Consider the following 72,089-nt stretch of genomic DNA (forward strand, 5'->3'; position numbering starts at 1 on the left):
GAGAGACCAGCCCTGCTCTCACACTGACACCCAGTGACTGACAGAGAGAGACCAGCCCTGCTCTCACACTGACACCTAGTGACTGACAGAGAGAGAGACCAGCTTGCTCTCACACTGACACCCGGTGACTGACAGAGAGATAGCAGCCCTGCTCTCACACTGACACCCAGTGACTGACAGAGAGACACCAGCCCTGCTCTCACACTGACACCCAGTGACTGACAGAGAGACACCAGCCCTGCTCTCACACTGACACCCAGTGACTGACAGAGAGAGACCAGCCCTGCTCTCACAGTGACACCCAGTGACTGACAGAGAGACACCAGCCCTGCTCTCACAGTGACACCCAGTGACTGACACAGAGAGACCAGCCCTGCTCTCACACTGACACCCAGTGACTGACACAGAGAGAGACCAGCCCTGCTCTCACACTGACACCCAGTGACTGACAGAGAGAGACCAGCCCTGCTCTCACACTGACACCCGGTGACTGACAGAGAGAGACCAGCCCTGCTCTCACACTGACACCCGGTGACTGACACAGAGAGACCAGCCCTGCTCTCACACTGACACCCGGTGACTGACAGAGAGAGACCAGCCCTGCTCTCACACTGACACCCGGTGACTGACAGAGAGAGACCAGCCCTGCTCTCACACTGACACCCGGTGACTGACAGAGAGAGACCAGCCCTGCTCTCACACTGACACCCGGTGACTGACAGAGAGAGAGACCAGCCCTGCTCTCACACTGACACCCGGTGACTGACAGAGAGAGACCAGCCCTGCTCTCACACTGACACCCGGTGACTGACAGAGAGAGACCAGCCCTGCTCTCACACTGACACCCAGTGACTGACAGAGAGAGACCAGCCCTGCTCTCACACTGACACCCAGTGACTGACACAGAGAGACCAGCCCTGCTCTCACACTGACACCCGGTGACTGACAGAGAGAGACCAGCCCTGCTCTCACACTGACACCCGGTGACTGACAGAGAGAGACCAGCCCTGCTCTCACACTGACACCCGGTGACTGACAGAGAGAGACCAGCCCTGCTCTCACACTGACACCCAGTGACTGACACAGAGAGAGACCAGCCCTGCTCTCACACTGACACCCAGTGACTGACAGAGAGAGACCAGCCCTGCTCTCACACTGACACCCGGTGACTGACAGAGAGAGACCAGCCCTGCTCTCACACTGACACCCGGTGACTGACAGAGAGAGACCAGCCCTGCTCTCACACTGACACCCGGTGACTGACAGAGAGAGACCAGCCCTGCTCTCACAGTGACACCCAGTGACTGACACAGAGAGACCAGCCCTGCTCTCACACTGACACCCAGTGACTGACACAGAGAGACCAGCCCTGCTCTCACACTGACACCCAATGACTGACACAGAGAGACCAGCCCTGCTCTCACACTGACACCCAGTGACTGACAGAGAGAGACCAGCCCTGCTCTCACACTGACACCCAGTGACTGACAGAGAGAGACCAGCCCTGCTCTCACACTGACACCCGGTGACTGACAGAGAGAGACCAGCCCTGCTCTCACACTGACACCCAGGTGACTGACAGAGAGAGACCAGCCCTGCTCTCACACTGACACCCGGTGACTGACACAGAGAGACCAGCCCTGCTCTCACACTGACACCCAGTGACTGACAGAGAGAGACCAGCCCTGCTCTCACACTGACACCCAGTGACTGACAGAGAGAGACCAGCCCTGCTCTCACACTGACACCCAGTGACTGACAGAGAGAGACCAGCCCTGCTCTCACACTGACACCCGTGACTGACAGAGAGAGACCAGCCCTGCTCTCACACTGACACCCGTGACTGACAGAGAGAGACCAGCCCTGCTCTCACACTGACACCCGTGACTGACAGAGAGAGACCAGCCCTGCTCTCACACTGACACCCGGTGACTGACAGAGAGAGACCAGCCCTGCTCTCACACTGACACCCGGTGACTGACAGAGAGAGACCAGCCCTGCTCTCACACTGACACCCGGTGACTGACAGAGAGAGACCAGCCCTGCTCTCACACTGACACCCGGTGACTGACAGAGAGAGACCAGCCCTGCTCTCACACTGACACCCGGTGACTGACAGAGAGAGACCAGCCCTGCTCTCACACTGACACCCGGTGACTGACAGAGAGAGACCAGCCCTGCTCTCACACTGACACCCGGTGACTGACAGAGAGAGACCAGCCCTGCTCTCACACTGACACCCGGTGACTGACAGAGAGAGACCAGCCCTGCTCTCACACTGACACCCGGTGACTGACAGAGAGAGACCAGCCCTGCTCTCACACTGACACCCAGTGACTGACAGAGAGAGACCAGCCCTGCTCTCACACTGACACCCAGTGACTGACAGAGAGAGACCAGCCCTGCTCTCACACTGACACCCGGTGACTGACACAGAGAGACCAGCCCTGCTCTCACACTGACACCCGGTGACTGACACAGAGAGACCAGCCCTGCTCTCACACTGACACCCAGGTGACTGACAGAGAGAGACCAGCCCTGCTCTCACACTGACACCCAGTGACTGACAGAGAGAGACCAGCCCTGCTCTCACACTGACACCCAGTGACTGACAGAGAGAGACCAGCCCTGCTCTCACACTGACACCCAGTGACTGACAGAGAGAGAGACCAGCCCTGCTCTCACACTGACACCCGGTGACTGACAGAGAGAGACCAGCCCTGCTCTCACACTGACACCCAGTGACTGACACAGAGAGAGACCAGCCCTGCTCTCACACTGACACCCGGTGACTGACAGAGAGAGACCAGCCCTGCTCTCACACTGACACCCGGTGACTGACAGAGAGAGACCAGCCCTGCTCTCACACTGACACCCGGTGACTGACAGAGAGAGACCAGCCCTGCTCTCACACTGACACCCAGTGACTGACAGAGAGAGACCAGCCCTGCTCTCACACTGAAACCCAGTGACTGACACAGAGAGAGACCAGCCCTGCTCTCACACTGACACCCAGTGACTGACAGAGAGAGACCAGCCCTGCTCTCACACTGACACCCGGTGACTGACAGAGAGAGACCAGCCCTGCTCTCACACTGACACCCAGTGACTGACAGAGAGAGACCAGCCCTGCTCTCACACTGACACCCAGTGACTGACAGAGAGAGACCAGCCCTGCTCTCACACTGACACCCAGTGACTGACACAGAGAGACCAGCCCTGCTCTCACACTGAAACCCAGTGACTGACACAGAGAGAGACCAGCCCTGCTCTCACACTGACACCCAGTGACTGACAGAGAGAGACCAGCCCTGCTCTCACACTGACACCCAGTGACTGACACAGAGAGACCAGCCCTGCTCTCACACTGACACCCAGTGACTGACAGAGAGAGACCAGCCCTGCTCTCACACTGAAACCCAGTGACTGACACAGAGAGAGACCAGCCCTGCTCTCACACTGACACCCAGTGACTGACAGAGAGAGACCAGCCCTGCTCTCACACTGACACCCAGTGACTGACAGAGAGAGAGACCAGCCCTGCTCTCACACTGACATCCAGTGACTGACAGAGAGAGACCAGCCCTGCTCTCACACTGACACCCAGTGACTGACACAGAGAGACCAGCCCTGCTCTCACACTGAAACCCAGTGACTGACACAGAGAGAGACCAGCCCTGCTCTCACACTGACACCCAGTGACTGACAGAGAGAGACCAGCCCTGCTCTCACACTGACACCCAGTGACTGACAGAGAGAGACCAGCCCTGCTCTCACACTGACACCCAGTGACTGACAGAGAGAGACCAGCCCTGCTCTCACACTGACACCCAGTGACTGACAGAGAGAGACCAGCCCTGCTCTCACACTGACATCCAGTGACTGACAGAGAGAGAGAGAGACTGAGACAAGCCTTGAGCTCAGCGACACCTAATGATGGGGAGAGAGATAACGGAGTTGGGCAGGTCGGGATAAGCCATGCAGTGCTGCATTCTGGACATCTTGTGATCGCCCAGATATGTTTGTGGGACTGAGCTGTGGTGGTGTCAGTTAGAGAAGGGAGCCCCTGTGTGCAAGATCTCTTTCTATGCTCACGACCCCCCATGTGGTAATTCCTACACTGAGCTGGAAGCTCCTGCACTTTTCCCTCCCTAGCATGCGTGGATCTGCCGCTCTGCCAAAGCTGGCACAGACCCTCTCGGCTCTTCCTAGCCCTGTGCAGTGCTGACAGCACCGGCTCCAGCTCCCCCTGCACAGTCCGTGGAAGTTGCACGATTGTTTGCTTTCCTCTCTCATGTGTTCCCAGCTCACGGAAAACTGAAAGCCAAGAGAGAAAAAGCGAATGTGGTGCCCGCAGGCCGGCTGGGGGCTCCCTCCCCCCCCCCTGCAGCAGTGAGAGCGGCCTGGAAAGCAGAAGGGCACTTACATGCGCGCCGGGGCAGGGGCAGCTGCAGCCCTCCTCCTCCTCCTCCTCGGTCAGTGCCGCCGGCTCTCGCCGCCGCCGGGCTCCCTCCTCCCCGGGTCCTAGCGCCGGGCCGCCGTCAGGCGCGCGCACAGGGACCCGGGCACGGCGAGAAGGGAAGAGCCGAGCTCCCTCGCCAGCGGCGACCTGCTGCTCCGTGGCCGCCGCACGGCATGCAGGGAGATGTAGTCTCTGCCACAATCCTGCAACTTTCTGCTGCGCTGTGCCAGCAGCGACTGTGCTGCTGGCACCCCCTACCCCTCCCTGCTGTGACAAAAACTTTAAAAACTGACACCACACCACCCCCCCCGGCTGCTCCACACACCCTTAAGCGTTATGCATTTATAATATTTTACATGAAAAATATGAAAGTACCGTATTGTGAGGTAAACATACGGCTTACATTATATTTCCATGCACTGCTGTGATGCCAACCAGAAATCCCTGCATGAAAGGCACTGGGAACCCAAATGGTATTGGGTGTGGGCCTGACCCTCTGAAAGCCCGAGTACCACTAATATATTTCCTGTTAGGAGAATTCCTCACCTCAGTCACACATGCAGAACATAAACAGACCCTCACCAAATACAGAACAGAGCAACCATAAAGCAGAAATACAAACACTGAACTGGAAACCGCAAGAAGCCAGACTCAATAAAAAAACACAACCCAGAAACATCAACATCAAACAATAAAATCAAGAAATAAAATAAATACATAATCATAACACTAAAAGCATACTAATAATAACATTCCAAAAACAGATGACAAATAAAAGACTGACTAATTAAAAACTCACATACAATTTTTTTTAAATGTCCCAAACGCAAATAAAATATTTCAAAACAGCTGACACATCAAATAACACTCGAAAAATAAAACTATAAAGGGTTTTAAAAATTGACGCTCTCCACACCAGGGAACTTTTTATTTGCAGTCACTCTGAGACTGTCGGGCCACCTCTTCCCCCTTCTTCGAGCACGAGTGCCGCCATCCTTGCTGCTTCCGATCGGACAGGGAGCCGCCGCTGTTGCTCGCTTCCATCTTCACGGCTCTGAAGTGCCGCCGTCGCTGCTGCCGATACAGCCATTCTCGCGGCCTGGGAGCCGCCGACGTCGTCCTGCTCCAGCGTGCGAGCGCGCCCCCCTCAATTATTTAAAGGGGAAAAGCCCCGCGGCCCTTTCTGATAACGTCACCGCCTCGTCATGCCTTCAGCCCTATGAAAGGGCTCTCTGCAGTTCCTCGGGACCTTCGTACGGATCCTCATGGTAGTCCATGGTTCTTCGTTGGATGTTCCTGGCCTTCTTGTTCATTTTCCGTGTTCCCGGTCTCTCATCGGTTCCTCATCCAAGTCTTCTGTGTCTTCGTGTGTTACTTCTGAATCTTCAGTCAAGTTCCTGATGATCCAGTCTCTGTTCTGAGTCCCGTCTTCCAAGACCTCTCTGGTCCTTCCTGCAAGCATGCCAGCGACGTGGTCCGTGAGCAGCCAGAGGCGGGTTGTGTAGGGCGCTCCTGTCTGTCTTCGCTGGATCAAGTCCTCGGAGTCCATCCTTGTTTGAAAGTTTCAGGTTCCGAGTTTCAGGTTCCTAGTCATGTTCCTAGTTCCGGTCTCAGGGAGCTTGTCCAGCCAGCGGATCACCTTGTTCCTTGCTCCAAGCTATGTTCCAAGTGATGTCCGGCTTCCGTCCATGTCCGAGTCTCAGTCCAGAGCCTGCCTCGTCCCCGGCTTGGTCCGTGATCAGCCCATGGTGGGATGTGGAGGGCGTACACGGGACAGCATGGTCCACGCTGCAGCGCAGACTTCGGTTGAATCTGAACCCGAACCTGAACCTAAATCTTCATCCAAGTTCCAAGTCTTCAGTGTCTTCGTCCAAGGTCCTCGTCATGCTATATCTTTTCCTCAGCCCTTGTCTGTTTTGATGCACAAGCCATTCCCAAGAGGCAGGTTCAAAAGGGCTATCGTGTGGCCGGAGGGCTACCAGAGATCAGCATTGCGTTGCTGGGTCTCACTCCTGTGCATGCAGGCTCAGTGGAGCCTTCAGTGCTTCACGTCTCCAAGTGCTTCGTGTTTCCTTATGTCCAAGAGTCTCTAACGTTTGGTCCAGCCCGTGCCCGGATACACTTGCCTCCCACGGTTCATAGCTTGGAGCTTTGCCCTGGAATTGTGCATGGCCCAAGGGCTCACTCTCTCAAGCAAGCTACTGCACTCTCCTGCGCTCACAACATCATTTCAGCTGCTGGCAGGTTGGGATCCACCTGCAGCCCACATTCTCTCTCTCTCTCTCTCACACATACACACACACACAAACAACCCAAACAGCTCCCATTCACACCCACACACCACAGGCAAGCTCCCGTTCACATCCTCCCAAATATCAGGCAGGCTCCCATTCTCACACACACACACACACTCACACACACTGCCCATCCTAGGAAGGCTTCCATGCATGCATGTGTACACACACCACACCATCCCTGGCAGACTCCCATTCACACACACACATGCACCCATCCCAGGCAGGCTCCCATTCACACCCACACACCACAGGCAAGTTCCCATTCACATCCTCCCAAATATCAGGCAGGCTCCGATTCTCACACACACACACACACTCACACACAACTGCCCATCCTAGGAAGGCTTCCATGCATGCATGTGTACACACACCACACCATCCCAGGCAGACTCCCATTCACACACAAACACACATATGCAACCTAGGCAGGCTCCCATTCATACACCCACCCACCCCCCCAGGAAGGCTCCCATTTACACACTCACTCATCCCAGGCAGGCTCCCATTCAACACATCCATTCTAGGCACACTCCAATTCACAAACATACACCCAACCCAGACAGGCTCCCATTTACTCACATACACCTATTCCAGGCAGGCTCCCATTCACACAAACACACACCCATCCCAGGCTGTTACACACGCCGGCCGCAGCAGACCCGCGGCTTGGCCCCCTCACCTCTTTCAAAGTGATCCAGCACCTGATTCCTCGTCTCTGGTGGCTGTGGGCCACCGTCTCCATCCTCGGGCCGCCCCTGGCGCCTCCGGCTCTGCTACTGTTCCTGATGCTCTGCGTCGGGCCTCTCCGCGTGGCCCCTGGAGAGACACCATCCCGACCAACGCCGCGCCCCTCCCTAGGCGTGCGCATAGCTGATCCTTTAATAGTAGAGATGTGAATCGGAACCGGAATCCGAACCGATTCCGGTTCACATGTGGTTTTTTTTCCATCGGGCCCGATCGCGGTTTTGTTTATCAGCTGCGCCCGAGCTGATAAACAAAAAACCCACCCCGACGCTTTAAACCTAATCCTTTGCTTCCCCCACCCTCCCGACCCCCCCAAAAACATTTTAAAGGTACCTGGTGGTCCAGTGGGGGTCCCGGGAGCGATCTCCCGCTCTTGGGCCGTCGGCTGCCACTAATAAAAATGGCGCCGATGGCCTTTGCCCTTACCTTGTGACAGGGTATCCGTGCCATTGGCCGGCCCCTGTCACATGGAGGGAGCACTGGATGGCTGGCGCCATCTTTAAAAATGGAGCGGGCCATCCAGTGTTCCTACCATGTGACAGGGGCCGGCCAATGGCACGGATACCCTGTCACATGGTAAGGGCAAAGGCCATCGGCGCCATTTTTATTAGTGGCAGCCGACGGCCCAAGAGCGGGAGATCGCTCCCGGGACCCCCACTGGACCACCAGGTACCTTTAAAATGTTTTTGGGGGCATTGGGAGGGTGGGGGAAGCTAAGGGATTAGTTTTAAAGGGTCGGGGTGGGTTTAGGGGTTATTTTTGTGTGCCATTTTTCCCGCCCTCCCCCAAAATGATGAGAACCCCCACAATCAATATCGTGGGGTTTTCCTATCGTTTCGGGGGAGCCCCCGATTTCTGACGATTTTGAAAATATCGACAATATTTTCAATCGTCCGAAGCCCGATTCACATCCCTATTTAATGGGGCCCGCAGCGGGAACCTGGCCGCGGCTCCGGATGATGACGTCGTCTAAGCTCCGGTATATAAGCCCAGGCTCTGCTCTCTCAAATTGTCTTTGCAACAGGTCCCCTCGCTAGTCAAGTACTCGTTGCTTCTTCTGTTCCTGGTTCCCGATGCTGGTTGCCTTCGTTCCTGTTTCCTTGTTCCGGTGTTCCTGTTCCTTCATCTCTCCTTCGGATTGCTAACCTGGTTTGACCCTGCATTGTCTGACGACGCTGTTACCTCTCTCCAGCCCCAGACCTCTGCATCGCCTGACTACTCCGTTGCCTCTCTCCAGCCCCAGACCTCTGCAAAATGGTGCCGGCCGTACGGCAACACAATTCGACTGCAGGAGGTCGTTCCGGACCCCCGCTGGACTTTTGGCAAGTCTTGTGGGGGTCAGGAGGCCCCCCCAAGCTGGCCAAAAGTTCCTGGGGGTCCGGGAGCGATCTCCTACGCTCCTGACGTCGGGGGACAAAAAAACAAAATGGCGCCGGCGCTACCTTTGACCTGTCATATGACAGGTCAAAGGTAGCGCCAGCGCCATTTCTACAACGCACGGAGGTCCGAGAGTAAAAGATCACACCGGGACCCTTCCTCTGGACCCCAGGTAATTTAAGGCATTTTGGGGGGGATTGGGAGGGTGGGGGATTTATTTTAAAGGGTCGGGGTGGGTTTTAGGGTTGTTTTAGTGTGCCGGTTTTCCCGCCCTCCCCCTTCCCCTCCCCCTTCCCCCGATTTACGATTTTTTGACGATAAATCGGGGGAATTGTTATTGTATCGCGGCTCTAACGATTTTTGACGATTTAAAATATATCGGACGATATTTTAAATCGTCAAAAAACGATTCACATCCCTATTGCCTGACTACTCCCTTACCTCTCTCCAGCCCAGGACCTCTGCATTGCCTGACTACTCCCTTACCTCTCTCCAACCCTGGACCTCTGCATTGCCTGACTACTCCCTTACCTCTCTCCAACCCTGGACCTCTGCATTGCCTGACTACTCCCTTACCTCTCTCCAGCCCTGGACCTCTGCATTGCCTGACTACTCCCTTACCTCTCTCCAACCCTGGACCTCTGCATTGCCTGACTACTCCCTTACCTCTCTCCAACCCTGGACCTCTGCATTGCCTGACTACTCCCTTACCTCTCTCCAGCCCTGGACCTCTGCATTGCCTGACTACTCCCTTACCTCTCTCCAACCCTGGACCTCTGCATTGCCTGACTACTCCCTTACCGCTCTCCAACCCTGGACCTCTGCATTGCCTGACTACTCCATTGCCTCTCTCCAGCCCTGGACCTCTGCATTGCCTGACTACTCCCTTACCTCTCTCCAACCCTGGACCTCTGCATTGCCTGACTACTCCCTTACCTCTCTCCAGCCCTGGACCTCTGCATTGCCTGACTACTCCCTTACCTCTCTCCAACCCTGGACCTCTGCATTGCCTGACTACTCCCTTACCTCTCTCCAACCCTGGACCTCTGCATTGCCTGACTACTCCCTTACCGCTCTCCAACCCTGGACCTCTGCATTGCCTGACTACTCCCTTACCTCTCTCCAGCCCCGGACCTCTGCATTGCCTGACTACTCCCTTACCTCTCTCCAACCCTGGACCTCTGCATTGCCTGACTACTCCCTTACCTCTCTCCAGCCACGGGCCTCTGCATTGCTTGACTATGCCATTGCTTCTCTCCAGTCCTGGACTTCTGCTTCGTCCGACCATCCTTTGACTCTCTCCTCGTCTAGACCTCAGCCTTGCTTGCCACTGCTTCTAGACCTGCCACCAGCTGTGATCCCAGCTTGCTTAAAGATTCCTCTTCAGCCTTTGCCCTGGACGTGGGTCATTCAGGCTTCGGCCTGCTCTTGCTCGGGTGCCCTCTGTCAGACTGTGTTCCTATGGGCGCCCGGGTCTCCGGGAGTCTGCCTCACCCAGTTCAGACTGAGACCTACACCAGTTGCTGCCTCTGGGCTGACCTCGATCCACCCATCGATGACCTCTGACGGAGGCCACCTAAATCCAGCCGGCCCCGGCACCCAAAGGCTCAACCCGCAGGGAACGAGGGCTGGTATTGGTGAAGCACCAGCCGGCCTCCGTCCGGCAGCCCTCTCTGCCTGCTGACGGTGGGGACTCGTAGGATCCCTGCTACGGGTAGCGTCAACCCCACCTCGGCCCAAGGGTCAACTTCCAGCGCAACACAGGCAGCCTTTCATTTACGCAAACACACACCCATCCCAGGCAGCCTCCCATTCACACACACACACTGACACAGGCAGCCTGCCATTCACACACACACACACACACACACCGACACACTACAGGCAGCCTGCCATTCACACACACACACCCATCCCAGGCAGCCTCCCATTCACACACACACACTGACACAGGCAGCCTGCCATTCACACACACACACTGACACAGGCAGCCTGCCATTCACACACACACACACACACACACACACCGACACACTACAGGCAGCCTGCCATTCACACACACACACCCATCCCAGGCAGCCTCTCATTCACACCCACACACCGACACACCACAGGCAGCCTCCCATTCACACACACACACCCATCCCAGGCAGCCTCTCATTCACACACACTCATCCATCCCAGGCAGCCTCTCATTCACACACACACACCCATCCTAGGCAGCCTCCCATTCACACACACACACTGACACAGGCAGCCTGCTATTCACACACACACCCATCCCAGACAGCCTCTCATTCACACCCACACACCGACACACTACAGGCAGCCTGCCATTCACACACACACACCCATCCCAGGCAGCCTCTCATTCACACCCACACACCGACACACCACAGGCAGCCTCCCATTCACACACACACACCCATCCCAGGCAGCCTCTCATTCACACACACTCATCCATCCCAGGCAGCCTCTCATTCACACACACACACCCATCCTAGGCAGCCTCCCATTCACACACACACACTGACACAGGCAGCCTGCTATTCACACACACACCCATCCCAGACAGCCTCTCATTCACACCCACACACCGACACACTACAGGCAGCCTGCCATTCACACACACACACACCCATCCCAGGTAGCCTCTCATTCACACACACACATCCATCCCAGGCAGCCTCTCATTCACACACACATACACACCCATCCTAGGCAGCCTCTCATTCACACACACACATCCATCCCAGGCAGCCTCTCATTCACACACACGCACCCATCCTAGGCAGCCTCTCATTCACACACACACACCCATCCCAGGCAGCCTCTCATTCACAAACACACACCCATCCCAGGCAGCCTCTCATTCACACACACACACATCCATCCCAGGCAGCCTCTCATTCACACACACACACTGACACACCTCAGGCAGCCTCTCATTCACACACACACATCCATCCCAGGTAGCCGGTGAGATGAGGTCCACTGATGGCCCCCACGGGCTTCCTGCTTCTTCCACCGCTGGTGGGATCGGGTCCACCAGTGGTAGAACAGGCCTCTACCTGCTTCCGACACCGCCCCCTGGGTATGCTGCCCTGTGCAATTGATGGTTTGCACACCTGGTGGCACCAGGTCTGGGTGGAAAAGCAGGCATAGCTCAGCCTATCTTGGTAACATGGATGAAATGGCAACCCTAATTCCAGTCTTGGTTTCATTATGGCAGGGGTGGGCAACACTGGTTCTTTAGAGCCACAAACAGGAATATGCATGAGCTATATCTGCACGCACTGCCATTGTATGCAAATCTATCTCATACATATTCATGGTGGATATCCTGCAGCCCAGACCTGTCTGTGGTATTTAAGGTTTACCTTCCGATATCAGCACCATGTCCTCTCTGTCCCACACATCTCCCTTCCCAATCCACTTCACCTCTCTCTCCCTTTTGTTCCCTTTGGATAACCCCTCACCCTAGCTCCTCTTCTTATCACAGCCTCTCCCGCTCCCACAGCCTCCCCTGCTCCCACAGCCTCTCACTCCCACAGCCTCTCCCGCTCCCACAGCCTCTCCCATAGCCTCTCCCACTCTCCCAGGCCTTTACAATCAATCTTCCCATCTCCCAGCCTACATTATCTCTCAGAGCTCCTGCAGCTGACCCCCCATCCACTGCACCTCAGAAAGCCTTTCTGTTCTACACTACTGCCCCTCCCTGGTGCCCCTGCAGCCCATTGGTCAGACATTCCACAGCTAGCCAATGGGCTGCAGGGGGAAGCAGGGGCAGTGCCCTGCCCACAGCCCTGCAGCATGGTTTTCTGGGGCCTTCCCTGCTAGTACTCTTTGCCCTCCGGTTACTTCCCAAGGTGTGAGCTCTTTCTGTGGAGAGAAGCAGATGCTCATGGGCCAGGCAGGGGTGTGAGACTCCTAACCAATGTGTGTCGATTTATCAGATGATGTGCTGGGGGTTCAGCTGAACTGGGACAGATGAGCTGGATCCAGAACGGGTGTGCAAATAACATGTTACTGATTCTGGAAAAGTGAAATAAATGTCCATTCATCAACAACAGATGGCTTTTACAGGCAAAGATCCAGTTTCCTCTGCGCAGGTGTTTCTGTCCTCAGATTCCTCACGGCAGTCCTTCTCACTCTTGCACTGAGTGTATAAGAGGTGCAGAGTCTGGGGAAATTCGTGCTCTGTGTGGAGGTCCCCGCAGAACCTGGAAAAATCCTCCCTTAGACTCGGTACGCAGCCTGTGTCCCGGTGCCCTGGATGGAGATCCTGCTGCAGGTCTCCCTTAGGGATGTGACCTCTCAGAGGGAAAGGTCTGAGGGTGAAGTTCAGAACTGTTCTTGTCAACCATAGCTCCAAGTTAAAAAAAACAAAAACCCTCCTTCCAAAGAAAATAGCGTAACTCTCTGACAGACAGCGATCTCCTCTGGAGTGAAATCATGGTCACTGCAGATCCGTCTCTTTCCTAGACAGGGATCTACCAGGTCTTCCAATCCGGGGAACTGCCACCACCAAGGGCACCAGTGTAACTTCTCAAAAAGAGTAAAACACAGAATAAAGCAGATTCAGACAGGCAGGGAGTGCCCGGAAAGGAACAGCCTCCAAAATACATCCAGTGAGGGGAACAGGCCTCACCCAACAATAAAATACTCTCAGACAGGACTTCTCAAACCTGTCCTGGGGACTCCCACATCCAGTCTGCTTTTCAGGATATCCACAATGAATATGCACGAGATGCATTTGCATATCATGGAGACTCAGATTCATCTCGTGCATATTCACTGTGCATAACCTGAAAACCCTGTGGGGCTGTGGGGTCCTTCTGACAGGTTGGGGAACCCTGTTCTAAGAGCTCCTCACTCTCCAGACGCTGAAGTAAAATACCTCAGCTTACCTTGTCCTAGCCCCTACTTCTAGGGAAAGGGTCTACCATCCCGCCACCTCAGAAAGCCTCTGGGGGAGGTGCTCACAGGTGATATCTCCTTCTCCCCAACTAATTCCTATGGTAGAGAACTAAGGCCATCTAGTGGCCAACCAGGGTGTTGCCACAATATTGGGGTGCTCGGGCATCGCCGGAGCTAGCACCCCTGCTTAGCTCCCTGCAAAGGGCTGAAACCAGATAGGAGAAAAAGTCCGCTGGGATTCTGGGGTGGATTTGCCTCGGGAGGAACCGTACGATTTACCTGCATGCAGCTAGCTCTGAAATCCTGAGCCATCTCCTAGGCTGGAGGATCCCAGCAGGTGAGGTCAGAGCACAGAGCGGCGACACCAGACCGAGTTGCCACCACTAAGTTGCATGTCCAGGTACAGGCAGTGGTCAGTGGCAGGCGGAGGTCAAGCGTATCCAGAGACAGGCCGAGGTCAATGCCAGGTATCAGTCCGAAGGGAATGGCGCGACGGATAGGCAGGTTAGGAAGGCGAGGAGAAGAACGGATGGGCAATGAGGGAGACCCTGAAGGACACTGGAACAGGAGACAGGACGCTGGAGTAACACGCACTGCTGAGGCATCGAGGCAGAACCAGTAAGGGCCTTTTTTAGGCCAAAACATCAGACGACATCTGAGGGTGCCAAGGGGTTTTCCCGCCGCTAGCCCTTTAAATTAAGCAGTGTCAGGCAGGCGCCTAAAGGGAAATACAGGGTTAGTGCAGGGACGCGCGTCGGCAGCATCCAGCCGTGTGACATCACTGGCAGCGTCCTGCCGCATGTCAGCCCGGGCCCAGAAGTAAGAAAGGCGATCCGTGGGGGCATCCCTGGAAAGTGGGAGGGGACAGTGGAATTGCAGAGTGTGCCTTCTCTCCATCTGGGTGGTTTGGGTGGGAGCCATGTGCAGCAGTGGAGAATGCACTCTGACTGGAGACAGAGAGAGAGAGATCCCTGGGACCAGGAAGCAGGAAGAACAACTTAGAAACTCAGGGTTGTGATAAAGACTTGGGGATGAGGAGGAGAGCAGGAACTCAGGAGCTGGGGAGTGGGGTCCCGGGGACAGGGGGAATTCTTGGATTTCATGTATTGAAATATTATATACATGCCAGAGAAGAGAGAAATGGAAGGTCAAAGTTGATGTCAGAGAAAAATGTAGGAGAGGAAGTGAAGGAGGAGAAAAAAGGAAATGGAAAGGAGACCCTGGAAAGGATCTTAGAAGATCAAGAGGAAAGCAGAAGAAAGAGACTAGGGCCACTCTGAGTAGAAAGCTAAAGAGGTGGATATTCTGCACTACTTGGCTGGATACATTCTGACTTATCTGGCTAAGCAGCAGTGTTTGAATATCCAGTCGCCAGTGCCCAGATAGCTATTTATCCAGCTGAGTGGTTAGTTGCTAAATGGTGGGTGGAACGGGGATGTAACGGGGAGGAGCTACTTATTCAGCTAACTTAACCCGATAAGTAACAATATTTAGACTTATCTCAGTAAGTTAGCTGGATAAGTTAGATCTGCTATTCAACAGGTCAAAAGTTAGCCAGATAAACTCAAAAGGTTATCCAGATATATTCAATGGTGTGGCCACCCAACTGAATTTCCCAGAATAAGTCTATCTGGCTTAAGTTCCCTAGCCAGGTAGGTTTTCAATATCTTCCTCAAAATGTTCAATTCACAAAGGCAGAAAACATATTTACATTTCTTAGTAATAGAAATACTTCAGTTTTGGGAATGTGCATCTCTTACCTCTTTGCATTGTGTTGGGTACTGGAGGAAGTGCACTTGTCTTTCTATGTCTCCAGTGTTGTACTGCAGGCAGAATTTGGCTGCATGGAGTTTCCTGTTCGACTCAGGTTTACATATTTCTGTTTTTATTTTGTGGTCCCTAACCTCTGCGCTGTTACAGAGGTTAGGGATTTCACTAGTGTCTAGTTTCAGTGCAGGCATCTGTAGCAGTCCTGCTTGTTCTGTTTTTCCAGCAGGAGGTAGATTTAGAGCCTGGTGTGAGATTTGCAGTGTTGCCTTTTCATAGGTAGGGTTGTTGTGAGTCCTGGGAGTTAGTGCCCTCCTTACCTTACGCTGTACACCTGCCACGGAGGAAAAGCCACAGCACTAATGATTCACAGCTGCAGGCCTCCCCAACATGGCCGCCTTACTCTGCTCCCTGCTTCAGGTCACCTGACTCTAAGAGCCAATAGAGAGAAGGAAGGAGGTTCGGAAACAGCTGAAGCTCACTGAGAAGAGGGCAGTTAGGAGGGCACAGAAAGAGGAACAGAGAGAAAGAAGCTGGCTCTGCCTCGGCTGAGAAAAATTTGCCCATCTGCAGAGGAATCTGCTGAGGCTGAGCAAAGGATTAAGAAGTGCAAAGCTGGAGTGGTCGTGGCTGATCCTCCAGGAGTCAGAGCTGGGAGCAGACAGGGTGCGTAAGGAACTGCTGAGCCTGTGCGCATCGCTGAACCTCCAGGTGCATTGTCCTGTGGCCTTGGGGAGGAGCAAGTACTTTGGTTGACACACACACGAGAGAACAGTCTCTGGCACTGGGCCCTGGTTAATTTCTGACTTGCTGTTCCTCTATGGTGACATTCTCTTTGCAACCCCCTGTCCATCTGGGGGTCACCTTCTCAGCTTGGGGTAATTCACCCAAAGCGAGATAATCAGTGTCAGCTGGGTCGTGGGCTGGGAGCAGATAAACCACAGGGCCAAACCGAGCCATTCTCCCAACACCTCCACAGATTCACTGCCCACTACAGAGGGTGCGCTCCAGCAAAAGACAATGCATTTAAATAAACCGGTCAGCCAGTCCAAAAAACGTTGGAAATCACATTTCCAAAAAAAAGAATGCAGAATATCACTCTCAATCGCTTTCAGAGAGTTCAGAGCAAAGTCAAACAAATCTCTCTTCAGCCTTGAGCTAGGCCCAAGTTCCTTAGCATTCCCAAGAGCTTAAATCCCTTTAGGATGTCTGCAAGGCAGCTCCCGTCCTCTTCTGTGGAAGGACTGCAGCTCCCCAGCCCTGCTCAGAGACGCCAGTCAGGCCCAGGGTCCTCTCTGCTCCCGAAGGCCCTCCTCACAGTTCCTTTGTAACTCCAACATTACACTCTTCAGCTCTCTTCTCTCTTTACTCAGGCTTCCCGAGACACCTGTGGGGTAGTATATCTCTGCCCAAATCCTGCCTCCTCCTCCTGGCTTGGTGAAACTGCGGGAGCCCCCGCCCGTGCTCTAACCCTTTCCAAATCCCAGCCCTTAGGGGCTGTCAGAGAGTTCCCATGCGCTCCCTCTGACCACGGGATGACCTTACTCTCTCTGCAACCTCTCCCCTGTCAGCATTGCCAGCTTCCCTTAGGAGGAAATGCCAAGCTCTCAACCCCTATACACCCTGCACCTTCTCCGGGGCACACAGGGGCCGCATCTACTTCACAAAACGTAGTCTTTCTCTGCTTCACCAGGGATTACAAATGAATCTGGTCCTGCGCTGTTAAACATTAATCGTTGAATCCCGGGCCCAGCAGTGTATGCCAGAGGTGAAAGGGGCATCTGATTTTTGTTCGTTGCAACTACACTAACCGCTGGACTCTCTCAAAAGGTCAAAGGGTGCAGTCGCGTGGCCGCTAAGGGGGCACTGAGCGCTGTAGCACGCACCTGCTAATCACGTGGGTTTGCGCGTGTGCGTGTATTCCCGGGCCCAGGATTAGTGTAGCCATCACAGGGCAAGCTCGCCGGTCACGTCACGCAACACCAGGCCTGGGTACCAGTAAAGCATAAAGATAGGCCAAGTCCGTGTGAACAGCCTTCATCTGAAAGTGTCTGTGCTGTTTGTGGCTGCTAGTGCTGACGGCTGTGGTTTAAACATTTTCTCCTGTACTCATTGCCTTTAATGCAGGTTGTTCTTGCAGTAATAAAACGAGAATTATTTAGCACGGAGGGGGGATCTGTTCTGAGGGTTTTGTGTCCACTCACGATGTGCCTGACAGAAGCCGAGGTGCAATCAGCAGCAGCAGAGAGGCAGGGTTGTGACAGGAGACAGAAAGTGGAGAGGTGGAGAGAGCCTGAGAGTGGCAGAGAGAGAGAGAGAGAGATGCAAAGCCGGTTTGCACTGAATCATTGAAAAATGCTGGCTGGGGAAGGTCTGTGAGGCAGCCCTAAAGGAGACAGAGGGAGAAGCTGGAGCACAGAGGGAGCCTCAAGCTGACTTGGATTCAGATCTTGAAGCCTGGCACAGACTTGGCAGCAAGGGACGCACGGATTTATCCTCTGTAGGGACCTGACAGGGATGATAAACCTGCTCTATTACCCAGTGAGCATCCGAGGCAGGGAAATCAATCCAACACCGCTGCCAGAGGACCCAGGAACACTAAAGCCGCTGTTGGAAGCATTTCCTAACTAACGTGACCCACAGGAAAATGAGAGGGTGTGGAGAGATTCCAGTTTTTCACTTGTAACCAACAGGAAGGGGAAGGCCGAGACGCCTAAACTGCAGTAGCAGGAGCACTGCAGTCCACAGGCAGTTTTGGAGATATAAGAGACTCACCAGTTTGGGAGAGGAAGCCTTGTGGCAGGTGGGACTCTGCCTTGCAGGAGTGACTACTGAGAGAGGCAGATCTCACCCCGGATAGGAGCCACCACACTGCAGAAGTGTCTAGACGACAGATCAAAGCTCTCTCCAGATGCAGGTGCAGAACTGGGCAGGTCATCAGCAAAGGGCAAACAGTGCAGGGAACGGAGAAAGGAGAAATCCACAGTCTGTGAGCAAGAGTACGAGCCTTGCAGGAAGAAGAACTATTCAGGAGTCAGAGCCACAGCAAGAGTGCACCCTGCAAGGAGAGGCTGGAAGGGTAGCAGGAACTGACAGATCCGCATTGGGGAAATACCCACATTATCAGGAGAAGGGAGATGGCACTTCAATAGTACTAGAACGCAGACCAATACAATCCCAGGTGGACTGTGGTGCCACCTGCAGTGTTGATCCAATGAGCCTTTTAGTGAGGGCATCACTCTCAAAAACCTTCAGAAGGTTCTGATAGTGCACAACGTGAGTCCACGTGCAAATCCCTGGTGAGTGCCAGGTCCAGGGCAGCCGGGGATCCCCAACACGTGATGACAGAAGAACAGATTATAGAGGTGCATTCCAGGACGTTTCCACGTCAGATTGGCCTTGGAGCTAGAGCCGAACAGGTGCAACCAGTAGGACTGCCCAAATGTCGACGAGGATGCCCTACCAACCCTGTCTAAGGCGAGAGGGTTCACAGTTTATGATGCCTTGGCACCGCAGCCTCCCGACAGCTTGCAGCACGCCACTAGCCGGATATTGCTGGGTCGAGGATGCCAATGAGCACCATTTATTTGTTTATTTTATTTTAACTTTTTCCTATTCCCTCGTTCAGCTGGGTACCGTCACAGCGGTTTACAGTAGGGCACATAAAAATGATGCTAAAATATATTAAATTGCACAGGTGCCATTCAGGTTCGGTGACATCGTTTGTAAACAATATTAATTGGTAAGTGTGATAAATCCTGTCCATTTCTCATTGTATCAGTTTTGGATACGAGATTAGCTTTATCATTGTACTTCTATCCTTTATTGATAAACGAATAAAAATGAAGATTAAACTAAAATAACAAATAAAAACTACACACATACTGATTTTGGTTATGTGTGTGGGTGTTCAGCTGTTCGTACCTTGCATTTCCCTGGGTACTATTCTCCCTTCTCTTTTTGATAAGCTTGATTAAAGAGCCAGGTTTTTCGATTTTTTTCTAAAGGTTTTGCTGTCACTTTGCAATCTTAACTCCAATGGCAATGATGTTCCATACTTCCATCAGCTGCAAAGGTTTTCCAGCGCAAACTGAGCCAGGCATTAGCAGCGCTGCCAGGCCCATTCTTGTCATCAGGAAAACGGAAGCGGATAAGGAAGAGGCCATGATGCCATCTGCACCAGCTCCTTGGCAGATGACGGGCAAAGAGCATGAAGCTGGATGCTGAAACAATAGGGCTGAGAGACACAGAAGTGCCCTACGTTGGACATCTCTTGACCTTAGAAGCTCTTCCGCCTGATGCAGGCTAAGTCAAAGCCATTAAGCTAATGCCCGGGCCACAGGACGTCAAGAAAGTACAGCAGCTCATTAGGATGGCTAATTTTGTGCACACCCAAAATAAAAAACGTACAGCGGGACTTGGGGAATGTGATGGCTTGGCAAAATGTAACAGCCACAGCGGAAAGAAAAATCCAGATGATCCCAAATTTCAGTTTCTCGATCGTGGCAGACACCAGGTCCCAGCTGTAGGGAGCAGAATCAAGCTGAGCCTTGGGTTGAGGTCTCTGATTCCACTCTCGAAGGACACTGAACCTCTTCCAGATTGCCAGCCTGGCATTGCTAAAACACCACCCCTGGGATTATTTTCTAAACAGCAACTAAAGAGTGTGTTATCTTCACGTCTGCTTGCACCGCAGCGGATTCACAGTCCTTAGCCGTTAGGTTAAGCTTGAAGCAGGAAGCTCTAGTGCGGGATCCGGGAACAGATCTTCTGCTACGTTCTCCACTCTGTGGCTTGCGGCCCTCACAGGGCTGGAACAGTGCTCCCAACAGTCGTCTTTTCAACCCCAGGGCCAGTCTGGATCCTCAGGGCTGTGGCCACTGTGCTTGGCTTCAGACAGTATACAACCCTTCTCTGGGATGCTCTCCTGCAGTCCATGTGAGCTGGCCTGTGTCTGAAGGGAGAAGCTCCAGCCTCCTGAACCAACGCTCATCAGAGGTCCATCAAGCCCAGCCTCCTGAACCAACACTCATCAGAGGTCCATCAAGCCCAGCATCTTGAACCAACACTCATCAGAGGTCCATCAAGCCCAGCCTCCTGAACCAACACTCATCAGAGGTCCATCAAGCCCAGCATCCTGAACCAACACGCATCAGAGGCCATCAAGCCCAGCTTCCTGAACCAACACTCATTAGAGATCCATCAAGCCCAGCATCCAGAACCAACACGCATCAGAGGTCCATCAAGCCCAGCATCCTGAACCAACACGCATCAGAGGTCCATCAAGCCCAGCATCCTGAACCAACACGCATCAGAGGCCATCAAGCCCAGCCTCCTGAACCAACACTCATTAGAGGTCCATCAAGCCCAGCATCCAGAACCAACACGCATCAGAGGTCCATCAAGCCCAGCATCCTGAACCAACACGCATCAGAGGTCCATCAAGCCCAGCCTCCTGAACCAACACTCATCAGAGGTCCATCAAGCCCAGTCTTCTGAACCAACACGAATCAGAGGTCATCAAGCCCAGCATCCTGAACCAACACGCATCAGAGGTTCATCAAGCCCAGCCTCCTGAACCAACACTCATCAGAGGTCCATCAAGCCCAGCTTCCTGAACCAACACTCATTAGAGGTCCATCAAGCCCAGCATCCAGAACCAACACGCATCAGAGGTCCATCAAGCCCAGCATCCTGAACCAACATGCATCAGAGGTCCATCAAGCCCAGCATCCTGAACCAACACGCATCAGAGGCCATCAAGCCCAGCCTCCTGAACCAACACTCATTAGAGGTCCATCAAGCCCAGCATCCAGAACCAACACGCATCAGAGGTCCATCAAGCCCAGCATCCTGAACCAACACGCATCAGTGATCCATCAAGCCCAGCATCCTGAACCAACACTCATCAGAGGTCCATCAAGCCCAGCCTCCTGAATCAACACGCATCAGAGGTCCATCAAGCCCAGCCTCCTGAGCCAACACTCATCAGAGGTCCATCAAGCCCAGCCTCCTGAACCAACACGCATCAGAGGTCCATCAAGCCCAGCATCCTGAACCAACACGCATCAGAGGTCCATCAAGCCCAGCATCCTGAACCAACACGCATCAGAGGTCCATCAAGCCCAGCCTCCTGAACCAACACGCATCAGTGGTCCATCAAGCCCAGCATCCTGAACCAACACTCATCAGAGGTCCATCAAGCCCAGCCTCCTGAACCAACACGCATCAGAGGTCCATCAAGCCCAGCATCCTGAACCAACACGCATCAGAGGCCATCAAGCCCAGCCTCCAGAACCAACACGCATCAGAGGTCCATCAAGCCCAGCCTCCTGAACCAACACGCATCAGAGGTCCATCAAGCCCAGCCTCCTGAACCAACACTCATCAGAGGTCCATCAAGCCCAGCCTCCTGAACCAACACTCATCAGAGGTCCATCAAGCCCAGCCTCCTGAACCAACACGCATCAGAGGTCCATCAAGCCCAGCCTCCTGTCTCTGACACAGACACCCTGCAGGATCTGGAAGATTAGATCCAATTCTTCTGCTCATATGCAGTGGTCAGGGCCGGTGCTGGCTTTTTTTCTGACCTGTGAGACAATTACTGTGCTCTCCCCCACCCCTTCCCTCATCATTCATTCTCTGTCCCGGGCCCAGCTCCCTCCAGCAATCTTACTTTTAAAAACTGACATCCCCCCCCGCCAAATGGAACCCGTGGATAAGGAAGTGTATTAGGTGCCCTAAGCAAACCTTACAGCCTTGGGCGCACGCGCACAAACACAATTAACATGCATTTATAACAAATTTTACATGAGAAAGAACGTACGAGAGTACAGTCTTCTGAGGCAAAATCATCACTTACAACCTGCATTTTATTATAGTTACATGCACTGCTGTGGTGCAGAGCAGAAAATCCTCCAAAAAAGAGACTTGGAACTCCAATATGGTGCAGAGCGAGTGGTGAATCAGAGGTGGAGTTTAGTCCCCCAGTAGGGCACAGACCCAGTGGTGTATTGGGAGACACTTACATCCCCCAGGAGGACCTGCCCCAGCAGCGGATCAGGAACTGGAGTTTAGTACCCCAGGAATATTTATTTATTTATTTGAGGAGATTTGTTGACTGCGCCCTGCAAGGTTCGGGACAGTTTAGAATAAAACGAACATAAAAATGATAGTTTATAGCACATTATTCACATATACAATAAAGTTAAAATAAAAATCATTAGATAAATAGACAAAAAACAGGGTACTGGGGGCCTACAGACATAATAGGCCATGGAGGTGGACAAAATAGTCAAACAGGGGTAAACTCATAAAAGATCTTTGAAGGCCAGTTTGAATAGATGGTGCTTTAGGCCTTTCTTAAAATCTTGTTTGTCATTTAGCATTCTGATGGATTTGGGGATGGAATTCCATAAGATGGAAAAGGCCCGCTCTCTTGTCATGTTAAGCCTCGTGGCTTTAGGGGAAGGGACTTGAAGAAGAAGTTGGCTTTGATATCGGAGGGTTCGTGAGGGAGTGTAAAGATGAAGAACTGCAGATAGCCACGGACTATCGTTGTGAATGAGATTGTGTAGAATAATTAAGATTTTGTATTGGATCGTCCATGAAATTGGCAACCAATGTAGATTTAACAGGGCAGGGGAGATATGATCATGTAGTTTGGTGTAGGTCAGAAGGTGTGCCGAAGCATTTTGGGATAATTGAAGAGTTTTAATTGAGGACAGTGGTAGGCCAAGACTTAGAGAGTTGCAGTAGTCGAGACCAGAAAGGATTAGAGATTGCACTATAGTTTGTAAAGCTGCAGGTTCAAAGAGAGGCTTAACATGTCTAAAGAGACGCAGTTTATGGAAAGAGGATTTGACCACAGATTTGATGTGAGCTCTCATGTCAAGCTTAGAATCGAGGAGGATGCCAAGGTGGCGGGCAGTGAAGGAAATCTTGATGGGTGTATTGTTGATGGATATGGAGCTAGGGATGTCATATGGAGGGCTACCAAATATCATGATTTCAGTTTTAGATAGGTCTAAGGAGTAACCAGGACTTTACAGAGGATAAGCATAAGGTGATGAACTGCCAAGCAAGGAAATAGAACTGAAGTGATGACCCGAGGTGCTTAGGATGTGTCCTGGTCTCTTGGAGAGCCTGGTCAGGGGTCTTGGCTTGGATGAAGGATATCCTGTGCCAGTGTGTGTTAAATTCTTCACATTCACCAATGCAGCTCACATTTAATTAGTAATCATGCGACCCTCGAGATGCACAATTCCCCCATGCATTTCTGTAAGCGCTTCCTAAATTGTATACATTCTGCCAGTTCTTTGACATGGAAAGAAGAGGAAAACGGGCTGATACTTATCTGAGAGTAAGAGCTCCAGCTTTCTGATGCTCCCATCTCAACCGTCTGGTAGGCAGGACTCTGGCCTTTGCCCAGTGATCACAGTTAGGAAAAAACCCTTCCCCTTTAAAATCTTACGAGTATGGCTAGGGAGGGGGAAGGTTTTTTTCCCCCCTGACACCCGCTACCTGGCAGCTCTGATTCTCTCTGCGTTCCCAGCTTTGAAACCAGTGCCAGCCCTCAGGCTCCCCACAGTGTTCCCGCTCCCAGAAACCCCACGGAATCCGCAGCAGCCTCCCTGCTTAAGTTAATTACACAAAATGAGAACAAAGCTTCTTCCAGAACAAGGTATTAGTCAGCACAAGACAAGTTCTGCTTTTCTTTCTTTCCCCCCATGTGCTAAGCCCACAGGATCTCTAGCAAATCTACGGGTCTGTTTCTCACGGTTCTCCTTATTGATGGAATAAAGTCTCTCAGTGTTAGTTTTGTTTTTTTTTTTTCAAAAAGGGATTTAAGTGCTGAGAATGTCCTAAGCCTTGTTCCTCCTCACAGGACTCTTCCATGGCCTGACCGGAGCTGGGTCTCAGGTCCTCCCACCCTCCCCCAGCTATAGCACCCTGACTTGCCCTGACTCAGCCCTCCCCTGCTCAGCCTCTCTCAACACTGGCTGCAGGGGAAGCTGGGAAATGCACTGTTAGACTGCATTTTAGCATTTCTTTTAATCAGTAATCTAATTGTAGTTGTTTTTTTATTTGATTGTGATCCACCTAGCATGGGATCCAGTAGAGGGGGAATATAAATTGTTTCAAATAACTAAATGTAGTCTTCGGTTTTTTTTCGTTAGTCCGGCTTTACTCCCAATAGCCCCCTGTCTTATGGTTTTATGTTTTCTCTCTTGCGCAGGGGCTAAGATAGCTGCATCGCCACAACCGTGAGGCACAGTTCAGTCCCCCGGGAGGCCGTGGACCCAACAGCAGAGCAGAGATGGAGCAGAGGAGAGGGCAGCAGCAATCTGCACCCAGCGGATCCCCCTCCTCGGGCCCAGATGCATTCCCACGCAGGGGTGAGACCTGAGGTACAGTGGGAAGGGAGAGAGGGGGAGGGTGACTGTAATGGATCAGAGGCAATGCAAGGCGTTCTTGCGTTTCTACGTATATGGTAATACCTTGAGGGCACTGCTACCCCCCAAACAGCAGGGACGGTAACTTTTAAAGCGGTGCACGCATTCGTCAGCCTGCGCCCAGGAACACGGCTGTTCTATAACATACACATGTGTATGCACACGCGTTATAAAATATCCTGGCCGCACGCACAAGAGCGCCAAATTTTAAGTGGACGCACACCTGTGCACACAAAAGCTGCTTCTACCGCGTAAGTGGGGAAATTTTAAAGGGCACACGCGCATCAACGCCATTGCCAGTTTTACCAGTTAGTTCCCATTTCACCCAGTTAACAGATCCTCCAACTCCCCCTGGTTTGATAGCTTGTACACCCCCCCAGTTACCCCAGAATTTAAGCCCCTCCGAAATGGCTCATTGTTTATTTTTGTGCGCTTACATGCCAGATGTAGCAGAAGTGAAGTTACACAGAAGGGGGGCCTTGCTCACGCCGCTTCGGGTTAAGTATTTTAAGTGCAAATGTTTGGTTAGATTCCCGAAATGCCCATGTGCTGCCCTAACCACACCCCCTTTCTCAGAGGTGCGCCAGCGGCATTTACGCCCGTATCCGGGAGGCTTTGAAAATCTATTCGGTACTCCCGAGCCCAACATATTTTACATATCCCCTAATTTCGGCGCACATTGGGCTTTTAACATTCACCTTTAAATGTGCAGTGTGACCTAATACACAGGAGGTGCAACAACGAATGGTTCACATATACACATTGGGGGAAATTACCGCACATAAGCATAGGACCCTTTCCAAGTTCCAATGGCAGTTTCAGTCCCACATTTAACACACCCCGTCCTCATTATACCTGTTCCTTTGTACCCTGTGGCTAGTCTGTGCATGTAACAGATGGAATTACTTTTCAATTGTGTCTTGTCCTAAAGGTTCTGTCAATTGGACTACCCTATGATTATTATCTTGTTATCTACCATGTTGCTATAGGGGTACAGTTTTCTCTCTTTATAGTCCTTTCTCATTATGCTTAGACATGCCTAGAGGCTTGGTAATACTGAGGTTTGCATGTACCAGGCCAGGATACTCCTTTTCTCATGTCTTACTTCTTCATTGCTCCTTTTAAGGTATTTTAAAGTAATTCCAATGTGTTTTTCATTTTCTTGTGTGTGAATGGGCAGGGGGGGGGGGGAGCTAGGGTGGGCAGGGGTTTCAATGTTCGCTCGTTATAGAGGCGTATATTTTGGGAGAAATAATCCGGCAAACGGTTGACTATGTTATGTATCTAACCCCTGGATGGCATGCTGATGTTATCAAAGCCAATGTAAACTTTACAAATTTAAAAAAAGAAATAAAAGTGCAGGGTGGTGTTTCAGAGGAAAGTATCCAGTTGTGGATTTACTTGTAAGCGCTGCCATCTGTTTTTCAGGCTCTCCTGGGGTGAAGGGAGAGAAATCCCACCCCAATACCTTCGTCCCCGGGCGGGGACCCCAAGTTCCAAATAACCCAAGAAGGGAAGCAGCCCCCCCGAGGGGGGAGCTGCCCCCAGCACCCAGGGTGGCCCTCTCCTCGGGGTTATCGTGCACTGTGGCCTTACACTGGCGCACACCCCCTAAAAGGAAAGAAGGCTTCTCACCTCTCCTGGGTGCATTTGTAAAAGTCAGAAATGTACACATTTTCTAACCAAGGAGACGGGAACCTTCAGAACGAAAGCGAGGTCTCTGCAAGCAGTCCCGCTCTGGCAAGCCCGGCCAGCAACGCTGCACGAGACGAGGCTTCCAGCTGGGAGTCTACAAGGACAGGAAGAACATCTGGCTCTGCGATGACAGCTGAGCGCCCTTCGGCCCAGGTCCATGGTAGACAATAAGCCTTAGCCAAAGGCAGGAGAGGCTCACAATTATCCTGAATGAAGGGAACTCAATTTCTCCCTCCTAATCAAGGTCCTCACTTGCCTGTTCCTCGGCTTTCATTAACGGCTGGTCAGAACGGATGGGACGGATAAGGCTTTGGAAGGGGTAACGTGCAGGAGAACCATTATAAACCTCTCTGCAGATGGCATCATACCCCTGATAGACTAAGCAAGAAGGAAATTAAAGATCCTGACTCTTGTAGGCAGAATGGTGGTGGCAGAGGGCACTGGCAAGGCCTGATAATCCAGATGCTCTGGACAGACGTTTTGTCCTGGATTCAGGAGGTGGTGGAACAATTGCTGCCAGCAGAACCTGTGATATAATAGTTGGGATCTTTAGAAGGAGCAGTTCCTTCGGGTCTTCCTTTCATTATCCACGTCTTGGTGGCAGTAAGAAGGATAGTTGCCAGTCACCGGAAGAGACCGATAGTAACCCCTCGAGAAGCCTGCATACGATTGCTGGGGAATACCCGCACACTGGAACAGCTGAACCCAAACAATAAAAGAAAAATATTGTAATGCTGGTGAGATTTAGAAGCCAGTTCTGGACTGGGAGAACAGGACAAGAGTTTCTGTTTCGGTTCATTGAGCGGGGCTCGTCTGCACCAAAGTTTTCTGAATGAATGCCGTAGGAGGAAGTTCTTATTTTGATTGATTTGCTAATTTCACTTATTTTCTCTTTAATGTGAATTGTCCTTCCAGCATGTTTTTGGGGCGGTTGGGTGGACATAGTTTGATGTAGTGCCTAATTGTTCACTCAGATGATTAATTGTTATTGTATGAATCAATCTTGCTCGACACAACCCGAATCGTTAATTCTTCCAGCGCGCGAGCTGCCCATGGGCACAAGAGCCGAGGAGGTCTTCTCCCGAGTGACCCTGCAGCGCGCCTCTCCCAGCCGAGAGTGACCCGCTGCCGTCCCCCGCGATGCAGGGGCCTGTTCACACCTCCAGCCCCGCCGCAGCCACTCGAGACAGGGTCAACGGCGCAGCAGCGGCCAGGACACATCTTGCGTGACATCGCCAAGAATCAGCGGCAGAACTGCCCGGGCTGAAAGGAGCTTCTCTCAAAAGCACCGGGATAGAAAGCTCTTCAGTTGGTTTCTCTATTGTAATTCTAGGCTGCACTCCCAGCCCCACAGAAGTTGCCCAAAGCAGTGCACAAGCAATGAAAAAAACTAGCATTCCTTGCTGAGAACAGTTTGTCCAAAAGAAATGTCCAGACGTTGGCGAGAGAATAAGCAGGACGCCTCTGCCACTCCAAGAAACTCAGCGGGGTTGCACAGGGCGCATAAGAAGCAGCTGAGACTAAATAATCCTTAGTAGGAACATCCTCAGGGTTGGGGTAGAAACCTTAGTAAATCAGGCCCTGTCTTAGGTTGAAATGCTGGATTATGCGAACAGGTGAGGAAAGAGGAAACGGGTCTCTTTGGCACCCCTGGGCGAACCTTTGGTCATTCAGGTCTCCCTGCCAACCTACCTATTGGCAACAGGTCCAGCACAGCGCGTCCTTCCTTCCTTGGCACTATAGCCCTCTGCACCTCTCACTGGCAGGATTTTGCCTCCCTCCAAAATCTTGGCACTCTAGACGTGGTGTCAACTTTTCATGAAACACACAAACTCATAGAGTTTCATAGGCTCATAGATTTCATATTCAAGAGCATTTACTGCTGCCTAAATGAATATTTGCAGGTGACAAAGCACACAGGCATATATCAGAAGTCAACATTTATTTAAGAAACCTTCACAAATCAAGAGTAGTACAAAGCATGTCCCATAGATTATGGAAGGATTTGTACTGTGCACATTATTTAGGAAGATGACACGTTATTATTAAATAAGCCATGTACTCTTTCGCTGGACACAACTCCTGAAGAAGCAGCGAAACACGGTTCATGTTGGGTTGGCGTCTACATGAGCGTTTTCTCAATTGTCTTCAGACGAGATAAGTATCACTTTTCCAAACACATTTATGTGCGTTTGAAAAGCAAGATAAAAATGTTTTTCCGCAATTATGCGATGCACTGTTGAGACCTATGATTAAAAATTGTGTCAACACATTTTAGTGGTTAATACATAAGCAGTTACCACTTTTAAATTATAGTTTTGTACTCCTGTTGGTTTGTGAAAGTCTCTTAAGTAAATTTTGACTTCCGATATATACCTGTGTGCTTTTTCACCTGGTCATATCTAATTGCCATAGAAGATAATCAGGGTTTTTTTCCTATAAATTAATATTTGGGCAGATAACCAACTAAATTCTAGTCACCTAATAAATAAATTAGGTGGCTAGAATGTAACCGCATTATTTAGGGGCATAACTGGGAGGAGTTGAGTTAGCTGGCTGACTCCAATATTCAGACTTAGCTGGATGACTGGTCAGGCCAAAGAGCTGTTCTAAACTTAGGTGGCTCTAGTTAGGAAGTTAACTTTAAGATAGCTGCCTATATTCAATAGTGCAGTTTCACTGTAGAATATACCTCCAAAGTTAGCCGTATAAGTTTATCAAGTTAACTTTGCTAGCCGGACTGTATCTGAATATGGACCTCATACCTTATATTTACTTAAGAACATAGGATATGCCGTACTGGGTCAGACCAAGGGTCCATCAAGCTCATTATCCTGTTTCCAACAATGGCCAGTCCAAGTTACAAGTAACTGGCAAGTACCCAAACATTAAATTGATCCTATTCTACTAATGCCAGCAACAAACAGTGGCAATTTCCTATTGATTAATAGCAGTTTATGGACTTCTTCTCCAGGAATTTATGCAAACCTTTTTTAAACCCAGCTACACTAACTGCACTAACCACATCCTCTGGCAAAGAATTCCAGAGCTTAATTGTGCATTGAGTGAAAAATAATTTTCTCCAATTTATTTTAAATGTGCTACTTGCTAACTTCATGGAGTGCCCCTTAGTCCTTGTAGTCTCAGAAAGAGTAAACAACTGATTCACATTTACCCGTTCTAGACCTCTCATGATTTTAAACACCTCTATCATATCCCCCCTCAGTCGTCTCTTCTCCAAGCTGAACAGCCCTAACCTCTTTAGTCTTTCCTCATAGGGGAGCTGTTCCATCCCCTTTATCATTTTGGTTGCCCTTCTCTGTACCTTCTCCATCACAATTATATCTTTTTTGAGATGCGGTGACCAGAATTGTACACAGTATTCAAGGTGCGGTCTCACCATGGAGCGATATAGAGGCATTATGACATTTTCCGTTTTATTAACCATTTCCTTCCTAATAATTCCCAACATTCTCCTTGCTTTTTTGACTGCCACAGCACACTGAGCCGACAATTTCAATGTGTTATCCACTATGACGCCTAGATTTATTTCTTTATTTAACAGCTTTTATATACCGGTGTTCGTAGATACATCATATCGGTTTACATGCAACATAATGAAAATGAAATTACATGGAACAGGGGGAAGAGAAACTTGGTGAGGGGTTGTAAACGGAACAGAAAATTGCAGTGAAAATAATATATAATTCATAAGAGTAAATTGCAGTGGGCATAATATAATACATTGTTATAATGACACAATAAATATTATGAGGAACATAGAGGGAGAGGAAAGAGAGAAAAGGGTTATTTACAAAGGGAAGGAAAGATGGGAGAAAGGGATATTGAATGAGGGAAATTATAATGTATATATTAAGGACAAGGGGCTAAGAAGAAGGGTAAGGTGGAAGGGGAGGGGGAGGGGGTGGGAGGAGGGAGGGGGAGGAAGAGGGAAGGGCAGCTTATTTGCAGGGAGGGGTTGTTAATGGGAGAGGGTGAGGTTGATGTGGTAGGGTAGTAACAGAGTGTTATTGCGGAAAGGCCTTTTTGAAGATCTCTTTCCTGGGTGGTAGCTCCTAATATGGAACCCAAAATTGTGTAATTATAGCATGGGTTATTTTTCCCTATATGCATCACCTTGCACTTATCCACATTAAATTTCATCTGCCATTTAGATGCCCAATTTTCCAGTCTCGCAAGGTCCTCCTGCAATTTATCACAATCTGCTTGTGATTTAACTACTCTGAACAATTTTGTGTCATCTGCAAATTTGATTATCTCACTCGTTGTATTTCTTTCCAGATCATTTATAAATATATTGAAAAGTAAGGGTCCCAATACAGATCCCTGATGCACTCCACTGTCCACTCCCTTCCACTGAGAAAATTGTCCATTTAATCCTACTCTGTTTCCTGTATTTTTGCCCAGTTTGCAATCCACGAAAGGACATCGCCACCTATCCCATGACTTTTTACTTTTCCTAGAAGCCTCATGAGGAACTTTGTCAAATGCCTTCTGAAAATCCAAGTATACTATATCTACCGGTTCACCTTTATCCACATGTTTATTAACTCCTTCAAAAAAGTGAAGCATATTTGTGAGGCAAGACTTGCCCTGGGTAAAGCCATGCTGACTTTGTTCCATTAAACCATGTCTTTCTATATGTTCTGTGATTTTGATGTTTAGAACACTTTCCACTATTTTTCCTGGCACTGAAGTCAGGCTCACTGGTCTATATTTTCCTGGATAATCCCTGGAACCCTTTTTAAATATTGGGGTTACATTGGCCATCTTCCAGTCTTCAGGTACAATGGATGATTTTAATGATAAGTTACAAATTACTTGTAATAGATCTGAAAATTCATTTTTTAGTTCCTTCAGAACTCTGGGGTGTATACCATCTGGTCCAGGTGATTTGTTAATCTTCAATTTGTCAATCTGGCCTATCACATCTTCTAGTTTCACTGTGATTTGGTTCAGTTCATCTGAATTGTCACTCTTGAAAACCAACTCTGGAACTGGTATCTCTCCAACATCTTCTTCAATAAACACTAAAGCAAAGAATTTGTTTAATCTTTCCGCAATGGCCTTATCTTCCCTGAGTGCCCCCCTTTAACCCCTCGATCATCTAATGATACAACTGACTCCCTCGTAGGCTTCCTGCTTCAGATATATTTTAAAAAGTTTTTATTAGGAGTTTTTGCCTCTATAACCAATTCTTTTCAAATTCTCTGTTAGCTCTGTCTCATCAATGTCTTACATTTAACTTGCCAATGCGTATGCTCTCTTGTTTTCTTCAGATGGATCCTTCTTCCAATTTTTGAATGAAGATCTTTTGGATAAAATAGCCTCTTTCACCTCCCCTTTCAACCATACTGGCAATCGTTTTGTCTTTCTTCCACCTTCCTTAACAATGCCCACGCCTTTTGTACACTCTTAACCTTTGTAGCTGCTCCTTTCAGTTTTTTTCTAACTATTTTTCTCATTTTATCAAAGTTTCCCTTTTGAAAGTTTAGCACGAGAGCCTTGGATTTGCACACTGTTCCTTTTCCAGTCATTAAATCAAATTTGATCATATTATGATCACTATTGCCAAGCGGCCCCCGCACCATTGTTGCAATCGTCGCTGCCCGACGGCTTCACTCCACCTACCTTTCTTTTTCTGCGACTCCTCCTGCTCCCTGAGGACGTCTGGCCGCCGTGGCCTCTGCCCGCCGTCCTCTCCGGCGTCCCCAGACCGGCTTGGGCGCTGCCTCCCGCCATGCACCTCAGGTACCTTAGGGCGCGCGCCATGCGGCCCTCATTCTTATTTCCTCATTGGCGCGAACCTCAGGGGCGTCCCCCTGTGATGACGTCACGCTGCCCGGATATTTAAGCCTGTTGTTTATTGCTAGCCTTTGAGTTAGTAAGGGGGATTCCTACGGATGGGATTCGCTCTCCGTACCCAGCTACTCTGCCTCCAACTTCTATTTGGATTCTTTGCTGCTAATGGGGTACTCACTCCTCGAGGGCCCATGTTCCCTGACTCACTGCCTGTGTCCATCTCCTCTTCTACTTGGAAGAATTCGCTACAGGCACCATCAGTGAGTACTAATATCATCCACTCCTCAGAGCTGTCTCTCTGGAACCAGGTACTCACTCCTCGAGGGCCTGCCTCCGTTCCAGCACCGGTGCCATTTTCCATGGAGAACTGCGTGAGTACTTGCCAACGAGTCTCTCTACCTCCAGGGATCTGGTACTCGCTCCTCGAGGGCCAGCTCTCCCTATGTCAGGGCTTCTCCATACTGGGGACTCTGTGAATATCTCAGTGTATTCATTTTCTCAGTTCTTCTTCCTACAGCACTGCTACCTGAGGAACCGCTGTTCCAGCGCCCTAAGGAATACTAGCCCAGCGGGGCTCCATCCTCTACTCACTACTGCCACCTCTGGTGGCTTCACAAACTGTCTAATAAAAGATATAATCTGTGTTTGTGTGTCCAGAGCTGAGCCTGACCTGTGGCCCCTCATGGGACTTCCCCCCGTGGGCGTGGTCAGCTGCCACAGTGTCCAAGGATCCACCCAAACCCTACAAAACATAACAACCGTTACCTCTCTCACCAAATCCTGTGCTCCACTGAGATTTATTTATTTATTTATTTTAAATTATTGATTGATAGTCTTTCCAGTTCAAATCTTACAAAGCGAATTACAAAAAAGAAAAATTTAAAACAATCGAAAAAACAATCACAAACAAATAACGAACTAAACTAAGTAAAACAATGATACAATCAATAACTCCTAAATTACTAGCTGCCATTATCTTAAGCTATATACCAGTTCCATACAGAAACTACAAATTTCAGGGGAGAGCCGTTATCTTGAGCCATGTACCAGACGCATACAGAGACTCAACATGATCAGAGAAGAGACAAAATTCATACTAACTTTTATGAATTCTAATCGCTGAAAGCCACGGTCATGAGGCAAGTTTTCAAGTTCTTTTGAAATTTCAAAATATCCTTTTTCTTCCTTTAACCTTGTGAGGAGGGAATGCCAGAAGACCAGAATCCCTGCTGAGAATGACCTGCTTTGTAACCGCTTTTGGCAAATTACAAAGCTCAAGAAAGTGCTTTTTTTGTCGCATGTGAATTCCTCTTTGCCTCGTACCTTTTTCATTTTCTTTTTAAATGGAGGCACATAAGCCATTGAAGGACGTGAATGTGAGCATTAATATTTTGGATTTACCTCGCACATTCACTGGGAGCCACTGTAGGCCTAGCTGAAGACCTTCTGGGGCTCCCGGTTATTACGTGCGCCGTGCTGTTTTGAATTACTCGTAGCTTGTGCAACGATTTAGTTGGTAATCCCACAAACCGAGCGTTACAGTAATCCAGGGAGCCAAAAAAAGCGCATATGCCACAATTTTCAAAGAATCCCAGTCCATAAAAAGTCTAAGCTGTCTTCTCACTTTTACTTCTAGATAGACATTAGGTGTCACCTGCAATATGGACTTCTCTAAGCCCATCTGATCCCTGGATTATACCCAAAGATTTTACTTCTTTTTTTCATCATCAAGTCAACATCATTCAGTTTCGGTCCCTTTTGGACCTCCCCGTTCCTAACCAAAGCACCTGAGTTGTACTGGCATTAACTACCAAATTACTGCTTTTCAACCATTGAGAGAAATGGGGTCAGACAGAGATAGTTCTTCAATAGGTTTACCTAATGGTGCCAATATCCTCAGCCTAGATAAATGTGCTGAAACCAGCAACAGGAACTGTGCCAAAAATACATTAAACAGTAGTGGGGAAGGGGATGATCACCCCACTTTCTTCCTTCACACACAAACTTTCTCCCCGAAATACCACCATCTGTTTTCTACTTTCTAAAAACTCTCTACTAAACCTTAGTTTTCAGGCCTATAGATTTAATCGTTGTAACGATAAAGAGTGGTCCACCAGATCAAATGCAGTAGTAGAGAGATCCAAAAGGATCAAAACTGCATTTTCCCCTTTATCTAACCCAGGAAGTATTTCATCCATTAATGAAACCTTTAGTACCCTCTCCTGAAGCCAGCCGGAGCTGGATCCAATACTTCCTCTTTTTCTAAGCAGGAAGAAATCTGTCTAGTCACCACCTTCTCCAAAAACCTTGGCCGAAAATAGAAACATATAGAAACATAGAAATGACGGCAGAAGACCGAATGGCCCATCCAGTCTGCCCAGCAAGCTTCACACATTTTTTCTCTCATACTTATCTGTTTCTCTTAGCTCTTTGTTCTATTCCCCTTCCACCCCCACCATTAATGTAGAGAGCAGTGATGGAGCTGCATCCAAGTGAAATATCTAGCTTGATTAGTTAGGGGTAGTAGGGGTAGTAACCGCCGCAATAAGCAAGCTACACCCCTGCTTATTTGTTTTACCCAGACTATGTTATTCAGCCCTTATTGGTTGTTTTTCTTCTCCCCTGCCGTTGAAGCAGGGAGCTATGCTGGATATGCGTGAAGTATCAGTTTTTTTCTCCCCTGCTGTTGAAGCAGAGAGCCATGCTGGATATGCATGGAAAGTGAAGTATCAGGCACATTTGGTTTCGGGTAGTAACCGCCGTAACAAGCCAGCTACTCCCCGCTTTGTGAGTGCGAACCCTTTTTCTTCTCCCTTGCCGTTGAAGCAGAGAGCTCTGCTGGATGTGTGAAGTATCAGTTATTCTTCTCCCCTGTCGTTGAAGCAGAGAGCTATGCTGTATATGCATTGAAAGTGAAGTATCAGGCATATTTGGTTTGGGCTAGTAACCGCCGTAACAAGCCAGCTACTCCCCTCTTTGTGAGTGCAAATCCTTTTTTCCATTTCCTCTTGCTGTTGAAGCTTAGAGCAATGTTGGAGTCACAGTAAGCATGTGTATGTTTATTGAATAAGGGTATTGTGTCCAGGCAGTAGCCATCATTCTGGCGAGTCACCCACTCTTCATTGGCGGCCTCTTGACTTTATGGATCCACAGTGTTTATCCCACGCCCCTTTGAAGTCTTTCACAGTTCTGGTCTTCACCACTTCCTCCGGAAGGGCATTCCAGGCATCCACCACCCTCTCCGTGAAGAAATACTTCCTGACATTGGTTCTGAATCTTCCTCCCTGGAGCCTCAAATCGTGACCCCTGGTTCTGCTGATTTTTTTCCTACGGAAAAGGTTTGTCGTTGTTTTTGGATCATTAAAACCTTTCAAGTATCTGAAAGTCTGTATCATATCACCTCTGCTCCTCCTTTCCTCCAGGGTGTACATATTTAGATTCTTCAATCTCTCCTCGTACATCATCCGATGAAGATCCTCCACCTTCCTGGTCGCCCTTCTCTGTACCGCTTCCATCTTGTCTTTGTCTTTTTGTAGATACGGTCTCCAGAACTGAACACAGTACTCCAGGTGAGGCCTCACCAAGGACCTGTACAAGGGAATAATCACTTCCCTTTTCTTACTCGATATTCCTCTCTCTATGCAGCCCAGCATTCTTCTGGCTTTTGCTATCGCCTTGTCGCATTGTTTCGCTGTCTTCACATCATTAGACACTATCACCCCAAGGTCCCTCTCCTGCTCCGTGCACATCAGCCTTTCCCCCCCATCGAATACAGTTCATTCGGATTTCCACTCCCCATATGCATGACTTTGCACTTCTTGGCATTGAATCTCAGCTGCCATATCTTCGACCACTCTTCCAGTTTCCTTAGATCCCGTCTCATTCTCTCCACTCCTTCCGGCGTGTCCACTCTGTTGCAGATCTTAGTGTCATCCGCAAAAAGACAAACCTTACCTTCTATCCCGTCCGCAATGTCGCTCACAAAGATATTGAACAGGACCGGTCCCAACACCGATCCTTGCGGTACACAACTTAAAACCGCTCTCTCTTCAGAGAAGGTTCCATTTACCATCACACATTGTCTTCTGTCCGTCAACCAATTTGCAATCCAGGTCACCACCTCGGCACTCACTCCCAAGCTTCTCGTTTTATTCACCAGTCTCCTGTGCGGAACCGTATCAAAAGCTTTGCTGAAATCCAAGTATATGATATCGAGCGCTCTTCCTCGATCCAATTCCTTGGTTACCCAGTCAAAAAAGTCAATCAGATTTGTCTGACAGGATCTTCCCCTGGTGAATCCATGCTGCCTCTGGTCCATCAATTCTCCAGACTGTAGATAGTTCACTATTCTCTCTTTCAGCAGTGACTCCATTACTTTTCCCACCACCGAAGTGAGGCTAACTGGTCTGTAGTTGCCTGCCTCCTCCCTGTTCCCACTCTTGTGAAGCGGGACCACCACCGCTCTTCTCCAATCACTCGGCACCACTCCCGTTTCTAGGGATCTATTGAACAGGTCACACAGCGGACCCGCCAGAACATCTCTGTGTTACGAGCGCGCGCGGGCGCGGTCGTCTAGAGCTGGTGGTGAGCCCTTGGGCCACGGCGAAAGCTAGGGAGGAGCCCCAGCCACACCGTGGGAGGTGAGCTGGGCAGGCATGGTGAGCCAGGCGGGTACAGAAGCAGGCACAGAGTCTGACCCTCAGCCGGACCTGCACGCCCATGGTAGCCAACACTGGGAAGTTGACTGATGAACGGTCCTCCGACTGTTCCCGGCCCTTTCGGACCTGCCGCTGGGAACGGCAATGGGCAGCAGGCCGGACAGAGGCGAGGGCAGACAGAGTCCTTTACACAGAAGACGTCAGACGGGGCTGAAGCAGACATCCAAGACAGGCTGAAGCAAGACGTTGAAGAGGAGGGCTGGAAGGAGACATGGCACTGTCCAACAGGGCGCCCTACTCAGCCCACCCACGGGACTGAGTCGCGGACCACCCCGTCCCAGACGCGCCCTACACAGCCCAGGAAGGCTGGTCGCGGACCACGCTGAGGAAAGGAGGGTGCAGGAAAGGTCCAGACGAGCAGGAACTCCGATGCTGGGATACTGACATCCGAAGCCCCTTCGGCTGGCAGGCAGGGAAGCTCAAGAGCCCGGGGGACGAATCCCTCCTGTTGGCCACTCCAGGGCCCAACAGGACAGAAGGCTCAGGAACCAGACGAGGACATAGGGCAGAACAACCGGAACTGGAACAGGAACAGGATCAGGCAGCTTCAGGAACAGACATCAAAGCAAGGTCAGGAACAGACATCAAAGCAAGGTCAGGACAAGGAGCCAACAATACATGGAGGACCTGGATCGGCAAGGTTACAGGCGACTGTAATGCTCAATCCGAAGACAAGTTGCAAATGACAAGAAAGTCCTTATATACTGGAGGTTGTAGGCAACTCCCTGGGAGGAGTTTGTCTGGACTGCCCCTCGCTGGTCCTATAAGTAAGATGGAGAGCTGCGGGCCAGCCCCTAGGGAAACGGGCGTGGCTGGAAACCAGGAAGTCCAAACAGCCAAGCAAGCCACAGGAACAGCTAGGCCTCTCAGGCCCTGGAGCAAGTCCCGGATGGAACACAGGCGAGGCCCTGGCTTCGGAGCGGCCTCCGGTGGAAGGTGAGAGACCACCTGTAACGCAGCAACAGGGGGGATCGTAACACTCTGAGCTCCCTCAATATCCTTGGATGAATCCCATCAGGCCCCATGGCTTTGTCCACTTTCAGGTTCTTTAGTTCTTCCCACACATTTTCTACTGTAAAAGGATTTTCATCTATTCCACTTCCCTCCAGTTTCTTGTTGTGTAGAGATGGTCCTTCTCCAGGGTCTTCTTTAGTGAACACAGAGCTGAAGTATTCGTTTAATATTTCTGCCATTTCATCGTCTCTCTCCACACATTGATCATTACTACCTTTCAATTTCACTATACCACTTTGGACCTTTCTCTTTTCGCTGATGTATCTGAAAAATGTTTTGTCACCATTTTTTATCTCCTTGGCAATCCTCTCTTCTGCTTGACTCTTTGCCAACTTGATTAATTTCTTTGTCTCCTTCAGTTGATACAAATATTCTTCTTTGTGCTCCTCCCTTTGGGATCCTTTATATATGACAGGTTAGAGATAGGGCAATGGTTATTACATGACCTAGGATCCAAACTGGGCATTCTTTAGAAGAGGGGAAACCAAACCACTGCTGCCTTACAATTATGTGGGAGAATACCCCTCTCCAGTGAAGAGTTAATAACTTGTTGCAACAATCTCAAGACACCATCAGAACAGCCTCGGACAAGCCATCATGGACAAGGGTCCAGGGGAAAATTAGAAGGTTTGATTTGAGACAGACACTATTTCAATTCTACCTCAGAGATGGAATCAAAATCCTGCATAAAAACTTGTGAACCATTTTCCTGCTGCAAGACAGGACAATCATCATCATCCAGATTACTCAAACAAACAGATTCTGCATCCTTCTTAATCTCGGAATCAACTTTCTGTTCCGTCAGTCCTCTTAGACCGCCTTGATTCTGTTCCAGGCTGTTAATCAGTGTTTCCACCCTGTCAAGAGAGAAAACAGACAGGGTTTCAGAGTCAGGTGCATCCTCATAAGTGCACTGTCATCCTGGATATAATCCCAGGGACAGAATTCACAATACCAGAAAGAACGGTGGGGTTGTTGTCAGCAGAGTCAATCAGTCTCGTGAAGTGTTGTTCTTCCATCAGCTCTATTCGTTTCAAATATTCAGTGTTCCTTTTATGCCATAAATCTCTGTCCTCTCTATTCCCAGTATGAAACCAACATCTTTCTAATCTACGACATTCTCGTTTCATAGCTCCCAACATCCCTGAATACCAGGGAGAAGCAGACCTTTTTCCAGATGGTTTTCCATTTCTTTCTATTCCTTCTAATTTAACAGCATTATCCGATAAGTGAAACCACCCATCATTCACCTCTTCCATATCTGTTGCGTCCATCGGTGCTAGACGGCTTCACCCCGTTTGCCTCACCTTATTCACGGCTCCTCCTGCTTACCTAGGAAAGATGGCTACCACAGCGTCTACAAGCCGACCTCTCCGGCGTCCCCAGAACGGCTATGGTGCAGCCTCCCGCCATGCTCCTCTCAGGTACCTACTAGGGTGTGCGCACACGCGTGTGTCACCCACATCTTTATTCCAACCTTGGCGCGAATCTCGGGGGCGTTCCCCCTTACTGACGTCACACCATCCGGGTATATAACATCTTCTAATTTGCTAGCTTGTTGAGTTAGCAAACTCAACTCTACGCTACCTCTGCCGCTTCCGTGCTGCCGCTGGAAGCTCTGTCTCTGCCCTTCGGGGTAACTGCTAACCTGGGTCCCTCTGCTTTATTTCAGGTGCCTTACAGGGAACAGGTACTCGCTCCTCGAGGGCCTGCTCTCCCTGCCTCAGTGCCTGCACTTTTTTTCTACAACCTGGTGGAATCGCACATCTACAGCAAACACCTAGTGAGTACACTAACCCTACTAGGGTGTGCAAACACCTAGTGAGTACTCTAACTCTCAGTCTATCTCATCCACAGTACTGCCTTACTGGGAAACCTGCTTTGGAACCTCCCAAATACCAACGGGGTGAGAAGGGCTCCCTCTGCCGAGGTCCCTGAGACTGCAGCTACCAGACTGCCTCACTACTGCCACCTCTGGTGTCACTCTTCAAGCTGTATAATAAAGAACTAATTGTGTTTGTGCGTCCTGAGTCTAGCCCAGTACTGTGGATCCTCATGGGGCTCCTCCCTGTGAGCGTGGTCATCTGCCACAGTACCCAAGGATCCACCCAAACACCGCTCATTCATAACAAAACCATCCCCATTAACCTTCACCTGATTCTGTTCTAGCAACCCATCCACTCTCTCTCTGAATTTATCTGCATCAATTGCCCCCATTTCCTTACTTGTGGGGTATCCTTTTGGGCAGAGTTATTGAGTTTATCATTTCAAAATCTAAAACTTAATTTTACCAAGACACGGCCAGACCAGGCAACTTTCTCTGAACCCCAGTACGTCAACCGACCCTCCTGCCGAGCCAAAGGAGAATCTAAAATACGCCCCCTTTCATGTGTTGCCTCTCTAACCATTTCTACCAGATCATCTACCTCCAAAGTATTCAAAAAATCTTTGTAATCGCATCCCCGATCTCTGGCCCGAATGAATACAAAAATCTCCCAAAACTAAAAAAACAGGAATATTTAGCAACCAGATTTAAAAGAACTTCCAAAACCTCATCTATTTGTTTACTCCTGGGGGAATTCTGTGCAAACAAATGTAAAATTCTGAAAAATTCTACATATTTTATATTAGTTAAAGTCTGTGATGTGTATTGTGTTATTTGAAGTAATTAATTTAAAATGCAATACAGAAAGTTATTACTCAAAGATGCAGCGTTGAAATACACTGTAAGAGTGTCCCTTCCACCTCTCTCCCTTCTCCTCTGGCCAGACCTCTTTCACTCTGCCCTTTTAGGCCCCACCTCTTCCACTCTCCCCTCCCCCTCCATGCTTACTTCCTTCCATTCTGTTCCCCCCCCTCCACTCCCACTGTTTGACCCCTTTCTCATTCAGGCCCTCACATAGGCTTCCTCTCATAAACACACACTCACCACTCACACAGGCTCCCTCTGTCTGTCTCTCTCTCACACTCTCCCTCTCACACAGGCTCCCTCTGTATCTCTCTCATACACCCTCACACAGGCTCCCTCTTTCTCTCTCACACGCACATCCCCTTACAGAGGTTCTCTCTGTCCCACTCACACACACACCCTCACACAGGCTCCCTCTATCCTTCTCAAACACACACACATACACACAAACCCTCACACAAGCTCCCTCTCTCTTTCGCACACACAAGCACCCCATCACCCAGGCTTCTGTCTCCTGCACATACACACACCCCCTCACACAAGTGCCTTCTCTCTGTTGCATGCACACACACATAAACACACCCTCACACAGGCTTCCCCCTCTCTCGCTCATACACACAATCCCTCACTCACACATACAGGATCCCAATCTCTCACTCACGCTCACTCACACTCACTCACACACACACACACACACAGGAACCCTCACAAGCACACTGCCTCACTCATGGGCTGATTCAGTAAAGTCCGCGGGAGAGCGGGCAAACACCCACTCTCCCGGCGCGCGCACAGGCCACTCGCCTGTGCGCGCAATGCAGTATTTAAATGAGGTCCGGCGGTAGAAATGGGCAAAAGGAGGCACTAGGGACAATACCGTGTCCCTAGCGCCTCCTTTTGGCCCGGAGCGGTGGCTGTCAGCGGGTTTGACAGCCGACGCTCAATTTTGCTGGCGTCGGTTCTCGAGCCCGCTGACAGCCATGGGCTCGGAAAACGGACGCCGGCAAAACTGAGCGTCCGGTTTTCGACCTGACAGCCGCCGGCCGACTTCAAATTTTTTTTTCTTTTTTTTACTTTTTTTACCCTTCGGGACCTCCGACTTAATATCGCCATGATATTAAGTCGGAGAGTGCACAGAAAAGCAGTTTTTACTGCTTTTCTGTGCACTTTCCCGGTGCCGGCAGAAACTAATGCCTACCTTTGGGTAGGCGCTAATTTCTGAAAGTAAAATGTGCGGCTTGGCTGCACATTTTACTTACTGAACTGCGCGGGAATATCTATTAGGGCCATCAACACGCATTTGCATGTTGCGGGTGCTATTAGGTGCCGCGGGTTGGACGCGCATTTTCCGCCCCTTACTGAATAAGGGGTAAGGGAAAACGCACGTCCAATAGCAGGCTAACAGGCCGCACTCTGCACACTGCACGAGTTGGCTGCACACCATGGAATGATCAGACCATGTCCCTTGTGAGAACGTGAAGCCGTAACACTCGGCCTTGGAGCAGCTCCTCACTGCCAGCTCGCACAGTGATTTCCAGCAGCTCCATGCTGTGCGCCCCGCTGCTGAGCCCCTGCACGTACATCCTCCGCGTCCTGCCACAGAGCCAAAATAGGAAGCCTGGACAAAAACTACAAACGGGACGAAAAGTGCTAAGAGCAGGACACAGAGGCCTGGCTCTGCTTATCATTAATTACAAGTTTGTCCAGTGAAGGTCTGTGGACAGTGCCCACCCACCAGAGAAAAGCTCCCCTGTGGAGCTGAGAGAAGGGCTGAGACTTACCTTCTCTTCCCAGCTGCAGCCAGGGCCTAGCACCACTTATTATTCATTGCACTGCTCTGAAATTCCCCTCCTACCGAACAGGGATCGGCCCCTTCAGGACAGCGCAGTGAAATGTCATTCATGCCATTCGTTTCATTAGGTTTCCCATTCGAGCCTATGGGGGAAGCAGTGCATGGGGAGGGGGAAGGAGCCAGAACCAATCACTAGCCAGCATTCCTCAGCTGGCCTATCCTGGGTTGCCCCTGGTCAGACACAGACGGGTATATAAGGGGCTGCTCCCGGCTGCTTCTCTCTGGCGTGTGCTGGGAGGAAGCGAGAGTTTATCATCTGCAAGCTCCACAGACAGAGGCGGAGAAAAGTTTTAGAAAGCGCAGTACACTTGGGGCTGAAGCTTAAAAGCGTCGCTTGAGCTAAAAGGCCCATAGACGTGAGTATCTGGGCTACACGCGAGCAACGTTGATTTTTAAAGCCGCTAAGTATGCGCATGTGTGAGGTAAAAAATTAACGGGTGGAGAAGGGGGCGAGGCCCGTGCGTTCTGGGGTGAGGCCAACAGTTACGCCCGTAAATCTGTATCTAAATCCGGCGGCCCCAGCAGGCTGTTAGCCACGTGCATTTACCGCTGCTCCTGATGAGGTGTAAATGTGCAGAAATCGCGTTTTAGGCCTAACAAGCTAGAGTGAGGGCTCCGGACCCACTAAGGGGGGGGTGCAGGCTGCAGAACCGGAGGGGTCTGGATGACCCTGAGATAGGAAAACAACGACTGGAAAACAAGGAGTGTCCCTTGCGCGAGCTCGTTGTAAATCCGCTTACCTGTGCGCATTAAAGCCAGCAAAGCCCTAAGGAAGATACGCGAAGTGCGTCTGCTCGAGTAACGGCTTAAAATGAGGAGCATCCGTGAGCGTGGTGGGTGTATTTGAAATCATACGCGTGCAAGAGTGCGCCCGATCTAAAATCCCAGTGCATCTCCACTCACGGCACGTGAGCACATGTGCTCGATTTCAAATTAGCCTGTTAGTAAGCTTGATAAGCTTTACTGATTTTCTGTTAGCGTATTTTTTAATTTAGTTGTGTCTTCTTTCTTGATACATTTTTATTTAACCAAAGAGCAGACAATACTAAACCTAGTTCCAAAAACTAGCCATAAGTGTCCATACAATTGAATTTGTCAAACTGTGCAGTCAGTATGTACTTTATTATCCATTACTGACCATTAAGTCTTCTTAATAATCGTTATTACTAATTCTAACCTTAGCCCTCCAGCCCTTATAACTGCGCTGTACCACTATGCATTCACTGTTGAGCAACATGGGAAGAGCAAGCTCCCCGTATTTTTCAGACACCATCTTATTTTTCATTATATACATTTGTTTTTCAATCAGGGCTATCTCATGGAGCTGCTTGCACCGCTGTGCCAGCAAAGGCAGTGACCCCCAAAGCATAACAGTAGTGAATCTGGCAGCATGCACCAGTTAATCACATAATCTGCCTTTCTCCACACCCAGTTTTAATTCTCCAGGCTCACCCAGCAGACAAGGTGTAGGCGAGCACACATTCCTTCACAATTTTCTTAGTCTCTACTTCATCCTCTCTCAAGAAAGCCTTAGCCATTTCACAGGTCCGCCATACATGTAAATACATTCCCTCCAGCACAGTCTTGATGTAAAAGGCAAGAACATTGCACAAAACATAGGACATCTACATATATTCTATGGAGCAATTTATACATTAACTTAGTTCTGCAACTACAGATACATATCTTATGAATCCTCTTCCGGATCACTTTCCAATCTACTACATGCGCCAGATCTCTATTCCATTTTTCAACTGGGAAGAGGAGGGGCTCTCTGAGACCTAATAGCTTTATATGACTCTGAGACAATTTTACTTATCACCATCATCATCATTCGTAAATATCGGAAGACGTTCTCAGCCAACCTATCTCGGGCCGGTCTCGGAACAGTCCAGGCAAGCAGCCGACTCACTCCCGATACCACAAGGACCTGGATAGCAGGAACGCCGCCATGATGCTGCTCCTCCTCACTTCCATGCTGGACTTAGGTGCCCGCATGCAGCACAGCACCAAAGTTAAAGACCCCACGGCAGGAAAACCCCGACGGCACTGGGGGATAGTAACATAGTAATGACGGCAGAAAAGTACCAAATGGTCCATCCAGTCTGCCCAGCAAGCTTCTTATGGTAGAGGTTATCGGCCACACCATGCAGGATACCCCATGCTTCTATTAAGGGTAGCAACTGTCATAACCCATGAAAGTCTTATCATAACCCATGAAAACGTACAGCTAGAAGCATTTCTACTGGGGGATGAACCTTCTTGAAAATTCAGACAGTGTGGGCGTGTTTTGCTTATGGACTTGGCCTTAGAAGCAGTCCTGTACTTTTTCCCTTATGTCTGTGTCAATACCCCAGACCGTAAACGTCAGGGCCCATCAACGTGGGGAGTGATGTGGAAGACGCATCAAAAGCATCAACCTTATTGCTTAAGGGTAATAATCCCTTGCCTTCTGGTAAGGGTAGTAACTGCTGCCCCATGCTTATCAGTTCCCAGGACCGTAAAACTCTGGGCCCTCATTGGCTGTTGTCAGAATCCAACAACCAATGAGGAGAAGTGGAGAGGAATGATGCAGTTGCATCAAAACTATCAAGGATTATTGGCCAAGGGTAATAACAGCCGCACCAGCAATTAACCCCATGCACAAGCAGGCTACCAATCTCTGTCTCACAGGTAAACTCACACGCACTTTCCTAAACACCCAGTTGTACCTCTGCTCATTCTTCAGCCCTGCTGACCTAGGTTGACGCGGCGACCCATCACCCAATCTCTTTTCTTGTCCTCTGGCTGGCGCCGCTGCTGCGTTTCCGTTCTCCTTCTGGCCCTGCCGGGCTGGGCTTGCTGTGTCTTTTTTTTCTTCTTTTCAGCCCCGCTGGCTGGGCTCTGGCGGGCAGCGCTGCTGCATCGCTATCTCTTCTCGCTGACAGGAGCCCCGCCAGCACCGACGGATGGGATCTCTCCTCGCTGGTGGGGGGTGGGAACCCCATGAGCACGCCAGTGTTCTGACTCCCCCTGCTCGATCGTCTCCAGGGGCTCTAACTTGGCCTTCGATGATGACATCGGGCAGGCAGGTTGGAGCATGGGCAAGCCACACATAATGGAGCGCCCCCAAGTGATAGGCGGGCCGGATTTGCCCACCACGGGATTATAAAACCAGTGTCAGAATTCCATTCCTCTGGGGTACCACAATGAATCCGGTTCGTATTCCTGCTCGCTGAGGATCCCCAATAGGCGTTTGACATTTTTTTGTTACCTTCCACGTTTGTCCCCAAGTTAATGCCTTTAATAATGGAGTCCCCTAAGAAAAGCATTTTTCTATTTTGAGATCTTTTAACAGTGCCTTTGGATTTCTGTTTGGGACTCGGCCAGACAAACTGCAGGTTTTAAATTTCCCGCCGCTCTGAGTGCCTCTGACTTATCCAGATAACTGTCATGCCAGATAAAAGTTAGCGGGATGAGTTGGAGGCGTTCTGGGGTGAAGATAAGTTAAGCCAGAAAACGTATCTGGCAAAAATCAGGTCGTGCCAAGGAGCAGTCTTAAAGTTATCCGGCTAAGTGGGGCTTTATGCGGTGATATTCAGCTCATCTCCTCATCGGGCGCGCTCTGCTGAATATCCATGAATAAATTGCCTGCTTGGCACCTGCTGGATACTGAGCTCTAGATATCTGAATTGGGGAGAATTTTCAAAGCACTTACGCGCGTAAGATTAGCATAGAAGGCGCGCAAGCGGCCTGTACTCACAAAATCGCTGTTTTAGAAACATCACGAGTGCGCATTCTCGTCAGCTTTCGTGCGCACACGTACGTGCAAGAACGGGAAGATCCAGGGGAGTTCTGGGGCGAGGCCAACGGTTACACACGCAAGGGCCGGATATTCAAAGCGCGTTTAATGCTAGACAGGCAGACAAGTGCAACTTATCTAAAACAACGTAAAATATAAATACAGGCATGTATTTTTCAAACTGGTACTAAAAGTACGTGCGTTCAGTGCACTGCAGGTATTCGCACGTAAGCACACGATACGCATTTTATATGTGTGGGTTATAGAAACATAGAAATGACGGCAGAAAAAGACCACAAACGGCCCATCCAGTCTGCCCAGCAAGCTCCCATATAAAATATTAAGGTCTCCACTCAGCCCTATGTATATGTGCGCATGTGCGCCGCGCGGCGTTGTTGGAACGCTATCCTCAGCACGTTTAACGCAGGTAACGCGTTCCTGTTTTTAGACGTCTCTGTGCCCTGTGGGACCACGACGGGAGGGTGAGAGTCGGAGAAGGACAGGAACTCACAGCTCGCTAACGGATCACCTTAGGACTAGGGAGCACCCAAAAACTTCGTTAAAAATATTTCCTCCTCATCTTGCACCCGGCTGTAAAGAAAAGTGCAAGGAGCGATAGGGTCAGCTTTTGGTAGTGGGATGCGCTCTTGCCAGCCCGGTCTTTACCCTGCTGCTGGCTGCTTGAGATAGGAGCAGCGTAAGCAGTTAAAGCTTTGCGCACTGACAGATGCAGACGTTACTGGGTTTCTGGATTATTATTCTCTCTCTTGCACTCAGTTTGGGATCGTGTGGCTTGCTCAGTTGACTGCAAGAGGCTGCTGTTGGCTGACAGGAAGTGTATTCACAGCGCTACATAGTCGTGCCTTTCTGCGTACGCCTGCACTAAAATACATTCAAAACAGCTATTTTCTCCTGTTACGCAGGCGTCACGCTATATTTCGGTGCCTGGGAAGTATTATGTATCACAGCAGACCTATTCTGGGGGGGGCGCCTAGGCCGAGCCGTTCCTTTCAGCGTCCGTCGGGGCAGCTCTGGTTCCAGTGGAAAGGGATCGGCCGTCGGCGGGGGCTCAGCCCGGTCCCTTGCAGGCAGGGGGGGGACCACAGGTCCTGCTCCCCTCATCTTTCCTCCTGCCCGCCCTGCCTGCGGCAGACGGAGAGGGACGTGGCCCATCCCCCAGACCTGGCTGAGAGGGAGCCACGGGGGGGCCTGGAACGCCTGGGGCAGATTAATGTGGCAAGCAGGGCAACATCTGGACCGCAGCCTCATCGGCCATCTGAGTGTTTCACGTCCTGCTTCTCCCCCGGAGACCAAAGCAGATCACAAAAAATAACAAACACCTTCCTATATTCAGAAAAAAAAAAAGAAAAGCATAGTAAAGGCAGCAAATATTTGAATCAGATAAAGTGATGAGATAGCCGGGGATCAGCAGCCGGGGTGATGCCAGCGATGCTGCTTATTTAAGAAGCGGAGGGAAAGCTTGATTGAAAAGGCGACAGGGGTCCTTCCTCACAAACCTCCCCCATCTCTTTGGGACCTGGGTAAAAAGTCAGCCGCCTGCCTGCTTTCTTCCCCACAGTTTTTCTTTGCGTGAATCCTCACTTGCCCCGCAGCTCAGGACCCTCTGTGCCCCCCCTCTCTCGCTTTCTAAGACTCTGGCACTGGTTAAACTGGCGTGTGCCAGCCGCTTGCACAGAACGGAGTAATGTTGTGGCCGGGCGTGTACTGAGTGTGCTCCGGCGGGCGGCAGCTCTGGGCAGGGGTGTGTGTGTGTGTGAGTGTGTGTATGTGTGTATTGTGTGTGTGTGTGTGAGTGTGTGAGTGTGTGTCAGCGGCTCTCTTCTAATGAGGCCAGCCCGGAGGATGCAGCTCCCTCTACAGCAAGCCTGAGCTCCAGGGAGGAGGAGCATGACAGATCTCCTGCATGGGATTCCTGCTTCCTGGAGCTCTGAAATACTCTATCCTGAAGCCCGAGCCCTGCGAGCCTCTCAGTGGGCAGCAGGTAACTCAGCACGCTGGCGGCAGACGAGTTAAATGGTGGTAGAGATGAAATGCCTGGGAAGTTAAGTGACATCCACAAAACGTTATCAAAGGCCTGAAGGCCCCTTTCTGCAGCCTGTTGACATCACGCACAGACCCATAAACCCAGAGGTTTCCTTTGCATGGGGAGAGCACGCGAGGCCCGCTTACACCGGAGGACCCGGCCCACAGCCCAGCGGGAGCGCTTCGCTCAGGAGGAGGAAATTAGGTCGCACACTTCCCCCTCCAGCTCTTCTCTCTTCCCTTGACAGGCACCTCCCTGGGAGGGGTAAGCACTCCCTTTCCTACATTTCAGAGCAGCAAGACGCCTTGGAGAAACTTACTTCAGCTTTCCATCAGCTACACACACAGAAGGTTCAAGGCACAGATTCCAACCATGAAGGTCAGTTACAGGAGGTAACTGTAAATACTATTCCTCTTTCTTCTGCTAAAGGCTTTCTGTTCTCTTACTTCTGATGGAAGACAAAGCCGCAGCCTCCTGTTCAGGCTATCAGGCTAAAAGACTACTTGCATTGTCTCATTAGGTTTAAGACTAATGCCAACACTTAACAATAAGTCAGTGGACTGTTTACATCCAGCTGTTGGGCTGTAGAGAAGCAGAGCACTCCTGAGCCTCTAGCACAGCAGACTCACTCGACGTGTTTGCACAGGAACATCATTATTTTAGCCTGGCGGGGCTGCCAGCTGTTCAGGCTCTGGACTTGTTCTCACAGGCTTTTCTGACAAGTGGCCATTCTGTTCGCCCAGACTAACATGCTTCCCCTCAAATGACGGGTGCCAGCGACCGCTGTGTTCTGAAAATGACAGCTTTTAGAGTGTCACTTACTGTACAATTATTAACCGTTGGCAGAAAGAAGTGTGACAAATGGAAACTCGCCCGTCGTTGGTTAAAGGATCAAAATTCTGCAGCCGAAGTAAACTAATGACCTGACGTAAGCAGCGGGTGGCTGGACAGTTCACGTCTCCTCCTCACTAGAACATAACACATTCGTTTCCATCTGATTCAAACTTAAGCAAAAACTATAAACCCAAACCAAGTTTTTGTGTCTGCAAATTAAACATGGTATGAAAGAAATGTACTTAATGAATGAAAAGCTCTCAAGCACAGGGGCTGAGGAGTGTCACCTATGTTCTTTTGCATCTTGTGATGCATTTACAAATTTAGGATTGCAGAAAGCCCAAGTATGAAGCTGAGTGAATCCCGAGGAGTACTGCATGCTAGACATGGAGGTTTTTATGCATGAAGGTATAAAGCGATTAATCGCAGAGCTAAAGATCCTCAGTAAAAGCTGGGCCATCGGGAATTTAACAGATTCTAATCTGGGGGTGGATTATTTGTGCCATTAGAGATGATACAGTAAGCAGGGTGGATACGTTATTTGAAAACCCAGGCACTACCCATAAGTTTCAGGGGTCAGGGAAGAAAGGTTTTTTTTGTTTTGTTTGATCTTTCTTTGGTTTGACTTTCTCTGCTCTCCTCTTCCCCATCCACTCCCATGTGGCTTCCTCTTTCCATCCCATCCCCTACCTACAGTCTTTCTCCCTCTTCCATCCTTCCAGCTTCTCCTGTAATGTGGTACCACAGTGGCAGCAGATTGGCTCAGCTCTGGAAGCTGTCTCTCTGTCCCTAGCCACGGCGTTGCCTCACCAAGCCTGGGTCCTCCTGCAGTGGCAGCTCCTTGGCCCTGCCTTCTGCCATAGCAGTGCTTGTCCAGACCCAGGTGCTGGATTCATAAATTGATAGAATCGCCTCGAGAATGGTGTTGCGGGTGTGGACCCTTGGACCAAGGTGGAGATGACTTGCCCTGCAGGTCTCCACCATCGACCGGTAGAACAGGATGAAGTGGAGGTCCAGCTGGAGCTTCACTTATACCAGCCCTCGTTCCCCTTAGGTTAAGCCCCTGTGTGCCAGGGGTGGCAGGTCTTAGGCGGGGGCCTCTGCTGATGAACTGGAGATCCATACAGATGGTCGGGTAGACAGGCCAGGGTCCGGGGCAGGCAGAGTGGTCAGTGGCAGGCAGAGTCTGGACATGGTCAGTGAGCAGGCAGTGAGCAGAGTCAGCTGGAGTTCAGACACAGTGAGAGAATCAGGCAGTGGTCAGTGGCAGGTGGAGGTCAAGCAGAGTCCAAGGCAGGCCAAAGTCAGAACTGGAGATCTATCCAAGGGAAGGCGGGATGGATAGTCAGACAGAGAGGTGAGGGAACAGCACAGGTGGGCAGGCAAGGAGACAGATGACACAGAAGAATTGAAGACTGACCACAAAACAAAGACCACACGAAAAAATTGGAAACTGACCATAAATGACAAGGACCACTAGGACAGGAATGCAGGAGACTAGGAACTGAAAAGACAAAGATCAGAAACACAGGCAAGAACAATGTGGCAACTCACTCTGCTAGTTATTAGTGTGTAATTTTGTCCTTTATGAGAGAAAAATACTGTCATATAGTTATGATTTGTTTATAAGGATTGCATGTAGTTTTGTGTCACTGAGGAACATTCTTGCTTCATGCTGTGCAATCATTGTCCCTTTTCTCCCTCTGCTAGAAGCAGCCTGGAATACCTTACACACAGTGTGTCCCCCCCCCCCCCCCCCCCCCCCCCCCCGCTAGCTCTCACTTTACATCAGCCTACAGTTCTCCCCCTTCTTTGCCCACAGCCCATGTCCCCTCATTGTAGCTTCCTCCTCCCTTCATAGCCCACAGTCCGTCCCCCCTTCTTCACCTACAGCCCATGGTCTTCCTTTACAGCTTCCTCCTCCCTTCATAGCCCAGAGTCGTCCCCCCCCCCCCTTCTTCATCCATAGCCCATGGCTCCCCTTCACAGCTTCCTCCTACCTTCATAACCCATGGTGCCCCTTCAAGGTTCCCCCAGTAGCTGTCCCTTTCTCTAACTTGAAGTCCACAAGCTTCAAGGTCACCCAGCACAAAATGGAGATAAGACTTAATTAAAAGTATAAGACCACTATGTACTTAAAGCCAGCAAGCATATTGAGAGTTAAATCTTGACCTTGACTGGCTGTATCAGACAAGCATAGCATAAGTCTGCAGAAAGGTGAAGCTGAAAAACACCTGGTATATATACCCAGGATTAGTTTCAATAAAACGTTTTATTAAGAAGAATATTATAAAATTGCATACAGTATTTACAGGTCCTTTCATACAGGTTTTTACTGCTTTTCTGTGCACTTTCCCGGTGCCTGAAGAAATTAGCGCCTACCTTTGGGTAGGCGCTAATTTCTGAACGTAAAATGTGTGGCTTGGCGGCACATTTTACTTTCTGAATCGCGCAGGAATACCTAATAGGGCCATCAATATGCATTTGCATGTTGAGGGCGCTATTAGGTTCGGCGCGTTTTCTGCCCCTTACTGAATATGGGGTAAGGGAAAACGCGCGTCCAATAGCGGGTTAACAGTGCACTCCATCGGAGCGCACTGTACTGTATCGGCCCGATAGTGATTTAATAGTAGTATTTCTATCTGAATTATATGATTCCTTTCATTTATACTATTACAGATAGCCTTTAAACTTAACATAATCTATAATCAAAATAATATTTTAGGTAGTAGTCACATAATAACATTTATGACAAATAGGGAATATGAACAAAACATAAGGAATTTACCATTTTAGAGTGGTCCAGAGAACATATGCAGTAAGTTTTTTTTTATCAGTAGCTTGGCAATAGTTCAGAAAGTTAGACAAAGAAATCCCTTCTGAGCATGTGTAGTCCAAGAGATATATAACTTTAGTACACAGTAGAATCTAGGAATTCCTGCTAGGAGCCACTTAGAATAGCACGGCCAGCTTGGCAGAGACCCAGAATTCCCTGTGCAGTCCAGCCTGCCACACGAGAGCTGCTTGAGTACCAAACAACTGAGAAGGTTTGGAAGGCACTTTTCAGGAAGGTGGTAACTTTTGCTAGGCCTTTGTATATAATTATACACTATTAACTGTGGAAATTACTCGTTTCTTATGCTGATATATTGTATATACTCTGTTTTGTTATTTGTCTCAGGTATTCTCAAAAGCACCCGTTTTGTGTATATATTATACAGAAAAATTTAGCTCTTCATTGTTTCACACAAGACTTAGTCAGTGTGGCTTTTTTCTTAGTTTGCTTTGTGTGATACAGATTATAAGACAAATACCCCATCCCTGGACCCCCGCCCCTCTACTAGCAAACCCCCTACATGTAGACAGTAGTGGACCTATTGCTGGGGCAAGGAGGAGCTGCTGCAGTGGCCTTTTATAGGCTTTAGTTAGGTCATCATTGAGTGCCGCTGGCCTTTTCTGCCGCAGACCCTTTAAATGTATTAGCACCAGGAGTGCGTGAACTTTACATACAAACACAGAAATGATTGCAGAAGAAGACCAAACGGCCCATCAAGTCTGCCCAGCAAGCTTTCACTTTTTTTTTCTCATACTTATCTGTTACTCTTGGCCCTTATTAGTAACTTTTTGGTTCTAGTTACCTTCCACCCCCGCCATTGATGTAGAGAGCAGTGCTGGAGCTGCATCTAAGTGAAGTATCAAGCTTAATTGGTTAGGGATAGTAACTGCTGCAATAAGCAAGCTACTCCCATGCTTATTTTTTTACCTAGCCTGTGCCATTCAGTCCTTGTTGGTTGTTGTCTGAATATAAAACCTCCTTTCTTCATTCCCCCTGCCATTGAAGCAGTGAGTTGCGCTGGATATGTATTCCAAGTGAAGTATCAGGCTTAATTGATTCAGGGTAGTAACCGCCGTAACAAGCAAGCTACACCCAGATTATGTAATTCAGTCCTTGTTGGATGTTGCCTGAATATAAATCCTCTTTTCCTCTTTCCCCCCTGCCGTTGAAGCAGAGAGCTATGTTGGATATGCATTGAAAGTGAAGTATCAGACTTATTTGGTTTGGGGGAGCTACTCCCCTGTTTTTTTGTGAATGTAAATCCTTTTTACCACATTTCCTCTTGCCGTTGAAGCATAGAGCAATGTTGGAGTCGCATTAACCGTGTGTATGTTTATTGAATAAGGGTATTAATCTCCAGGTAGTAGCCGTCATTCCCGCAAGCCCCCCTATGCCTCTTCTCTTCATTCACATCCTCTAGACTTTATGGATCCACAGTGTTTATCCCACACCTCTTTGAAGTCCTTCACAGTTTTGATCTTCACCACTTTCTCCGGAAGGGCATTCCAGGCATCCACCACCCTCTCCGTGAAGAAATACTTCCTGACATTAGTTCTGAGTCTTCCTCCTTGGAGTTTTAAATCGTGACCCCTGGTTCTGCTGATTTTTTTCCAATGGAAAAGGTTTGTCGTTGACTTTGGATCATTGAAACCTTTCAAGTATCTGAAAGTCTGTATCATATCACCTCTGCTCCTCCTTTCCTCCAGGGTGTACATATTTAGATTCTTCAATCTCTCCTCATAAGTCATTCGATGAAGACCATCCACCTTTTTGGTCGCCCTTCTCTGGATCGCCTCCATCCTGTCTCTGTCCCTTCGGAGATACAGTCTCCAGCACTGAACACAGTACTCCAGGTGAGGCCTCACCAAGGACCTGTACAAGGGGATAATCACTTCCCTTGTCTTACTCGATATTCCTCCCTCTATGCAGCCCAGCATTCTTCTGGCTTTAGCTATTGCCTTGTCACATTGTTTCACCGAATTCAGATCTTTAGACACTATCACCCCAAGGTCCCTCTCCTGCTCCGTGCACATCAGCCTTCACCCCCCATCGAATACAGTTCTTTTGGATTTCCACTCCCCAGATGCATGACTCTGCACTTCTTGGCATTGAATCTCAGCTGTCATATCTTCGACCACTCTTCCAGCTTTCTTAAATCCCGTCTCATTCTCTCCAGTCCTTCTGGCTTGTCCACTCTGTTGCAGATCTTAAATATCATCAGCAAAAAGACAAACCTTACCTTCTATCCCATCCGCAATATCGCTCACACCGATCCCTGCAGCACTCCAGGGAGAACCCGGGGAGAGTGATGCCGTCAGAAGCAGACTGAGCATGGTGGCCTGCCAGACGCCCATTCAGGGCCCTTCCCCGGTGTCTGAGTTTGTTTCCCCGGGCTCGGGGTTGGAGACAGGCCCGCGGACCATCAAACGCAACAAATGGCCTATGCTCTCTGCTAAGGGAACCGCTGAACCATTTGTAATGCAATTAAAATCTTATGTTAGGAATTAATTTCCTACAGTTAGGAATTTATAGGAAACAGCAGAGATGTCACAAGATATGTGGCAGGCAGCCCTGGATACAGTATCTTTGTATACAAGTATACCTCCAGAAGCATTCATTAAGATAATATCATCTACAGTCTCCAGCTGACCAAGAGCGGGGGCGCTGCTGTCTACAAGAACGGATACAGGACGCCGGAGGAAACCGACCGTAATCCTGCTGCTTGTATTATCTGCTTGGACTGTTCAGCTACCTACCTGGATCATGGGAGTTGCTGCCTGCCTGCTTTCCCCGGTCCCCAGCGCAGTTCCCACCCTACCGCTGGAGTCCCATCCCCTTATTGCAGCATCTGGGGGAGCTCTGTATAAGAATAGTCGCAGGACGCCGGAGGCGCGCGCACCTCTGCGCTCCTTCCTGCGCACCTGAGCAGCATTTAGTTAAGTTACCTAAAGTTACCTTCACTTTAACACCATGTCCTGCTCTACATCGGACATCTCAGTTACTGCAGGCCATGGCTGCTATAGAGGATTACATCACAGACCACGCTCAGCATGACCCAGCAGGCCAGCTTTGATTAATATCAAATATTAATAATATTTGATTGAACTGTGATGTCATATTGCTCTGAATTTGACTCTGATTTTGTCTTCAAGGCTTGATAGTTCACTTGTTTGATTTGTTGCTAGTTTCACCTGTTGTTTTGTTTCTATGCCTTCTTGCTTTCCTATTGGTTCTTTGTACCCCTTACCCCCTCCCCTGTTTTTTGTAATTTCCGTCCTATATTTCGATGTAAACCAATGTGATGTTTCGACTAACGTCGGTATAGAAGACTCTTTAAATAAATAAATAAATAAATAAATAAATAAATAAATCCCTTTAATTAACCAAAAATTAATCCCTGTGTCTATTGTTCTTCCCATAATGTAAATCAATGCTCAATCTATAAGAGAAAAGGCCCCCTTCATCTATGATTGACTTTCAAATTGCAACCCTTTGTGCCTGTGCATTCCTGAAAGCTGGTGCACGTCCATCACTAACCCAATTCTGCCCTAGCGGCCCTACATACTTTTCTCAGCCTAGACAACAGCAAAGAGGAGGAGGAGGAGGACTTTTAATTTTCTTCAAGCAAAATTATATTCAGACTTCAGTTCCCTCACCTTTTGAAATATTAATTATGACTTCTAAGCAATTCAATGTATGTCTCACCTATTGTCCCCCTGCTCTTTTACAACACAATAGTTCTCCATTTTACGAAAGCATAAGCTAATGCTCCAATACACCCTATTAAAAGTCTTCTACTAGGTGATTTCAATCTTCATATCAATCTCAAAAATCCATCCCCTTCATGTACCTCACTTTCAGCTCTTTTAGACACATGGGGATGGACTCAGTTATCCATGTTCCAACTCACAAAGTTGGAAACACATTGGCCTAATTTTCACATCAGGTCAAAACATTCAAACAGACACGGTACCATGGTCCAACCATTACTTAATAAATGGTTAGCAGGACATTACCTGCACCTCAGGTGCAATCAGCGTTTCGTAGACGCCCCCACATTGATCCCACAGATTTCAAAGGTCATTTACAATCTGCGCGCTCCACTTTTCCAGACGATTCATTAGACAATCTGGTGCTAAACTGGCATGAGACAATTCAATCTATCACCGATCACTTGGCACCATTGAAACTTTACACTAATAAGCGCACAACCAGAGCTAAATGGGAAATGGTATAAACCATCCCTTACACTTCAAAACCAATCTCTGAGAAGGGCAGAAGCAAGATGGAGACTTAATCCGTCACCAGCAAATCTAGAATCCTGCCACAAAACGTTCAAACAAAACCTCAAAACATGGTTGTTTGAACAAGCATACTGTAGATGATCAATGTCTAACCTGAAAATTAATTCTACTTGAAAATCAGTTTTCCTGTATAAAGTTGTCACCTACTGTTGAAGTTGATTGTTTACATTACTATTAACTGTTTTATGTAAAACCTGTTGCTATTTATTGTTCACTTACTGTATAACCGGTTACTTGTAAAGCCTTGTGCTAAGTTATTGTTTACTGTAAACCGAGGTGATGTAGACCTTTACGTACCGCGGTATATAAAAATCTCCAAATAAATAAATAAATAAATAGAATCCCATCGAGATCTGCTTGATCAATATAGGAGAGCCATTAATTTAGCCAAGAAAATGTCTTCTCAAAACAATCTAAAGAAGCCATGCAAAGGCCACGAGAACTTTTCGGCACAGTTCATAATCTGACCTCAACTTTTAACCCCCCACAATTTTCAGATTCATCCACAATCTCATGCAAAATATTTGCCTGGTTTCTCTCAGATAAGATGGCTAGCATGTGTGCTACCTTTCCCAAATATACTCCTCCTGCCAGCAATCACAGACTGCCTCTCTGCACGGAATCTGAATCAATCGCTACAACAAATTATTAACAAACTTAATTCACTGTCATCACCTCTGAATCCTTCTTCAACAGCATTGTTAAAAAATCTCTAGGGTTATAATTCTGGACTCAATACCACAGATCATTAACTGCTCCTTATCTTCAGGACACATGCTCTCACTTCTTAAAAACAGCAACTGTCCAATGTTTCCAATTATAACGATCCTGTTAACCTTTGGTCGATATTTTCACTTTCTTTTCTTACAAAAGTAATTGAATCATGTGTCCTACTTCAGTTAACAGAATTTCTTGATAAACATTCAGTTATTGATCAGTATCAATCCTCATGCCGTCGTTTCCATGCTACCGAAATTCTTCTTTTGTCTAGCACTGATACGCTGCTCAGAGGATTTGATACTGGCGCTTGTTATGTTTAATCTTACACTAAACCGCAATATTCTGATAACTCGTTTGACTGGTACTGGGCCAGTCCTCTCTTTGTTTTCCTCCTCTCTTTCTGACCGCTCCTACCAAGTGCACATAGCCTCCTCTTTCTCTTCATGACCCCCCATTACTATTGGTGCACCCCAGGGCTCTGCCTATCTGCTGCCCTGTTTAACATTTGCAGAGCTTCCCCTCTGTACCCTACTCTCAACCCTTGGCCTCCTGTATTAAATTTGTGCAGACAATATTCAGATCTTTTTCCTTTTAAAAACATCTGGGACTGCTACTGTCAACTTTGCTCAGCTCTGTCTCTCCAGGATAAAAAGCTGGTTGTCACACCACCGGCTAGCACTAAATCTTAAAAAAAAAAAAACCCTGAAATTATTCTTCTAGGCTGCTGTATTAAATATGAGATTCCAGATCATTTTCCTATAATAATCAAACTTTTCAGATATCTAAGAAGGTACAGAACCCTTGGTGTCATATTCGATTCATCTCTATCAATGAAACCACACATTTCACATATTACAAAAGCTTCGTTTTTGAAATTGAAAATGTTAAGACCCATTAAACCATATTTAGATCGAAATGATTTCAGAACTGTTCTTCATCCATAGACTATTGTAATTCACTTTTCAGCGTCCTACCACCAAACGTCCTTCATGCACTGCAGATCACACAGCGCGTTTACTGACAAGTTCCAACATACGCGACCATATTTCACCAGTCCTGTTTTCACTCCGTTGGCTACCAGTGTCATGCAGCATTCAATACAAACTAGCTCTCATCATCCATAACATAAAATACATCATCACTTCCCCATGGACACAAGCAACGTGCAAGCTTTACACTCCCAGCAGATCATTGCGTTCATCCAAAGAACAGCTACTCGATATTCCTTCAGAGCGCCAAGCTCGTCTCGCCTGCACTATGGAAGGCGTTTTGATAATTGCCAGTCCTACATTTTGGAACTCATTACCATTTCAGCTTCGTAATATCAATAACAAAAAGGAATTGAAGAAAGCCTTCTAAACTCATTTGTTCATTCAAGCTTTTAAAGATTTAATATCACCCGACACCGGCAGTTAATCAGCAAATATACTTCATCTCAGCAAGGGCGTACCAACATTGTTTTGTTAGTGTTTAAATATCTGTTGATTGATTTTATTATGAATTGTCATTGTTTACATATGAATGCACCAATTTGTTATGAATTTTATAAATGTTTTTATGTTACCCGCCCTGAACTTTGGAGGGTGCCGGATACAAGTGATCTTAAATAAATTAAATAAATAAGAACACATTGAATTCCTACAGCATTTATAACACAAAAAGCAGACTTGGGGTTATGCAATAATTCTTTTGGATTTGAAGGATATTTTTTTTCTTTACGATTTAGGGCCATACTATGGGGGGCCACCATGGATCCAGATATTAGCAAGCTTTATGATCCCGATTTTGAAGAATCATTTTGTATGGCTCAGTTTTGCAACACACATATTATTCACTGATACTGTTATCCCGATCTGGAATGGATCAGTGGAGGAATTAAAAATGATTCATCACTGGTGAAATATTCAAGATAAATATTTGAAAGTTCACATTGAACGAGCATCAAACCACCATTACGTTTTTGGCCATTACAATAATAAAAAGCACATGCAGTCTACAAAAATGACTGTACCACAAACCAATTGAACGAAACAATTTTCTATGTTTTAAAAGCAGTCACCATTGACCTTTGGGCCCAAATCTTGGCCAGAAGATTTATGGAGAGGGTTACCCGTATTCCTCCAGTAAAAAGGCTTATTTACGATCCTCGCAGGCACACAGAGAATTATTATTGACGCTGTGGCAAACGAAGATGGAGGATCCATTAACTTGCGAGCTGACATTCTCTGCTGGATCTTCATAGATTACAGTTGTGATTCGTGAACATCAGCAGGTCCTGCGGCTCCATGCATTGCTGCGGAGCCTCGAGGCCCAAGCAGAAAGGACCCCCCCTATTCCTGCTTGCCTAACCCCTTGACCCCCACTGCCCATGTCTTCCCCTCACAACCTGAGTTCCCCTTCCAGTCCTAATCTCTCCCAGACCTCTCCCACAGCTCCAGTGTCATCCCCCCTCTCTTTCAGTTCCTCCCCCGGAACCTCTCAGCAGTATATATTTATTTATTTGATTGATATCATTCTCTCTCCCAGGCTGTTTCATCTTTTACAGCAACTCTTCCTGTCTCCCAATCAGAATTCCCTATCCATCTCCCCCCCTCTGCCTGTACCTCTCTCAGGCCCCCTCATCCCTCTCCCGCCTCCGTATATTTAATGATCCAAAGACAACGTCAAACCTTTTCTGTTGCAAAAAAATCAGCAGAACCAGGGGTCACGATTTAAAACCCCAGGGAGGAAGACTCAGAACCAATGTCAGGAAGTATTTTTTCACAGATAGGGTGGTGGATGCCTGGAACGCCTTTCCGGAGGAAGTGGTGAAGACCAAAACTGTGAAGGATTTCAAAGGGGTGTGGGATAAACACTGTGGATCCATAAAGTCTAGAGGACGTGAATGAAGACTGGGTGGCTCGCGGGAATGACGGTTACTACCTGGAGATAATACCCTTATTCAATAAACATACTCACTGTCAATGCGACTCCAACATTGCTCTATGCTTCAACGGCAAGAGGAAATGTGGAAAAAAGGATTTGCATCCACATAAAAGCAGGGGAGTAGCTGGCTTGTTATGGCGGTTACTACCCCAAACCAAAAATGCCTGATACTTCACTTTCAATGCATATCCAGCATAGCTCTATGCTTCAATGGCAGGGGGAATGAAGAAAAGATGTTTTATATTCAGACATCTACCAACAAGGACTGAATTACCATCTGGGTAAAACAAATAAGCATGGGTGTAGCTTGCTTGTTACGGCAGTTACTACCCCAAATCAAGCCTGATACTTCACTTAGAATACATATACAGCGCAGCTCACTGCTTCAACGGCAGGGGGAATGAAGAAAAGAGGATTTACATTCAAACAACCAACAAGGACTGAATTGCACAGGCTGGGTAAACAAGCATGGGAGTAGCTTGCTTATTACGGCAGTTACAACCCCAAACCAATTAGCCGGATACTTCACTTAGATGCAGCTCCAGCACTGCTATCTACGATGGCGGGGGTGGAAGGGAAATAGAACCAAAAAAATTATTTAAAGGGACAAGAGTAATAGAAAAAAAAAGTGTGGAAGCTTGCTGGGCAGACTGGATGGACCGTTTGGTCTTCTTCTGCCGTCATTTTTATGTTTCTATGTATAGCTCCTCTGCCCCTCTCTCAGATCCTCGTTCCCTTTCACAGTCCCTCCATCAGGGCAGACCAAAAGCTAGAAGGCTGCGTCTCCTACACTCCTGCGGTTCTCTATCCCTCTGCGGCTCATTGGTCAGACATTCTATAGTCAGCCAATAAGCTGCAGGGGGAGGTGAGAGCAGTAGCAGAGGAGACAAGTACTTCCTGCCCACTCTCCCCCCAGGGCCATTGGTCAGACATTCCTCAGCCAACCAATAGGCTGAATGGGGAGGTGACAGGAGCTCAGGAGACAGCAGTTCTGTTGCTCCAGGCGCCCACGTGTCTGCAGCTGTAAGAAGACTTCACGCCTTGCACTACTGTGTACACCGGGGACTTAATAAGAACAGGTCCCCAGGCTATTTCTACTCTGAACAGCACAAAGGCCAGAATGTAAAACCCGGGCTGATATTTTCCTGCAATCTTATCCCTGATTAGGCATCACCTCGCAGGAGTCCAAGGAACCTGAAGGAGGCACTGGCTGGGCAGGCAGAGTGGGGGACGAAAGAGCAGAATGTTTTCTCTAACCCCACGAGCCCTCGCTTCCATGCAATGAGTTAGTCAGGCGGAAATAACTAGCGAGGACTAATTAAAGGTTTCAAGCTTGACTTGCTGTCTTTCCCTGAGAGAGATTCACCCCTTGCATGTGCAGGCAGATTCCTGCCACTGCCCCCTCTTCCCTGCTAGCACACACCCGGGGATGGAAGGAAGGAAGGAACGGGGAGTCGCCATTTCTTGGTGATGGAAGGAAGGGACGGGGAGTCGCCATTTCTCACGGGGAGTTCACTCACACTCACACACATACTCATTCTCACACACTCACTTCTCTCCCTCTTCCACATACTCATGCACTCATACACACACATGCAAAGTCACATATTCACTCACACACATACTCATTCTCACACTCACTCACTTCTCTTTCTCTTCCACATACTCATTGTCACACTTACTCACTTCTCTCTATCTTCCACATACTCATGCACTCTGATACACACACATGCAAAGTCACCCGTTCACTCACACACACACTTTTTCTCACACACTCACTCACTTCTCTCCCTCTTCCATATACTCAAGCACTCAAACACACACATGCAAACTCACACGTTCACTCACACTCTCTTCTCTCCCTCTTCCACATACTCATGCACTCATACACACACATGCAAACTCACATATTCACTCACACACATACTCACTCACACTCACTCACTTCTCTTTCTCTTCCACATACTCATTGTCACACTTACTCACTTCTCTCTATCTTCCACATATTCATGCACTCTGATACACACACATGCAAACTCACAACGTTCACTCACACACACACTTATTCTCACACTCACTCACTTCTCTCTCTTCCACATACTCATGCACTCATACACACACATGCAAACTCACACGTTCACTCACACTCTCTTCTCTCCCTCTTCCACATACTCATGCACTCATACACACACATGCAAACTCACATATTCACTCACACACATACTCACTCACACTCACTCGCTTCTCTTTCTCTTCCACATACTCATGGTCACACTTACTCACTTCTCTCTATCTTCCACATATTCATGCACTCTGATACACACACATGCAAACTCACAACGTTCACTCACACACACACTTATTCTCACACTCACTCACTTCTCTCTCTTCCACATACTCATGCACTCATACACACACATGCAAACTCACACGTTCACTCACACACATACTTATTCTCACACTCACTCACTTCTCTCTCTTCCACATATTCATGCACTCTGATACACACACATGCAAACTCACACGTTCACTCACACACATACTTATTCTCACACTCTGTTATTATTTGTAAGGATCTGGGTGGACCCCTGGACTCTGTGGCTGCTGACCACGTCCACGGCGGAAGTCCCGTGAGGGGCCACAGGTCAGGCTCAGCTTTAGGGCACATACACAGTTAGATCTTTTATTAAGCAGTATAGATGAGCCACCAGAGGTGGCGGTAGTGAGCAGGAATGTAGCCCGGCTGGGCTTGTAGTCCCTCAGGCTCTGGCACAGTGATCCCACAATGGCTGTGCTGTAGTGGAGAGAGACTGAGATGGTGAGTACAAGCAATATATATGCAGGGTTCAGGAATAGAGCCTCGGAGGTATAGTACACAGCGGTCTCTCGGTATGGAGCACAGGGACTGAAGTAAAGGCAGGCCCTCGAGGAGCGAGTACCTGGTTCCAGGGAATAGCTCTGAGAGAAGTAGATGGTAACTCACTGATGGTGTAGGCAGCGGTGTCTTCCAGGCAGAAGAGAAGTCCAGGTAGCGAGTCCAGGAACATGGGCCCTCGAGGAGCGAGTACCGGTTCCAGACAGCGACCTGAAAGAGAAGAGAGAGAGACCCCCGAGGAGCGGGTACCCCAAATAGAGTAAGTCCAATAGTGGAGGCAGAGTAGCGAGGTACGGAGAGCGAATCCCATCTGTTAGGAAACCTTTGCTAACTCGACGGCTAGCAATCGCGTAGGCTATTTGTATCCTGGATGCGTGATGTCATCACAGGGGGGACGCCCCTGAGGTTCGCGCCAAGGAAGGTACTTGAAGCAGGGCCGCACGGCGCACGGCGCACGCGCCCTAAGGACAGCACGGCGGGAGGCAGCACCCAAGCCGGACCGGGGACGCCGGAGAGGACGGCAGGCAGACGCCTGCGTGCATCTGCAGTTGCTTGTCCCACGCTGGGGAGGGGATACGCTCCTGCTCGTCTTGCTCCTGTTACACGGCCGCGTGCTTCTTCCCGTCCTCCTGCAGCCCCGCACTGCTCCAGCCATTTCTATTCCGGCCTCTTGCAGCAGGGCACCCCGCGTTTTCAGGTGTTGGCCCAGCCATTTGATCAGAATTCCAGAGTCTGGAGGCCAAATCTGGAGAGTTCCCAGGTATCCTCACCCCTTCCCCCTCCCATCAGGGGAAAATACAGTGCGACCCAGGGCGCTAGCATGAGGAGCAGCACTGGGACCAGGAAACAAACCCAGCAGTAATGGCAGCCACTCCCCCCCCCCATTCTCCCCCTCCCCCCAGGCTTCTTAATTGTGCTGGGAAATTGCACAAAAATGAAGGCCACCGTGTCGGTCCCCATCTCAGGATAAGCAGCTCCAGCCCTCTCTGCTGTGCTCTGCTTCCTCCAGGGGCTGGATTAAGGATCAGCCTGTTTCCTGTTCCACCTGCTCCAGGCTCAGCCCCTCCCCTCCTTCCCTGCTGCTGGAGTGGAGGGGCTGGAGCAGGACACCCAGTGCCTGCCAGACTTCCACCACAGGTTAAGCCCTGCTCGCGCTGGAAACTTTACTCCAGGGCTGACCAGCAGTAAGAAAACCTGAGTGAAGCCAGCGCACCCCTCTAGGGAGTAATAGCTAATGCTCTCATTAGCATGGGATTTGCATGAGAGGGTGCTAACCCCTACACATTCTTCTGCCCAAAACCCCTTGCTGTATCGGCAGTAACGTTTGCACACAAAGAATGTGCACACAACTGCAGCTTAAACTGTGTGCTCTGCTGCGTGCACCAGTGGGCTCATACCCTGTAAGCTCTTTGGGGCAGGATCATATGATTATCCGCGTCTGCACCCTACTCGTATAGAGGTGGTAAATATCATTGTATTTGTCCTCCCTGCTCAGCATTCCCCGCTCCACCCGGTCCCCTTTCTGCTTTCTCCCTCCCCCCCAGCCTGCTGCCTGCTCCGCGATTCCCACGTCAGGATCCAAATCTGCCTCCCTTTTTGGCTCCAGCGCAGATTGTGCAGCCCATGGAGTAAGCGCGCTCCCCAAGGCCCATCAGTCCCAGAACCTATTGAATCCTTGAAAGAAAGAAACGAGGTGGAATCCAAACATTTAGATGATACAAACCAAGTGCCCGGAGCCTCCAGGTCCAGCAGTAAATGAATTTAAAAGACATGCAGGGCTGCTGCACAGCTTAGATACTAAACCCAGCCATCTGCTTGTCTGCCATGGAGCGAGCTTTACTGTTAGATAATAAATCACTGGTGTGAAATGGAAGGCCAGCCAGCGAGAAGCATGAACCCAGCATGCCTCAGCTATTTGTGTATGGAAAAAGGTGTCAAAGAGTACAAACAGCTGCAGAGCAGATCTTCATCACAGCCCCATATAGATGTCACACTGATTCACATAAAACAGGAATACAGCACAGACAGCTGCAGAGCAGATCTTCATCACAGCCCCATATAGATGTCACGCTGATTCACATAAAACAGGAATACAGCACAGACAGCTGCAGCGCAGATCTTCATCACAGCCCCATATAGATGTCACGCTGATTCACATAAAACAGGAATACAGCACAGACAGCTGCAGAGCAGATCTTCATCACAGCCCCATATAGATGTCACACTGATTCACATAAAACAGGAATACAGCACAGACAGCTGCAGAGCAGATCTTCATCACAGCCCCATATAGATGTCACACTGATTCACATAAAACAGGAATACAGCACAGACAGCTGCAGAGCAGATCTTCATCACAGCCCCATATAGATGTCACACTGATTCACATAAAACAGGAATACAGCACAGACAGCTGCAGAGCAGATCTTCATCACAGCCCCATATAGATGTCACGCTGATTCACATAAAACAGGAATACAGCACAAACAGCTGCAGAGCAGATCTTCATCACAGCCCCATATAGATGTCACGCTGATTCACATAAAACAGGATTACAGCACAGACAGCTGCAGAGCAGATCTTCATCACAGCCCCATATAGATGTCACGCTGATTCACATAAAACAGGAATACAGCACAGACAGCTGCAGAGCAGATCTTCATCACAGCCCCATATAGATGTCACGCTGATTCACATAAAACAGGAATACAGCACAAACAGCTGCAGAGCAGATCTTCATCACAGCCCCATATAGATGTCACGCTGATTCACATAAAACAGGAATACAGCACAGACAGCTGCAGAGCAGATCTTCATCACAGCCCCATATAGATGTCACGCTGATTCACATAAAACAGGAATACAGCACAAACAGCTGCAGAGCAGATCTTCATCACAGCCCCATATAGATGTCACGCTGATTCACATAAAACAGGAATACAGCACAGACAGCTGCAGAGCAGATCTTCATCACAGCCCCATATAGATGTCACACTGATTCACATAAAACAGGAATACAGCACAGACAGCTGCAGAGCAGATCTTCATCAGAGCCCCATATAGATGTCACACTGATTCACATAAAACAGGAATACAGCACAGACAGCTGCAGAGCAGATCTTCATCAGAGCCCCATATAGATGTCACACTGATTCACATAAAACAGGAATACAGCACAGACAGCTGCAGAGCAGATCTTCATCACAGCCCCATATAGATGTCACACTGATTCACATAAAACAGGAATACAGCACAGACAGCTGCAGAGCAGATCTTTATCACAGCCCCATATAGATGTCACACTGATTCACATAAAACAGGAATACAGCACAGACAGCTGCAGAGCAGATCTTCATCACAGCCCCATATAGATGTCACACTGATTCACATAAAACAGGAATACAGCACAGACAGCTGCAGAGCAGATCTTCATCACAGCCCCATATAGATGTCACACTGATTCACATAAAACAGGAATACAGCACAGACAGCTGCAGAGCAGATCTTCATCACAGCCCCATATAGATGTCACACTGATTCACATAAAACAGGAATACAGCACAGACAGCTGCAGAGCAGATCTTCATCACAGCCCCATATAGATGTCACACTGATTCACATAAAACAGGAATACAGCACAGACAGCTGCAGAGCAGATCTTCATCACAGCCCCATATAGATGTCACACTGATTCACATAAAACAGGAATACAGCACAGACAGCTGCAGAGCAGATCTTCATCACAGCCCCATATAGATGTCACACTGATTCACATAAAACAGGAATACAGCACAGACAGCTGCAGAGCAGATATTCATCACAGCCCCATATAGATGTCACACTGATTCACATAAAACAGGAATACAGCACAGACAGCTGCAGAGCAGATCTTCATCACAGCCCCATATAGATGTCACACTGATTCACATAAAACAGGAATACAGCACAGACAGCTGCAGAGCAGATCTTCATCACAGCCCCCTATAGATGTCACACTGATTCACATAAAACAGGAATACAGCACAGACAGCTGCAGAGCAGATCTTCATCACAGCCCCCTATAGATGTCACACTGATTCACATAAAACAGGAATACAGCACAGACAGCTGCAGAGCAGATCTTCATCACAGCCCCCTATAGATGTCACACTGATTCACATAAAACAGGAATACAGCACAGACAGCTGCAGAGCAGATCTTCATCACAGCCCCATATAGATGTCACACTGATTCACATAAAACAGGAATACAGCACAGACAGCTGCAGAGCAGATCTTCATCACAGCCCCATATAGATGTCACACTGATTCACATAAAACAGGAATACAGCACAGACAGCTGCAGAGCAGATCTTCATCACAGCCCCATATAGATGTCACACTGATTCACATAAAACAGGAATACAGCACAGACAGCTGCAGAGCAGATCTTCATCACAGCCCCATATAGATGTCACACTGATTCACATAAAACAGGAATACAGCACAAACAGCTGCAGAGCAGATCTTCATCACAGCCCCATATAGATGTCACACTGATTCACATAAAACAGGAATACAGCACAGACAGCTGCAGAGCAGATCTTCATCACAGCCCCATATAGATGTCACACTGATTCACATAAAACAGGAATACAGCACAGACAGCTGAAGAGCAGATCTTCATCACAGCCCCATGCAGACATCACACTGATACACATAAAGCATGAATACAGCACGGACAGCTGAAGAGCTGATCTTCAACAGAGCCCCATGCAGACATCACACTGATACACATAAAGCATGAATACAGCACGGACAGATGAAGAGCAGATCTTCATCAGAGCTCCATGCAGACATCACACTGATACACATAAAGCATGAATACAGCACAGACAGATGAAGAGAGGATCTTCATCAGAGCCCCATGCGGGTGTCACACTGATACACGTAAAGTATGAATATAGCACAGACAGCTGAAGAGCAGATCTTCATCAGAGACCCATTCAGGTGTCACACTGATACATGTAAAGCATGAATACAGCATGGACAACTGAAGAACAGATCTTCATCACAGCCTCATGCAGGCATCACACTGATACAGGTAAAGCATGAATACAGCACAGAAAGGTAAGGAAAGGACTCCCAGAAGGAGGGTATAAAATGCTTTCCTAACCAGTCCTGAGGACTCCACAGCTACTCTAGTTTTCAGGATATCCACCATGGATATGCATGAGCGTAACCCTGAACATGCAAATGTATCTCATGCATATTCATGGTGCATATTCTGAAAACCCAACAAATTGTGGGGTCCTCAGGACTGATTTAGGAAGCCCTGACCTAAGGACAGAGAAGGAAGAGGGCCCAGAGCTGGGACAAGCTGTGGCTGCAGAGAGAAGAGCATGTGCTGCTCACATTACTATCAGTGCTGCGGCTGCAGAGAGGAGAGCACGTGCTGCTCACATTACTATCAGCGCTCTGCGGCTGCAGAGAGGAGAGCACGTGCTGCTCACATTACTATCAGTGCTGCGGCTTCAGAGAGGAGATCACATCTTGTGCTGCTCACATTACTATCAGTGCTGCGGCTGCAGAGAGGAGAGCACGTGCTGCTCACATTACTATCAGTGCTGCGGCTTCAGAGAGGAGATCACATCTTGTGCTGCTCACATTACTATCAGTGCTGCGGCTGCAGAGAGGAGATCACATCTTGTGCTGCTCACATTACTATCAGTGCTGCGGCTGCAGAGAGGAGATCACATCTTGTGCTGCTCACATTACTATCAGTGCTGCGGCTTCAGAGAGGAGATCACATCTTGTGCTGCTCACATTACTATCAGTGCTGCGGCTGCAGAGAGGAGAGCACGTGCTGCTCACATTACTATCAGTGCTGCGGCTTCAGAGAGGAGATCACATCTTGTGCTGCTCACATTACTATCAGTGCTGCGGCTTCAGAGAGGAGATCACATCTTGTGCTGCTCACATTACTATCAGTGCTGCGGCTTCAGAGAGGAGATCACATCTTGTGCTGCTCACATTACTATCAGTGCTGCGGTTGCAGAGAGGAGAGCACGTGCTGCTCACTTACTATCAGGGCTGCAGCTTCCCACAGCAACATCCGTCCAGGCAGTCATGCATGGAGTGTGCACTCAGCTCTCCCTCGCCTGCACATCCCTCCCTCTCACTCATCACAACTCCCAGCCTCACCCCCTCCTCTCCCTCCCCTCACATCCCCATCTCTACCTCTCTCACTCCCCCAGACACAGCCCTCCACACTCTCACCCCTCACGACCTTGGATATCCTCTACCACACCTACTGCTCACACCCGCCACACATCCCTCCACATCTCCACCTCTATCCCTTGCACTCCTCCAAAAGCACCTCTCCACTTCTAACCCTCACATCCCCGATGTCATCAGCCACTCCTACCCCTCACCTTTCCTGACACGTCCCCACCTCTACTGCTCTCACTCCCCCAGACACCTCTCCCCACTCCTACCTTTCTCTTCTTAGATTCCAGACACTCCCCCCAGATGTACACCTCCACTCCTCCCCCTCTCTTCAGGGCTGACAGACTCCCCCCATAAACAAGGAAAAACATTTTCTCTTTTATTTTTATTAAAACAATTCTTGGCACAGGAATAAAATGTGTCCTATATAAAATCCAAGTAGAAAAGAGCTCTGAAATGTATCCAAGCACTACCTCCCCAAGAAAAACGCACCCCTTTCCTCTCTAGGCAGAACAAACTTTAAAACCAGTATACGTTATTCATATTTTGTATTTTTGTTATTATACCTATCAAGAAACCAAGAATAAGAATCACATCTATCGACTTATTGTTAATACAGCAAGTCCAATATTCTATTCTGAATCCCAAAATGCACAAACTAATAAAATAATATAAGGGGGAAAACCCTCAGCCAGCGCCCCCTGATCCCAGAGCTGCGAGCCGCTTGCTGCCGTGGCTGGGAACCCCCCTGTTTTAATCCTTGCAGTGCATGACATTGGCTCTCTCATTAAATCCAAGCTTCTTACAAGAAGGCCACGTCCTGAAGCAGCCACCGATGCCACAAAACATGGCCACGTCGGCCTGATTGCTTTAATCCTTGCAGTGCATGACATTGGCTCTCTCATTAAATCCAAGCTTCTTACAAGAAGGCCACGTCCTGAAGCAGCCACCGATGCCACGAAACATTGCCATGCCGGCCTGATTGCTTTAATCCTTGCAGTGCATGACATTTGCTCGCTCTGTCATTAAATCCAAGCTTCTTACAAGAAGGCCACGTCCTGCAGCAGCCACCGATGCCACGAAACATGGCCACGTCAGCCTGATTGCTTTGTTTCCCCAAAGCCGATACAGATTCGTTTCTAAAGATAAGGACTGGGGTTTATAAGCCTTGGATTTAATGAAAGAAAGCCACTATAAGGTTATGCAGGAAGAATCAAGAAAGAGAGCCAATGTTATGCAATGCAAAGATTAAAGAAGGGGGTTGAGTAGTTTGTGCATTTTTGGTTTCAGAATAGAATACAAGACTCCTGGCTAAGTCGACCGATGCGATTCTTATTGTTGGTTTTTTGATAGATATAAAATATAAGTAAAGTTTGTTCTGCCGAGACAGGACAGGGGTGTATTATTCCTGGGGAGATATATAAAATCCATCCATTTATATAATCCCTTCCCTGGGGTCTGCAGAGATCTCTCCTTAGGGAGAAAATAATTAACAAGACCTAAGTGCGTTTCATGGAAGGCAGAGCGCTCTCTGCCTTCCATGAAATGCACTTAGGTCTGGTGCAGAGCGCTCTCTGCACCAGCTTTACCACAGGTGAATGTGATGGAGGGGCAGGCTGTGCGGGGGATGTCACTGTCACTGCGTCCTGAGACCCCCAAGATGGGTGTGAGGTGTATGAAGGGGAGCAGTCACTGCGTCCTGAGACCCCCAAGATGGGTGTGAGGTGTATGAAGGGGGGCAGTCACCGCGTCCTGAGACCCCCAAGATGGGTGTGAGGTGTATGAAGGGGAGCAGTCACCACGTCCTGAGACCCCCCACGATGGATATGAGGTGTATGAAGGGGGGCAGTCACCGCATCCTGATACCCCCAAGATGGGTGTGAGGTGTATGAAGGGGAGCAGTCACTGCGTCCTGAGACCCCCAAGATGGGTGTGAGGTGTATGAAGGGGAGCAGTCACTGCGTCCTGAGACCCCCAAGATGTGTGTGAGGTGTATGAAGGGGAGCAGTCACTGCGTCCTGAGACCCCCAAGATGTGTGTGAGGTGAATGAAGGGGAGCAGTCACTGCGTCCTGAGACCCCCAAGATGGGTGTGAGGTGTATGAAGGGGAGCAGTCACTGCGTCCTGAGACCCCCAAGATGTGTGTGAGGTGAATGAAAGGGAGCAGTCACTGCGTCCTGAGACCCCCAAGATGAGTGTGAGGTGTATGAAGGGGAGCAGTCACTGCATCCTGAGACCCCCAAGATGTGTGTGAGGTGAATGAAGGGGAGCAGTCACTGCGTCCTGAGACCCCCAAGATGTGTGTGAGGTGAATGAAGGGGAGCAGTCACTGCGTCCTGAGACCCCCAAGATGGGTGTGAGGTGAATGAAGGGGAGCAGTCACTGCGTCCTGAGACCCCCAAGATGAGTGTGAGGTGTATGAAGGGGGGCAGTCACTGCGTCCTGAGACCCCCAAGATGTGTGTGAGGTGAATGAAGGGGAGCAGTCACTGCGTCCTGAGACCCCCAAGATGTGTGTGAGGTGAATGAAGGGGAGCAGTCACTGCGTCCTGAGACCCCCAAGATGGGTGTGAGGTGAATGAAGGGGAGCAGTCACTGCGTCCTGAGACCCCCAAGATGTGTGTGAGGTGAATGAAGGGGAGCAGTCACTGCGTCCTGAGACCCCCAAGATGAGTGTGAGGTGTATGAAGGGGGGCAGTCACTGCGTCCTGAGACCCCCAAGATGGGTGTGAGGTGTATGAAGGGGAGCAGTCAC

Source organism: Rhinatrema bivittatum, unplaced genomic scaffold, assembly GCF_901001135.1.
Source record: "Rhinatrema bivittatum unplaced genomic scaffold, aRhiBiv1.1, whole genome shotgun sequence".
NCBI classification, from domain to species: Eukaryota; Metazoa; Chordata; class Amphibia; order Gymnophiona; family Rhinatrematidae; genus Rhinatrema; species Rhinatrema bivittatum.